Here is a 72,089-nt window from a genome sequence, read left to right as displayed (position 1 = left end):
ATTATTGGTTACAGGATGTTTTATTCCAATAGAATGAACAATGTGTCGTCTATAGCTGTGCATACAACTTATAGAATGATTACTGAGAACGCAAATTATGACCTATGCGAGGCTATAAGGAGTCAATTGATGTTGAATCTGCAATCAATAAAGAAAGACAACAACCAAAAGTTCAAATTTGGTCAATTATTGATTGGTCTATTCTTTTACTTTCAAATTTTCCTACTAAGAATTGGTGACATTCAATGGTCAAAGGACTACCAGTAACTGCTCAAATTAAGAACAACATTAAGGCTGTAAGGAACACATTCTCTGCTGCAATGAATAGATATTTCAATGAATTCAAAAATAAAATGAGTATAAGGGTGAGGCTACCTAAAGATGTGGTGAAAAACTTTGCAAAAGACACCATTTTCACAGTCACCACTGACTTTTGTCTCATGGAAGCCATCGAACCCAGGGAGAATGAAATGGAAGATATGAGTTATGAAGTCAATTATGACTTGTTAATCGGTTATGCTAATAATATGTTGGCATCTCCAGTGGATAAGAAGAAGAAAATACTGGGAACGTTCGAGGAGCAAACTGCACCGGCTCAAACCATTAATGCTCAACCTAGTAGTGCTAAAGGAAAGAAGAAGGTTGAGCAAACACCTTCAGTGCCAACTAATACAAGAGTGACACGAAGTGTCCAATTCAAGAAGGAATCGACACCAAAAGTGTACGTAAAGAAGCAGACTTCAATGAAGAAAAGAGGTAGGCAACTTATCCTTCAAGCAGAATTTGATGATACTGATACTGAAGAGGAGCCTAAGAAAATGAAAGCAACTGGTAAGAAATCCAAACTAGTAGGAGACACCTCACAACAAGGTATTCCTATTAATGCTTTATCTTACAAACCTATGACTGATTTTGAGAGAACTGTAAAAACATTAGGAAGGAATAGGTTTGATAATGTGAAAGAATGTTTTGATTCATTTAATGAAGATTAGAAGGAACAAATTGTTCAACAGGTAATCAACTACTTATGTCAATACAATCGATTACCTCAGGATCTTAAAAATGATATTTTTGATTCTTTGTATTCTATTCTTGTAAATAAGTGGAAAGTTGCAGTTGAACAGGATCAAGAAATAATTGATAGTACTTTTATTCAGTATTTTCCTTAATTGTCTAAAGATGAGTTAGTAGCATTGCTTGATAAATTCAAAGGACAGCTTCATTTTAAGACAAGAATATTGATGCTAATGGATGGAAAGGTGCATTCTATTGAAGTGGGAACTCATCAAATAGCTAGAAATGTTCAACGGATGCATAAGCATACAAAGTCTCATAAAATTGATCAAGCAGAGACTGGAGGACAACCCGAGTTAGATGAAGAAGAAATTGTTTCACCTGATATTGTTAAGCATAAGGATGACTCTCTACCAGTTATTTTTGTTGATGAAATTCTAGACACCATTGATCTATCTGGCAATATTATTGAACCAGATAAGCAACCACGATAGCCATCGATTATTTCTGTTACACAAATTAAAGCAGTTGAAGTACCGGTAATTCAACCAAGTGTGGATATTCCACCCCTACCGAAAAAAGATCATCAAGTGGAAACTCAATTGCCACCAGTTACAATGGCTACTCAGGAGGAACCTGAGAAAAAGGTTGAAGTGAAGGAATCTGAACAAGAAAATGAACAAGAGAAAGAGAAAATTGAGGAGAAAAGACCTGCTGAAAAAGAAAAGGCAATAGTCAAGTAGCAAATTGATGATGAAGATGACTCATTAGGCATCAAAGGGCCTATAGATATAGAACATATGAGTGTATTTGAACTTATGGAGATTGCAACAGTGATGCAATCTAGAGCTCAGAAGAAAATATTGAAAGAGAAAAGGAAGGAAGCAGAAACAATTGAAACTGCTGTTGAAATTTTGTCCAGTCTTCTACTGGAAACTGATATTGGAAACTTGTCAACTCCTATTGGCAAGCTTGGCCAATTGGTTGCTGATGCTTCTGACCAACTGAAGTCCCTTGAAAAAGCTGCTCAAACTTTGGCTAAGAAAAACTACAGAAAGGAAAGAGGAGAACACACAATGAAAGATATTGATACAGGGAAGATTGCTTTATCCCTGAATAAAGATCTTTTGAGAAAAACTATTGAAATAGGAGGTATGATACTAGCCTATACATCTAATGTTTCATTTTTCTATACTGATTTAATTAAGAGATGAGAAGAGACAAAATAGGAACTGGAAAAGATATGTACTGCATATATACCTTTACAGGATTCAGCCTTAGCTTTTGGCAAATCAGTTGATGATTTGCAAAATCGGTTAGATATGTATGATTTTGAACAAGATAAGAGACTTTGATCCCTGAAGGAACTAAAGAACCAATTGAGACCCAAAGTGGACATCTTGCAACGGGCATATAGGGATGCAGAAGCGGTGTTGGCTACTCTAGAGATGAGCACAGTAGATGCAATGGAAGAATTCGCTGCACAGATTATGACAACAATTGAGATCACTGAAACCTTATCGGAAACATGGGAAAATGATTTTTCTCAGATGAAGATAACTTTCAGTGCTATTTTCTTGAAAATTGCAGCGAACACTCCTTGATAAAGACTCTTACATTTTTGTATATGTAAACTTTTGATGCAAATTTTGCTATATATATATGTATTTTACTTTTCAATTTGGCATTGTTGTCAAAGGGGGAGTAGTAATATATGTATTTGTTGTGAAAATTTTATTTGTATTGTTAAGGGGGAGTAGAAATATGTATTGTACAATTTTTGTAAGCACACTTAGTTGTAAAGTTGTAAAATTTTCTAAGTGTTGCCATCAATGCCAAAGGGGGAGATTGTTGGTTTGATGATGATTGTAATGGATGACTTCATGTGTTGTCATTGATGGAGCACACATACACACACATATGATCACATTGTCTTAGTCATCTTAGTTAACACAAACTGATATTACCCCTAAAAGTCTTTGTATTGCAACCGGTATTGGATGTTTAGTTTATGATAGTTTAGAGAGTGTCAAACCGGTATATGTAGACACCGATATATGCAGGAATGGCTTGACACCAGCTTGGAGATTCAGCAAAGACCATCAAAGAAGCAAATGAAGGACAATCGGTTTATGTGTTGAATGAGGTTAACTCTTAACCGGTATCAGTCTTCCAGCTGGTATTCATAGATTATGTGATGAGTTATCACCGGTCATGATGAGTTACCCCTAACCGACAGATTTGATGGCAAACTGTGATGAGTTATGTTAGATTGTCCAGATACACTGCACCTAGGAAATTCTGATATGATTCCTGAGCCGACATGAAATCTAATGTCTATATAATGACATTATGATGAACTATTTTAATGTATGTGAAAATAGAATTGTTAAGTTGTTGAAGGCGTTGTGGAATATGTTGGTGATGCAGTTTTGAGTGAGCGAAAGAGGATCTATTCAAGAAATTTGTGCTACTTCTAGATCACACCACCTATTATTTGCTAATCACTACAATAGTCAAATCCCCTAACCGGGTAAGCTCTAACAAGCTCCAATGTACAAATCCTCTAACAAGGTGATCCATTAGTTTGGATTCTGAAATCCTCTACCAAGGTTACTCCTAACAAGGTACTACCTTTAACAGGGTATAGCTCCTAATAGAGCTTTGGGATATTTAACAGGATTCGCTCCTAGAAAAGCACTTTTGTAGACCTTAACCAGTCAATTATCTATTACTGCAAATAGTTAACTTGTGAGTCCCATCTCACCGTGGTTTTTCCCATTTGGGTTTTCCACGTATAAACACTTGTATTATGGTGGATGTTTTACTTGTTGTAGATGCTTTAATATCATTTTGGATTGCATGCATAGTGTTTAGTAAACTTGTCAAGTATCTCTACCGGTCAATGTTTAAAGAAGTATTGTTTTTGTTGTCACTGATTCACCCCCCCTCTCAGTGCTTTATAAGTCTATCAGGATCGACATCTCATTTGGTCAAATAACTGCACAGGTCAATTAAAAAATGCTCGTATGTTTTATTGGTTGATTAGAATGCATGTAGAGAGGGGTGTACCTCATATTTGGAGCTTTCTTGAAGTTAAGCATGGGAAAGGGGAACATGATGAAACAAGTGAATGTTTGAAAAGAGCTCTAGTTAAGGAGAAATTGAGGATTTCAGGTGCAAAACTATGTGATGCATGTTCTATTATTGATTGGTGTAGTTCAACAATGTCACTGGGAGGGATACTTAATTCAACAGTGCACAGATTCTTTTGGTTGGTTGAGAAGGGAACAATAGGACATAGATTGGATTGTTAAGCAATCAAAGATTTTTCAAATATGCATTCATTTCAAAACTCAAATGTGAGTAGATGGACCATTTGGACATGAGAGTTGGCTGGTTTTTGTCAAAGTTGTATTTAATGCAATTGCGATCAATGCGATTCAAGTGAGTGGGTGGATACATAGGTTCCACAATATCTAAATCCTTTATCTTAAACAATCTCCATGCCAAATGATGATATGGAAAGTGTAGTTGAGTATGGTCGTCTTTCAAATCTTCTAAATCCAAGACATGTTTTTGCAGGTGTTGCACCACAAGGGAATGAAGAGAGATAAGACTACTTGTTGGCACAATGTGTACATGGAAAGAAAAAGCTAAGACAACTAATGACAGATGATGATGGATTTATGTATCCTACAGGTTCAGTTTTGTTGTAGGTGCTTGGTTGCAAACATACATAATTAGAAAGAATGGAATACCTGTATTTGAAGACTACGAGAAACACAAAACCATTCTCATATATTTGCACCTTGTTATAGCAACAAATGTTAAGTTGTTGAAGCATCATGCAAAACCAAAGACAAAAGAGCTATGGATAGTTAGTAGTGTTGATCATGATGCAATACTGGACACTCTTAAACAAAGAGATGACCCTTCAGGCACACTTGACTAGCATATCTAGCGCATACCAATTGACTTTAAGGAATGGAAGACCTACAATGCATTGTTAATACTAACATGCCTATGGCTCATTATGTTTAGGTTCATTAATTTTTTTGGTTAATAAAATATTCTTCTCATGGCTTGGGAATGCAGGGATTACGAAAATGATGGACAATTCAGAAGTGCACAGATTCAGTAGTGTTGATCATGAAGAAATACCGAATACTCTTATGCAAAAATATGACCCTTAAGGAAAACTTGACTAGCATATCTAGCTCATACCAATTGACTATAAGGAATGGAAGGTACAATGCATTGTTAATACTAACATCCCTATGGTTCATTAGGCTCATTAATTTGTTTCGTTGAAAAACATATTCTTCTCATGGCTTGGGAATGCAAAGATTATGAAAATGATGGACATACATGATTCAACTACCAAATTGAAGAAGTGGATTTGTTGCAATGACAATGCATCGAACATTGGAGTTTATGTTGCTTTCATTGTTAAATTACTTTTACTCAATATTATTTCTTTAATACGAATATTTTGTATAATATTGCAAAGTAGGTGTCTTTGAGAGTAATAGTGGTTGGAGCTGTGTGTTAGGAAGAACAAATATCAAACTCAATTGTATTAGTTCTGTATCTAGAATTGCTTGATAACATTGATGCATTTGTACATGATGACATTGATGTGGTTGGATTGTCGATAGCAGTGTTGTATTTGTACATGATGACATTGATGTAATTGTATTGATGATATATGATGTATTTGAACATGAGGACATAGGTAAGCATATAAACATGAGTTGGTTTGTGCCTATTTAGAGGCCAAATTTTGTACATGTAAATGAAATTTTGTGATGATATTTTTGTGAAAAGATGTATGATTATGCTTGTTTATGATGGTCACCTCTATGTGTAATGATGATTATGATTATGTTAGACATAATATAGTTGTAGTTATAGATAATATAGACATGTTAGAATGCAAACCTTCCTAACCAAACGTGTTGGAACTGATGGTTTGCGCCCATGACAAACAAAATGAGAACTAAGCTTCAGTGTAACTTTTTATTAAATGCCTTTGACGATTTTTGTGTCAATAGAAAAATTGTTGCCCTAGGAAAATCACTCCAAATCTTAAAAATATGAGATAGGTTATTGTGGAGGAGTCTCACATGAACCTATAGGTTTAGACAGACCATTTGCAAGTGCCATGAATTCCGAGAAACATCCTATCAAAGTTTGATAATTTTTTGCACTTAGGGCACTTAAGGGACAACACTGCTAGGGTATGACACTGAGTGTCCAGGCGAGTTGGAATGCAAAATAGGATCATGCATAGGGTAAACCTACCTAACCATATGTGTTGGCATTGACAGTTCACACCCACGACAAATGGAAAAAGAATTATGCTATTTTGCAACTTTTCATTGAATGTCTTTAATGGTTTTTTGCATCAATAGAAAAATCACTACCCTAGGAAAACCGCTCCAAATATTGAAAATACAAGATAGGTTATTGTAGAGGGGCCTCACATGAACCTGTAGGTTCAAACAGATCATTTTCAAGTGCCAAATTTTTTGAGAAATAACCTATCAAAATTCAACATTTTTTTTGCACGTAGAGGACTTAGGGGACAATTTTGCTAGGGTATGGCATGAAGCCTTCATGCAAGTTGGCATGCGAAAAAAGGATCATGCCTAAGGTAAAATTGCCTAACCAAACATGTTGGCACCAATGGTTCATTGTCATGATGAACAAAATGAGAATTAGGCTTTGTTACAACTTTTCATTGAATGCCTTTGACAATTTGTGTCATCAAAAAAATCACTACCCTAGGGAAACCACTCCAAATATTGAAAATTAGAGACATTCTATTTTAGAGGGGCCTTGCACGACCCTATTGGTTTAGATGGATTATTTGGAAGTGCCATGGATTTCAAGAGACAACCTATCAAAGTTAAAAAAAAAAATAGCACTTACGACACTTAAGGGACAATGCTACTAGGGTATGGCACTGAGCGCTCAATCAAGTTGGGATGCAAACCAAGATCATGCCTAGGGTAAAACTACCTAATCAAAAGTGTTGGTAATGGTGGATCGTACCCACGATGAATAGAGTGAGAATTAGGCTCTGTTTCAACTTTTCTTTGAATGTCTTTGACAATTTTTGTGCCAACAGAAAAATCGCTACCCTAGGAAAACTGCTCCAAATATTGAAAATGTGAGACAAGTCATTGTAGAGGGGCCTCACATGAACTTGTACATTTAAATAGATCCTTTGAAAGTGCCATGGATTTTGAGAAATAACCTATCAAAGTTTGACAAGTTTTTGTGCTTAGGACACTTAAGGGACAACCTTGCTAGGGTATGGCATTGAGCGTTCAACCAAGTTGGGAGGCAAAACATGAGTATCCCTAGGGTAAAACCGTCTAACTGGATGTGTTGTCACTGACAGTTTGTGCCCACGATGACTTTTGAAATTTTGCAATGACTTGTCCTCCATCATTACTAAGTGTAATTAACCATACTTATTACATCCACATTTATAGTTCTGATACTTAATATAAGTATAGATACAATAGCCAACAAGATGAGAGGGGGGGGGGGGTGAATCATACAAACTTAATCTTTCATAAAAACATCAGATTCAACCTCGATAACATATATATCAGTAATATAACCAAAACTGTCAAACATGCAAACTCAAAAGCATATAAACATCATAAACCTCATAACACTAGATTTAACGTGGAAACCCAAATAGGGAAAAACCACTATGGGATTTCGGACCCACTAAGAAATATACTCTTCTAGAGTATGCTCGGTTAAAAGCAAATCCTGTTAAAGATTACAAACACATTGCTAGATGTGACCCGGTTAAGGGATTTCCCTCAGATCTGTTAGGATCTTCACCTTGTTAGAAGTGACCTTGTTAAAGGATTTCAAACACTCAATCAGAATGTCACCTTGCTAGAGGGTTTTACAAATAAGACTGTTAAGTCCACTCGGTTAAGAGATTTTCTGTCACTTTCACAAAATAACAGTTGTAGACACCCAAAATTGTCCAGTCTAATTAAATAAATATTTATTTAATTATCTAAACTTAATTCTTCTATTAATTAAATAAATCTTTATTTATTTAATTAATTCATTTATCCTCTTCTAGCCTTTTTTCTCATTTAAATAAATACATTTATTTATTTAAATTATCCTTTTCCTAAATTAAATAAATATCTTATTTATTTAATTGATCTCACTTCTTCTATTAATTAAATAAATCTTTATTTATTTAATTAATTCATTAACCTTTTCTACCCATGACACATGTCATTCATCTCTTAATTCATACACTACCTACCCCTTTCATTATTTTATTATTTCTTTTACCTACCCTCTAATCATAGCCGACCTCCTTTTACACCTCTCAATCTTATCCCTCCATTTCATATAGTGGCTTCTATATAAGGAGATGCTTCCTTCATTATCAACCCTAATCAATCATCCTAATGACCTAACTACTTGATCAATGGACTACTTGGCATATGCGATCCTACTTGCAACCACATTTCGTTCTTTGTTGAGCTCTTGTGCACATAAAATCTGAGAGCAAATACATCAAACAAGATCAATGGAGATAGGAAGAATGGAGATCCAAACCCTATTGGATATGTGATGGTATAATCTTTGTGATTTATTTTGATTTGCATTGTCTTAGGTAATCTTCATATGTTATGGTGGATCTTTGTTGTTGTTAGGCTAGGGTTTTGTGGTTGAATTCATTTAGCCTTTCAATATCGTTATTATTGTTATCCATTTTCACCATAAACATTTTGGCACGCCCGATGAGATATGTAATTTTGTTAGATCTATGTTTTTTGCAGATTTTTCTAACCCTATATTGTTGTTTTGTAAAACAATTTGGAGAATAATCTTGTGCAGCTAGGGTTTTGGACACAAAATCAAGATCTTGGAGAGATTCAATCATATCTCACAAACGGCTGGGAAATTCTGTACCAAATGTTTTTTGCAGGTTGAAGAAAGTATCAAGAGCTTTCAATCCAAAATTCAGAATTTTTGGAGCACATTTTCATTTTCTATGAATTTTTTATGATTTTTCATAAAAAATTATTTTTGAGAGCAAATAAGAGAATTTTTTGGATTTTCTTACATTTTTGGAAATCACTTAGAATTATACATAGGATCCGTTCTTTGTGATTTTAATTTTGATGCAAAATATTTCCCTAAAAATCGGATCTTTAAAAATTAGGTTTTTTCCTTATTTTGATCATATGTCACAAACGGCTTCGAATTTTAGCATCAAATTTTTTGTACAGGTTAGGAAAAGTATCAAAAGGATTTAATAGAAATTTTAGATTTTTTGGATTACTTGGTCAATTTATATGAATTTTTCTTGATTTTTAATAAAAAATTAATTTTGAGAGAAAATTGGCGATTTTTTTGGATTTTCTTACATTTTTGGAAATATCTCATAATTATACATAGGATTTGTTCTTTGTGATTTTAAATTTGGTGCAAAATAATTCCTCAAAAATAAGATCTTTGAAAATTAGGGTTTTGCATTATTTTACTCATATCTCACAAACTGCTTGGATTTGTTGCAAAAAAATTTTTTATGTAGGTTTGGAAGACCATTAGGACTCTCCAGTAAAAATTTTAGATTTTTTGGATCGATTTTTCATTTTATATGAATTTTTTATGATTTTTCATAAAAAATTAATTTTTGGAGCAAATTAGCAAATTTTTTGGATTTTCTTACATTTCTGGAAATCTCTTGAAATTTTACAGGTGGTCTTTTTTTTATGATGAATCAAATATTTGAATTGGTCAACAAAACACATTGTTGAAGGCCCCTATTTCACAATGTCTTTTGGATCTAAAATTGACCTAACTTGTGTGCTTGCAGGAAGGGGTGATTATTTCAAACAATCCAAACTACTAATAAATCTTTGTTGCAGGTCCTTGGCAAGGGTTTTTGAATTTTTATTGTGTGCCTTGTTTTCATAGACTAACAAACACTTCAATTGGTGCACTAAAATTGAATCATTGTCTTATGTGTCTTGAGCAATAGGCTCTTTTTGTTTAATCTTTAGAGGGTCTGTCTTCCCATGTGGTCATTAGGACTACTAGTGAGAAGAGAACAACCCAAGTGGTAGTGAGGAAAACCCACCTCTTCCGAATCACTATAAACAACTGTATTCATGGTGAAAACTATGGATAACGTGTGCTGATTAGTTCATACCGACATTATGTCTCCCCATAAACTCGTTTGATCAAATTTATTTGATCAGTTGTAGGGCGTAACCCCTACCGGTTGGGAGCCTTCTGTATTTACAAAGCTAAAAGTGTCGCATGTATGGCCACACGAGTGGATGCCCTTACTAGCACCTTTTTGTTTTAGAAGCCAAAATCCTTCTAGTTGTTGAGGCAGGAGGTCGGACCTCTGGTAGCGACCCACACACATACAGTTCTTAGTAGAGATACAAAGTTCACCACGGGGAGTTTTCGTGGGGACTGATGCTTGGCTGACCCGAGAAGTGAGTGCCGAGGGTAGAGGCAGTGAGGTCAAGCATCTAAGTATCCGCTCTGAATAGCATAGCCTTGGGGTTAAAACCTCATGTGGGATCAACAACTATTGTCTTGGCCAACCATAAGAATTGTGCTTGACTTATTTTAAACATTCAAAACATTCAAGACCAAACATCAAAACATTGTGTCTTTTGTGTCTTCAAGTGTATGCAAAACATTTTTTACATCAAACAACACACTTTTCTTGGAGTCATTGTCAGTCTAAACACTTGCAAACATTGAGTCCTCATCAACATTGTGTCCTCTTGTCACGAAAAATAGTCAAACATTCAGATTTGGTCACAACCAACAACTTCATAAATTGGAAAAATTTTACAGTCCAGCAAACAAGAGCAATCAGTTTTGGAATTCTTGAGCTTCTTAGGTTGTTTCTCCAGGTTTTCATCTAGCATTCAACTTGTCTTTGGGTCTCACAAAGTCCATCATTGCTTTACATCTTGCATTAAATTTACATTTGTCTAAACTTGAGTCAAAAGGTCACTTGCTTGTCCTTATCATACTTTGTCAACACACTACATACAACAACATTTTGCTAAGTGGTCCCTCATCAAGGTCTATCACCTTTGGGTCTCATTTGGTCTTACTTAGAGTCAAGGTCAACTTACCTCATCAAGAGAAACTATCCTCTCTTTGGAAGTCACACCTACTCTACTACATACATACTTGGTCTTACACTTTGGACATTGCAAGTACACTTCAGATTCATTTACATTCCATCCAACCTTTGGTCTTCAATACTTTTTCCATTTTCATCTAGTCTCACACATCTCGGTCAATACCTAGTTCATGGTTGAAACCCGTCTTCAAAAATCTAGGAGAGAAACTAAAGAGGCTCAAGAGTCCGCAAACATGAGTTCTTATGAGTATGACAATGATATCTTTTTCAATTCTGATCATACTACATTACCTGACATGGATGCCTATAGAAACATTCCAAATGTTGAGAACATGGACACTACAAACAACAATGATACACACAATGATGATATGGACAACTTTTCAGTACATTCAGCAGATGTGGAAGAATCCATTATGGATCCCCGTTTCAATCGGTTGGTTGAGGAAATAATGAGGAGAGATAGACAATACTTCTTACAAATGATGGCACAAAGTGGAGCCAAGATACCTCATGATTTTGACATGTCTCAAATAATGGAAAATCGACCTTTGCAACAAACTCACTCCAATATGGATCAAAGGAGGCCTAATAGTGGAGGCAATAGAGGACCACATCTTGTACCTGAATCACCATCATCTTTGTTTCAAAAACCAGAGGTCCCACATACACATGGTCAAGCATATGATACTCACCTTCACAGACCATTATGGAAGTCTTATGCAGAAAGATATGCTCAATCACATACCAATGCTAAGGATCAACCACCAAAGCAATTGGATATTCAAAGGCATGCTCAAAATTTGGACACAAGGAAACCCTGTGTCAAATTTGGGGGCAACACATTAGAACATGACATGCCTGTAGAGTATGGTATACATGGACAAAATAGATATTTCATTCCTCAACATTAATCTATACCAAGTGGTCCATATACGCAACATCACTATAGACCTCCTCCATATGAACATGTGTATGATCAATATCATCCATATATGCAACATGCTCCTCCTCCAATTGGTGCCTCAAGCATGGGGTATGGTCCAAGAAGTTGATCTCCACCTAAGAGCAATTTGGAGCAACAAATCAAGGACTTACAAAAGAAAATGGAGGACATAAATACACCAAAGCCAACATACACAATGAGAGACATATGTCCCTATCCATTTGACAAAAGCATTCCAATGCCTCCATTTCCTACACACTTTGTGACGCCTAAGTTTGATAAGTATAGAGGAAAAGGGGATCCTAAGGCACACATAAGACAGTTTTTCAAAACTTGCATTGAGGTAGCAGTAGAAGAGACATATTTGATGATATTATTCCCACAAAGCCTAGGTGATCAAGCTATGGAATGGTTCTCCCAACTCCCACCTGATATTAAGTCATGGGGTGACTTAGCAAAGGCATTTATCCAACATTTCTCCTACAACATAGAGACAGACATATTAGTCACTACTTTGTGCAACACCAAGCAAAAAGATGGAGAGTCTTTTTCATCATTTTTACAAAGATGGAGGAATCTAGCTTGCAGATGCTCTTGTGAAATTCCACAAAAACAAATGGTAGAAATGTTCACCCAGAATGTTAACAAAGACATTGGCTATGATCTAAGGAAAGCTTGTTTGTCCACCTTCAAGGACGTCATTGAAAAAGGCTTAGCAACAGAGAAGGTCCTAATTGAACAAGGAGTTATTAAGATATTCAAGGAAAACAAAGATGACTTTAAAGGAAAAGACAAGCCAAGATTTTGGAATAAAAACAAAAACACAGTCAATGATGGTGTTGTTGATGCCAACACAGTGCGACCCAAATTCATCTTTTCAGGATCAAGTTCTACAAACAATCAAGTGAATACTCAAACAACTTCCAGATCATGAAGGAAGTACACTCCATTGGGAGAACCACTTGAGTCAGTTTTCAAAAAGCTAGTGGCAAACAAGGTAATCACTATTCCAGATTTTCCTCCATACGAGCCAAAGGTCAAACCAAATTGGTGGAATGATGACAAATATTGTGAATTTCATAAGAGCAAGGGTCATAAGATAGGAAATTGTCATCGACTGAAGAACATCATACAAGATCTCATTGATAGGGGTGACATTGAGATTGAAGGGCACTCATCCAATCAAGAACATGAGATGTTTAAGGAACCATTCCCAAAGCATGACAAGGGAAAAGCTAAAGCCACAGATGACCAAACCAACTATACCAGAGCAACCTATAACTATGATTCAACTATCAATCACATTTCAATGGACAATTACGTCTCTACCATTATCATCAAGGACAAAAACCCTTGAGAATTCTACCCGGAGACCCAAGATTGTCCTAAAAGGTGTTGGATCTTCTTCCGAACCTACCTCTGATTGTCATGTTACAACCCGTCAAGGTAAAATCACTTTGCAAGGTGCTCCAGCCAAGAACACCGCTTCTTCATCAACTAAGCCTAAGTACGACCTTGTAGAACAGTTAGGGAAGACACTCGCACTCATCTCCATCCTTGAGCTCTTACGCATATCCCCCGCACATAAAGTCATTCTTGACAAAATATTGAGAGACACCGTCGTTCCTACTAATCTGAATGTGGACCAGTTTCAAGCCATGGTGGGATACCTTTCCATTCCACACTCCCTTACATTCATAGAAGCCGATGATGCCTCCGTAAGTCAGCCACATAATGCACCATTACACATTGAAGCCTTTATACACAAACATAGAATCAAACGAGTCCTGATAGATGGAGGAGCAAGTCTAAACATTTGTACATTGAGCACAATTAAACAATTGGGATATTCTGATAAAGCTGTGAATTCTACAAACAAAATCACCATCAAGGCATATGACGATGAAAAGCGTTCATCCAAGGGCACAATCACCTTACCTCTCAAAGTTGGTCCAGTTACAAAGGATGTGGTTTGTCAAGTCCTTGATCTAGATCTCACATACAACATATTACTACGACATCCATGGATTCATGAGATAAGCGCAGTACCATCTACATATCATCGATGTATCAAGTTCCCACACAATGGAGTTGAAGTGACCATCAAAGCTTATCCAAATCCATTCATATATTGCAACAATCTGCAACCTCGATCAGAAATAACCATCCCAGTCAATCGAGAAGCTATTCCTTCATTAGCATATGTGGATCCAGAATCCTTGAAACCTTCTACATCAAAGCAAGCAGAGCTCAAAGAAAAATTCAAGATTAAAGATCTGGGATGTGGTGAGTATATCTTTCATGTTGATCAACTCCCACTATCTCCTAAGGTATTCAGTCAACAAGAACAGTCTAAAAGGAACTTCCAATACCAAGGAATTGGGTGTGAACCACCTAGTGTTGTGGCTACTAAGTCTGAATGCAAATCTCCTCTAGTGGTTCAAGCATCTCGTGATATCAATAGTCCTAAGAGTGGTTCCAGCGAAGAATCTATTGAGCGTATCGCTAGCCCTCTTGAGAATTCACATAGCTTTACCATTTCATCCACTCATTCCATTTCCACTCCACTTCCAGACTTGGATCAACAAGAATTACAAAAGCCGTTACTCATTGGGGATCAAAAATCAAACTTTGAAAAGAAAAATCTAAAAGTCAAAAATAAAGAGAAGTCCTTTAGTCCAAATCAAAATCAAAAGCTATTGGACTCTGCAAAAATCAAAGTCAAGGATAAAATTCCTATGAAGCAAACAGAACAAGAGTTGATCTCCCCTAATATCAAAATAACTGGGGGCAAAAGTTTTAAAATTTCAAATCAAAACGCATACTTGTTGATCCTAAGTCTCCATCATGTCATCTTACTTTCACTTCTTTTCACAATCATAAGCCTTCATAACTCATCCACTTGTTCCGCACATCCTTCCCCTTCTAGCGATACATCATGGACCTTTAATAGAGCTTCCTCAAGGGACTTTGTTATCAGGGATGCCCAAACTTCTTTAGGTGACATGCATATGGGACTATGTAGCCCACACACTAGCAATTCTATCTCAGTTTCTTCATCAAGGAAGACAGTCACTCGAGATACACATCATTCAGTCAAGGAACGACGCAGCTACAATCACAAAGTCAAGCCTCACACATTTGAGGTAGGTGATTTGATTCTCAAAGAAAACCCCAAAAATCAGCAAGACAAAGAGAAGAAGGGCAAGTTCAAACCAAATTGGCTTGGTCCTTACATCATTACAGGAGCATATGGATCTGGGGCATATCAACTCTCAACTACAGAAGGTGAACCTTTGGATGATCCTATCAACAACATGCACCTTCGCAAGTTCTACACATAGCTCTTTGGAATATCCTAATTCAAAAATACAAAAAAATCAAAAATTTCAAAAATACAAAAAAATCAAAAAATTCAAAAAAAAAAAAAAAAAATTATAAAACAAAAAAATCGTTACTTGGTGAAAACCTGACAAACAGGCGCCTTGTGACACACACAAAAAAAAAAAAACATTGAAAAATTGAAAAAAGTAAAGAAAAACATTTCGTCCAACAGTGAAAACCACTTCGGTGGTGCCCTGGGCAAGTACCATGGTGAAAACTGGGTCACCAGCGCCATGCGTAGAGACATTGCTCCTCCCTCCTTCAGGATTCACTTTCATCCTTTCACTTTGCACACACTCACAACCTATTCATTCATAATAAACTTACCCATTCCCATCATGACTTGTTATTGATCTACCCAAGATTGGTTAGCCATTCATAATAAGCCTCCCTTTTCACCTCCCTTTCCATCCATAATAAATCAGATTCTATCTGTGGCTAAGGCTAATCCTACATCTAGTGATGGGTGTGGAACTGAGAACATCACATGTTTCGAGGAGTTCAATTTCTTCCAGCTTTTTTCAGTCTATCCGCGCACAATCCGCAATAAAGCAACATTTGCATCACAGATCCGCAATAAAGTTTCATCTTCTCCGTAATAAAGTATCAGTTTCATGGATTCAATTAGTTTCAGATGAGACACAACAACAACAATGGGCTTCAACAAATCAAATCTTTCAACAGACTTAGACAACATTATGGTTCAGTGCTATCTATCCATTTTGTGAAAGTAAACATTGTGACCACAATCAAATAAGATTTATACAAGTGACAAGAAACACTAAAACTTGAGGACTATAGTGGATGTTGGTGTCGAGTCTTGGTTTTCTTTTGATTTCATCTTTTTTGGTGACATGTCTTTTAGCTTTTCCGGGATGTCTCTGACTAGAGATTCTATCTCCAGGATGTCTTTGACTAGAAAGGCGAGGATGGGGTATCGTCACCTATTTTTCTTTTGTTGTCTGTGGATTGTCTTTTAGTAATGCTATGACTTGTCCAAGGATATGAGGACATTGTGAGTCTAGTATGAACTGGGGCATTCCTTGTTTGTGACTGTCTTATCTCCATGCAAACAGGTACAATGGCTTTCTGGGTCGAACATATGCCTCGATTGTCATAACCTACTTGCCATAATAAAGCTCAATGATGATAACACACAAGAAGCTATTTCACTTTCATACCTTCTATCTTTCATCCCCCTTTCTTGATTGACTTCCATTGTCCTTCTCGAGTCCGCGTAGCCTGCTATCACATGACTAAGTATAATGACACACCAAAAACATTTGCATTTCATGTAGTTGCACCTACATTACCACATATAAGCATTTCATACATACATATAGATATCACAACTGCATCACATCCTACACACAACACCTGTTAGCACAATTTACATTTGCATTATCATATTCATCTGCATTACATACATTCACATTTGCATCATGCATACACATATAAAACATAAAAGAACAAAAAAAAATATTGCATTGCATCATATACATATTTGCATCCATATCATAAGCATCACATAGAAACATACATCACATAGGTACGCATGCATATAGTTGCCGCAAAGACGAATCATCTCATATATATATATATATATATATATATATATATAAAGTGTCATGATACAATGATGTCAAAATCATATGGCTACAATCACCCGCAGGTGTCTACATCATCATACAAAATGGTACAAAACTGATACAGGGGAACCCACTCATCACTCTTACCAGCACCGCCGCTAGCGCCAATCCTGTCTCTGTCATCGTGTCCCACGCCACATGTCCAGCCCTCATTTCTAGTCCTGGATCCTGAAACATTCATCTCAGTGCATCTGTCTCCGTCTCGATTGTAAGGAACTAACTCCCCATCGATCGATATCCTCAAAATCCTGTATACATCCTCTAAGGTGACTGTCATCTCTCCCATTGGCAAATGGAATGTGCATGTCTCAGAATGCCATCTCTCAGCAAGTGCAGTCAGCAATCCCATGTTCGCCCGAAACTCAGGCACATACAAAATATGTCTCAATCCCATAGCCTCAATCACAGATCGGTCCTCGGCTGTCAACTTAGGTCGCAACCTCTGAGTTGATAGGAATCTCTCCCGTGACTCCAGCATAGGCAAATACTCCTGCAGTCACACAAATCAATCATCTCAGTCCTAGTGACACTCACTGTTCATCACAAAGTGTTGCTTCTATCCTAGTGGTACTCCCTGTTCATCACAAAGTACTATATCTTGGTACTCATTGTTCATCACAAAGTGCCTTGATCTATCCTATCCTAGGGCCTCTACTTAAGTGAATCCTCTTGAGTAGTTTCCTAATTGGCAACGTATGTTTTATCACAGAATTGTCAATCCTAGCCCTATTTGTTATCCTAGTCTTCCCTAGAGGACCTGCTTGAGTGTATCCTCTCAGCAACTTATCCAATCGATGGCGTATGTTCATCACAGAACTGCCGATTTGACCTAGAAGACATAAATTCACATTTTTGGACACAAACGTGCTTTCATGACATAAACGCTCTTTTAGACTGCATAAATGCGCCTGCACGTTTTTGACATTTTTTTGGGACCCTATTTTAAGCACATTTATTACTCTACCTAGCATGCATTAATGACAACAATAAATGCATCAAAGTACAAGGAGGTTTTGTGGTACTTACCGACTCTCCTGCCTTTGTTGGGCTCTGGAATCGGCGAACGCGATCGAATCTATGAATCAAAGCCATCGCTGCTGACTGCTGCTGCTCTATTTTCACTCTGCACTCTGCTCTCATGGATGTGTAGATGACAATGAGAATGTATTTCCCTCGTGGTCTATCTTATAGACTGCCCTAGCCCTCGTTTCCCGAGTCAGTCTTCATTATCTCGTGACTTTGTCACTCTATCCGGTCAGTCCATTCTATCTCGTCTTTCTTATCAAGAGATTGTCTGCGATCTTTTCAGACATTTTTTCATCCAATCTCTCGAGGGGGCATATCATTCCCATCTTGGGGCAACTTTGTATCAGTTCATATTACCTTCTTTGAAACAACGCGACAAGCCACATTGTCTCAAAGAGGGGCAAAATGTAGACACCCAAAATTGTCTAGTCTAATTAAATAAATATTTATTTAATTATCTAAGCTTAATTCTTCTATTAATTAAATAAATCTTTATTTATTTAATTAATTCATTTATCCTCTTCTAGCCTTTTTTCTCATTTAAATAAATACATTTATTTATTTAAATTGTCCTTTTCCTAAATTAAATAAATATCTTATTTATTAAATCGATCTCACTTCTTCTATTTATTAAATAAATCTTTATTTGTTTAATTAATTCATTAACCTTTTCTACCCATGACACATGTTATTCATCTCTTAATTCATACACTACCTACCCCTTTCATTATTTTATTATTTCTTTTACCTACCCTCTAATCATAGCCGACCTCCTTTTACACCTCTCAATCTTATCCCTCCATTTCATATAGTGGCTTCTATATAAGGAGATGCTTCCTTCATTATCAACCCTAATCAATCATCCTAATGACTTAACTACTTGATCAATTGACTACTTGGCATATGCGATCCTACTTGCAACCACATTTCGTTCTTTGTTGAGCTCTTGTGCACATAAAATCTGAGAGCAAATACATCAAACAAGATCAATGGAGATAGGAAGAATGGAGATCCAAACCCTATTGGACATGTCATGGTATAATCTTTGTGATTTCATTTGATTTGCATTGTCTTAGATAATCTTCATATGTTATGGTGGATCTTTGTTGTTGTTAGGCTAGGGTTTTGTGGTTGAATTCATTTAGCCTTTCAATATTGTTATTATTGTTATCCATTTTCACCATATACAACAGTAATAAAAATCTATCTGCAACTTCACATCTAAAATGCTAAAGCAAATTCCTATTTGTTCAATACAATCTAGACATAGAACTAATCTTGTCTATCTGTTGGGCTTCTATACTCTATTATTCAAACAGGTCTTCAAGCTTCTGTGCTCGGTAATCACTATGTAGCAATCCTGTGCATACACTTGCTCGCATACATTGTTTATCAACAGTTTCCTATTTATAAACAATTAGGTAACCACTTAATCTCCTTGATCACATTTCCCATGATCAATCATAACCATCAAATCTTCAATCTTGTCCAGGTTCAATGCATCTTTCGATCTGAAAACATTTTACCCCCTTGAAAATTGCATACATTTCTTGGAACTTGTGCCAGGGTATTGCGGTTCAATCTGCACTGTAGATCTTCATGCCGACTTTCCATTGCCTTAGATTCATTAACAAACTTCATCCACGACTCACTAATCATTTAATCAGTTCTAGCTCATCAGCTTCCTTCATTAAATAACGTATGCAAACATTTAATGCATTCTGTTATAGCTCAATTACAACTCGGTAGTAACTCGGTTATAACTCGGTGAATACTAAACTTCACTCGGTAGACATTCCGCCTTCATTAACCGATAGCGATAACCTTAGGGTTTACCGACTAGGTTCTTTGCTTGGTAACATAGTATAGTATTAACCTTTACAATTTACAACATATGTATGATGTTAAAACAATCTAAACATCATGATCTCATCATTGTCTGACTCGGTAGTAGTCGCCCATTGAATACCTTATTCATCCCCTTATTCATCATATTCTTTCCTGTGTCTTTTACCAACATCTTTATACTCTTTAAATCATACTTCTCAAGATATGGCAACATCATACTGAATTAGAAAATCAATTTCTTGACATCAATGACAAAATAATAATATCAAGACAGTAAACATCTTTAATCAGTTATATCCATCATCATCAACAACCTTTTCAATATCCTTATGAAATGCCAACAATATTTCATTGTCTGTTATAATGCAATATTGCCAACAATCTCCCCCTTTGGCATTGATGGCTGTAGCGTCCTAAAATTGCGACACTTGCAATTTCGACTGCATTTGGGTCTTCACGATGGCGACGCAACACTAAACCTGAATGGAGACCCCGGAACTTGTTCATGACATCAAAAACTGCATTTTTCCAGCACCCTGCCTGATCCTCCTTGCACCCTGCTGTCCCTGGAGGTGGGACCATGGCGCCCAGCGCCCTGGTCCCCCAAGACCATGGCGCCTAGCGCCCTGGTCCCCCAAGACCATGGCGCCTAGCGCCCTGGTCCCTGGCCCTATTTTTGGGCTCGGTCTCCTATGGGACTTCGGGTCTTTTTGTTTGCAATTTGGAAAATAACATTTCCTGGTCGACCTAAGGTCGGGAAAATCAGTCTTTCAACCCTAATTGGCAAGTATATAAACTACATTTTCCTCTCTCATTTGGAGGGAGGCAAAAAAGGTGGAAATGATACTCAAACATTCAAGCATTCAAGCATTCAAACATTCCTTCAAACAATTGATCATTCTAAGTCTCCATTCAAGGCTAGGTGTTGCATTCAAGACAAGGATTCAACCATTGAAGAGGAGATCACATGCTACAACATACAACATACAACAAACAACAACATCTATACCTTCGCATATAAGGATACAAACATCCTTACAACAAGGTTGCAGGTACGCGGCTGAAATTGAAGATCTGGAATCCTTGTGCAGAGACGAACAGATCCCCCTTCGTTTCGCGGATTTTTCGGAGGACCGTGTGCACGCCGGGCGCCATTGTCCCGTCAACTTTTGCTCAAATTTGCAGGACAGCACCGTCTCGACATTTTACTGCTAATTCCAGGTCCGCAGCTTCATATCATATCCCTATCTCTGTTTATAAGCGAATATTTCCCACTTTACATGCATTCCTAGTTCAATCTTTCTATCTACATTTCTTTACAAAAGAGGGTATCCTTGCTATCACAACCCTTGAAACTCATATAGAATCCAATCTTGCATTACGTGGGATTGGATCTTGTGGGTTTCAACCCCTCTTTTGAATGTAAAGTCCCTCCTAAGTGAAAACCATCAACCCTAGTGACTCTCCCTTCTCTCTCCTTGGAGTTGGGGAGGGGAGAATGACTAGGGTTCGATTTTTCCGCTTTACAATGGCAAAACCAATTGATTTGACCTTTAAAAGATTCGGATAGCTGTGATTCTGAAATGCTGAAATGCTCTCCCCCATACATTAGACTTCTCCTCTTTCTTTAGTCTTCTTTCCAATCTTCAGTCCGTCTTCTCTCAGTCTTCTCCTTTGATATTAGTCTTCTCCCCCTTTGACAACAATGCCAAAAAGTAAAGAACTAAAACATAATTTCTTTTTGTATGAAGTGATTTCCTGCTGTTGTGTATCAATTGAGTCTCAGTCAAAGCATTTTGTCTTTAATTCTTGTTCTCTGTATTGTTTCCTGTAATAATTCCTGTACACCTTTAGAAAACATCCTAAAGTGTGTAATGCAACATCAACTCCTAAAAGATATTCAATAGAGTCATCCGATTGATGCTTTCACCGAACTCGGTCAGTGAGTAGAAGATAGGGGTAGGACCCCTAACTTACTTTTGAGATATTCAAAAGTGTCCCTTGGTAGTGGCTTGGTGAAGATATCTGCTATTTGTTCCTTTGTGCTAACATACTCCAACACCACTTTCTTCTCTTGAGCTTCTTCTCTAAGATAATGATATTTGATAGAGATGTGCTTTGTCTTAGAGTGCATAACAGGGTTTTTTGAAATATTAATAGCACTAGTATTGTCACAGAATATAGTTACTAGCTCGGTAACTTTCTCATTTATACCTTCCAACAGTTGTTTGATCCATGCAATGTTGGTACAATTCAGTGCTGCAACAACGTATTCAGCTTCTGTTGTTGACTGTGAAACACATCCTTGTTTCTTGCTAAGCCAACTCACTAGTCTTTCTCCTAAAAAGAAAGCTCCTCCACTTGTGCTTTTTCTGTCATTAATGTTGCCTGCCCAATCAGCATCAGTATAAACTTTTAAATCAAAATCATTTCCTTTCTGATATACTAAGCCATAATCCTCAGTGCCTTTCAAGTATCTAAAAATTCTTTTGATTGTTGTCATGTGTGTTTCCTTAGGATTTGCAGAAAATCTTGCAACTATACCTACTGCATGTGCTATGTCTGGTCTGCTGTGAACAACATATTATAGCTTTCCAATCATGGATAGGTAAAGTGTCTCATCAACAGATGCAAATTCATCATTCTTTGATAATTTACAGTTGGTAGTCATAGGAGTACTTACTGGTTTTGAATCCTCCATTCCAAATTTCTTCAAGATTTCCTTTATGTACTTGGATTGAGTAATGAAAATCTCATTTTTCATTTGCAGTACCTGCAAACCTATAAAATACTTTATCTCACTGATTAATGACATCTCAAATTCTTTGCTCATTTCATTTCCAAAGTTCTTGCATAAAGAGTCATTTCCAAAAAATATAATATCATCAGCAAATATGGCTGAGATCAGTATTCCATTTTCATCATTCTTCATGTACATGTTGTTGTTCTCACTTGTCCTTATAAAACCAATCTTAATCAAATAAGAGTGCAATCTTTCATACCATGCTCTAGGTGTTTGTTTTAAACCATATAAAGCTTTGTTCAATTTACATATATGATCTTTATTATTGTCTTCAATAAATCCTTCAAGTTGTTCAATAAAAACTTCTTCTTTTAATATTCCATTCAGAAATGCAGATTTGACATCCATTTGATATACCTTAAAATTTTTGAAAGCAGCATAAGCCAACAATGTTCTTACTCCTTCAAGTCTAGCAACAGGTGCAAAATTTTCACCATAATCAATTCCTTCTTCTTCATATCTTGCTTTGTTTCGAATGACCTCTCCTTTTTCATTTAGCTTGTTTCTGAAAATCCATTTTGTACCGATTACATTTTTGTCCTTTGGTCTTGGGATTAGTGTCCATGTGTCATTCTTCTTGATTTGATCAATCTCTTATGTCATAGCATTTATCCAATCTTCACTGTTAAATGTCTCTTTCACTATTCTTGGTTCAAATTCAGATATCAAACATGTGTTCTGTCTCAGTTTGTTCCTTGTCATCACTGGATCATTCTTATCTCCTATAATCTGACTTGGTGCATGATGTCTTCTGACATACTTGGCTAATACAGGCTCGGTAGACTCTGTATGATCTTCTTCATCACTCGGTAATTGGATATTCACTTCATTTTTTTCAACAGTTTTCTTGGTAAGACTTCTCGGTTGAACATAAACAAATTCATCATAGTCTTCTGGTTCCTTGGAATTTCCTTCATCATTTCTTTCTGCAAATTCATCAATTTTCACATTTGCACTTTCTACTATTTTGTTAGATGATTTGATCAGACATTTAAATGTTTTGCTTCTAGAAGAATAACCTAGAAATATTCCTTCTTCACTTTTCTAATCAAACTTGCCATTTCTATCATCTTTGTGAACATAGCATCTACTTCCAAAGATTTTAAAATAACTTACATTAGATTTCTTATCATATCAGATTTCATATGGTGTCTTCAAAGTACCTTTCTTCAATTGAACTCGGTTCAAGGTGTAGACTGTTGTGCTTATTGCTTCTCTCCAAAATGTTTGTGGCACCTTCTTTTCAATCATCAGTGTTCTAGCACAATCCACAATAGATCTGTTTCTTCTCTCAGCTATTCCATTCTACTGTGGAGTTTTCGGTGCATAGACTTGTCTTTTAATACCATGATCATTGCAAAATAAGTTGAACTCATTAGATGTGAACTCTCCTCCTCTATCTGATCTAAGACATTTTAGTTGTCTTTCTGTTTCATTTTCAACTCTTGCCTTGTACCATTTAAACATTTGAAAAGCTTCTGATTTTTCTTTTAAAAACATTACTGACATCATCCTTGAATAGTCATCCACAAATAATATGAAATATCTATCACCATAATAACTTTGAACTTTCATAGGACCACAAAGATAAGTGTGCACTAGATCTAAAATTCCCTTAGAAGTGTAAAACTTACTTGTAAAGCTTGATCTTGTCATCTTACCCATCTGGCATCCTCGACACATAGCATTCTCAGGTTTTTCAACACTCGGTAGACCTCTTACTCGGTGCTTCTTGCTTATTTTGATTAGATTATCAAAATTGACATGACAAAACTTTTTATGCTATAACCAGGTATCATCTATCTTTGCATACAAACACTTGTTACGAGTTGAGTCAAGGTGAAATGTGTTACCTTTTGTTTGTATCCTGGTAGCAACTAACTTTCCATTCTTGTCATGAACTTTGACAATTCCTTTCTGAAATTCTATTCGGTAACCTGTGTTGTTTAGCTGTGCTACACTCAACAAATTGTATTTCAAACCTTCAACCCAATAAACATCATTGCATCTTGCATTGTCAAGAAGTGTTATAGATCCTTTACCTTTTACCGGACATGGTGCATCATTGCCAAATCTAACATAGCCTCCATCATAATCTTCTAATATAACAAACTTGTGCTTATCTCTTGTCATATGATGTGAGAATCCACTATCTATAATCTAAGAATCATTAGTGTTTATGTGAGATATTAGGGGTTTTTCTTCATACCTTTCTTCATCTGATCCATCTTTGATAGCCATATAAACTACTTCCTCTGTATCAGTTTCATCTAATTTATCATCATTGGATTTCTCATCAGCTATTAAGCATGTCTTTCTATCTCTTCTTTTGAAGTCTCGGTGTCCTCTGTAATAATTATCTTTTTGTCTGTTATCTCGGTAATCTCTCTTTTCAGTAAAATCTTTGTCAGGACAGTTAGAAGCCATATGTCCTATTTTATCACAATTGAAACATTTCAAAGGTAGTTTCCCTTTATACTTACCTTTGCCTCTCGGTAACCTTTTGGCTAGTAGTGCTTCAAACTCCTCTTGCAACTTCACATCTAAAATGCTAAAGCAGATTCCTATTTGTTCAATACAATCTAGACATAGAACTAATCTTGTCTCTCTGTTAGGCTTCTATACTCTGTTATTCAAACAGGTCTTCAAGCTTTTGTGCTCGGTAATCACTATGTAGCAACCCTGTGCATACACTTGCCCGCATACATTGTTTATCAACAGTTTCCTATTTATAAACAATTTGGTAACCGCTTAATCTCCTTGATCACATTTCCCATGATCAATCATAGCCATCAGATCTTCAATCTTGTCCAGGTTCAATGCATCTTTCAATCTGAAAACGTTTTACCCCGCCTTGGAACTTGCATACATTTTTTGGAACTTGTGCCAAGGTATTACGGTTCAATCTGCGCTATAGATCTTCATGCCGACTTTCCATTGCCTTAGATTCATTAACAAACTTCATCCACGGCTCACTAATCATTTAATCAGTTCTAGCTCATTAGCTTCCTTCATTGAATGACGCATGCAAACATTTAATGCATTATGTTATAGCTCGGTTACAACTCGGTAGCAACTCAGTTATAACTCGATGAATACTAAACTTCACTCGGTAGACATTCTGCCTTCATTAACCGATAGCGATAACCTTAGGGTTTACCGACTAGGTTCTTTGCTTGGTAACATAGTATAGTATTAACCTTTACAATTTACAACATATGTATGATGTTAAAACAATCTAAACATCATGATCTCATCATTGTCTGACTCGGTAGTAGTCGCCCATTGAATACCTTATTCATCCCCTTATTCATCATATTCTTTCCTGTGCCCTTTACTGACATCTTTATACTCTTTAAATCGTACTTCTCAAGATATGGCAACATCATACTGAATTAGAAAATCAATTTCTTGACATCAATGACAAAATAATAATATCAAGACAGTAAACATCTTTAATCAGTTATATCCATAATCATCAACAACCTTCTCAATATCCTTATGAAATGCCAACAATCTTTCATTGTCTGTTATAATGCAATATTGCCAACACACATAAACAATGAATTTTTTTGGCTCAAATATGTCAAAGTGCATAAGAGGTAGAACATGAAATCCATTCCAATTTTGTTTAATTGTCATTTCTCATCACTAAGAATCCATGTCATGATTAATAACAATACCAATATGGTCATTAAATTTGATGAAGTTTCTCAAGGCAACCAAATTTAACACTTAAGATTTAGATGGAACAAATTATATCGAATCTCAAGATCATATAATGTAACATGCTATTGTTCATTATTTGACCATTCTTCATTATCACATTCAAGATTAAAGTTTCAAAGAATGAAGAGATGCACGTGAGAAACACATTATATTGAATCTCAACTTCTATATATCAAATTGTCGAATAATAGTGTATGTCCATATACAAAAATGACATAAATGCCAACTCAAACAAAGTTTTACAAAATATGGCATATGCCATCTCGAAATATATACAAAATATACATTCTAGATAGCCATGTTTGAATCCAAAAATGTCTCTATCACATCCTAAACTATTGATGGATCATTAAAATCGATCCTCTTCGAAGTACTCTTTGGCTCTGAAGAATCCTACATAAGAAAAATTCAAACCACAATTGGGATTAGTTATATTGTATAATTTACAATTGAAAAATTAAGATCAAAATCAATATACATTGAACTATAACTGAACTCTAAAATTGAATTCTTGATTACCCTACGTATTCTTCTAGGACGATTGGGAGTCCTAGTATATGTCTGTGGTAGAGAGGGATGTCACTGACATTTTCCAAGACAACCTATATATGTTCACAAACATAAAATTGATACAAGTTAGCATATAATTGTTGGTGATAGTAACATATTTACTAAACACAAAATAAAATAAACAAATACTTGAGGCATCTCTTCAGTTGCTTCTTCAGGTATTGTGGAAGCAGTCAACAAGGATGTGAAGCCAACAATTCTCTATACATAAAAATGACAAGTATGTGAAACTATCAATCTATGCAGACATGTATAATCATTATAAGTTCTTTAAACTCTTAATTCAATCAAATTTGTTTTCAATTACCTTTCCCTTCTCTATCATGCGAGGACTCCCCGAGGTATTATCAAGTCCCTATCTTCTCATCTGGTGCACTAACCATATCATGGACCTCATAATCAGATGTGTCAATGGGATGATCAACAGGTTGTCCAAGAGGACCTAAGCATATGTGCTTGCACATAGTGCAAGTATACAACACACAAATATGTGCACCTAAGGAGGATGTGTCAACACCACTAGATCCACTACCATCATCAAGGTCATGTGGTTGAGCTAGTGGGACGATTTGAGAAACCAAAAGGCCACTCAAAGAGTGAATAGCTGATATAGTCTCTGATGTTGCCTCTACAATAATATTTGGAGGCTATACAGGAGGTGGGAAAGCAATGTGAGGAGGGGGAACATATGGGCCATGTACTACTCGAATTGCCCCAGGTCTATCTTGGGGCATACCTCCACTCATGCCCTAAATTTTTTTTTATGTCAAAGTAGTTGACATGCATACCTAACACAAAATTGACATATAATTTCTTAATGAAATAAATGGCACGTCGAGATTTTTGTTCAGTGGTTTATTAAAAACCATCCACCAATGATCCCAAAAGTTACCTCACATATCATCATTCACACACCATTTGATGGAAAGTTTTGGTTTCTTCACATCAATAGGTTGTCCAACGCAAGGATTAACAAATAGGGCGGCTATTTTGGCTTTTGATATTTTAATGTTCTTCACCTCTTCATAGGACAACCCATCCACATATCATTCCCTTGTGGCATCTCGCCACAAAAGAATGACATTGTGCTTGGTGGTGAGGGTTTCTACATTAGAGATTATTGATCATAATTTGGCAAACATCACTTGGATAAATAAGAGATCCTACTATAAACCTTAAAAATACTCCTCAATTGATCCAAATTTTGACCAATTCAATCATGAATTGAGGGGGGGTTTGGTGGCAGAGAGTTTGGCGGTTGTGGGTTTTCATTGTTGTCAACCATATTACCTAATTGAAGTTGAAAATTTATATAATTAATAGATTAAAAAAATAAAATTATTTCAAATAAAAAACCTAATTTATAACTAAAAAATGGAAAAAAAAATGCAAATGAAGGAATGCGAAAAAAATTGATACATGATGCTGGTGAAAGATGAAAATTCGTTGAAGAAATCAGATATTTGATTTTTCCGAATATCTATTGGGAAAATGGTGTTGTACACCTTTCATAATAATGTTTCATTATCGTATTATTTTATTATTGTATGAGGTGGACATGAAATTATATTGTAATATCATATTGTATTGTTGCACCTAGGATCACCTAGATGGACGTGCAACATGTAGAGATTCCCTTGGAATATTCTTGTAACCATTTGATGAGTTGTATTGACACATTGGTATTGCTATATTATATTTATTCAATATTGGGGAATGTAATTATGATGAAGTACCCAATATTAAATGTGGGTCAAGGGTAGGTAGGAAAAATATTATATTTTATTGTCACATGGTTTTGAGCACATGGTTTTGATGTAATACCACTTGGTGGTTTTGTGGGAGTTTGTGTTTATAAAAGCAACCACAAGGGTAGTTGTTTGCGTTGGTCAGTTAGCCAGGTTAGCATTTGTGAAGGAGGAATCATGGCATGGGATGTGTGGATTCATGCTTGGTCACATGAGGTGCTTGGTTATGGTTGGGTTTTCGAAGGCTTTCCATATTTGTATTGTAATGGACGCATTGCTGATAATACATGGTGGATGATGCTTTTGGAGGCTGGGTTTTTCCCTCGTGAGGGTTTTCTCAGGATATATCTTGTGTCACATTTTCATGGGTATGTTGTCTATTCTTTGCATGTGGATTCTATGTGTTGATTTGATTAAGATCTAAATTGGGTTATGTGGAAATTGTCAAAAATTTGGCTGCAAGTTTCCTTTCAATATCGAACAGCTAGAAAACTACAAACTCATGCTCGCCGTGGGTGAAAATGACCCACGAAGGGCACAATTCGAGTTTAAAATACCCACAATCAGATATACAATACTTTTTTTAGGTTTTCATCTTATTATATCTGATACCAATCAAGGATGGACCGAATAACGAAAAAGAGGTCAGAGTGGCCATCAAATCCCTAATTTTCATAACCATGTTGAAGTTGATGGTGGTGGTAGAGACTATGGTTGGCGCCATGGATAAAGCTAGTTGTATTCAAAGTCAAAATGGTATAATTTTATAAACACATATGGATCTCTATCCAAAATAATGGTTCCACCATTTTTGACATATCAGATACTTTGATGTAGCATAGATGGCACTACTTAACATTGGTATATTCATTGATTCTTAAAAAAATCTATCCAAAGAAGGAATGATGTGGCATAAAATACGAATTTACTTAAAAACTGTTATTGAAGGCAAAATAATACACCATATAGTCCCAATCAACATTCTATTGGTCATTTAAGCAAAACACTTGAATGGGTAATATGATGCTTGTTAAAAATGATGAATAAACAAGAATTCTTGGTAGAGCTCTTTCCATTTTGGCATAGAAACTCGATTATTGGTGAAGTAAAGCACCCCATCTTGTATGAAAAAGCAATGAGTGTGCCCCAACCACACCTAGAGGACAATATGATGGGCTTGCAAGTGATTTTCTAAACCCACCTTAATCTGGTATAGGACGTGCTTTGCAATCCCGACTTGCGAGGTTCCAACACTACATGAATCTTGGAGTGCATGAAGCCGAATCTCGCAGCTTAATGCATCAGCCACCAAGTCATGCCTCCTCGAATTATAGACCAAGTCGAATTAGAACTTGACAAGATTTTCTTGCCACTGATCTTGTTTCAGAGTCAACTTCACCTACATCTTGAAGTAGGTCAAGCTCACATTATCGATTTTGACCATAAAGTGAGCACCCAACAAGTAATGTTGCCAAGTACCCAAGTAGTGAACTATGGTGGTCATCTCCTTCTCATGAGCTGAATAATTTTGCTCTCAAACATTCAATTTCTAGGATCTGAAAGCCACCATGTGCCCATAGTACATTAGCACACACCCCCAATGGTGAAATTTGAGGCGTTAGTCTGGACTTCAAATGGTTCACTAAACTTTGGTAAGACCAACACAAACTCAACAACCAACTTTTGTTTTAGAAGCTCAAAGGCTTCCTATTGCTTCTTACCCCATTTCCAACCTCTATCCTTCTTTAGAAGATTCATCAAGGGACTGACTATCTTGGAGTAGGTTGAGATGAACTTGTGGTAGTAATTGGCTAGACCAAGGAACTAGTGCGCCTCATGAAAATTATGCAACAACTCCCATTCTTGAATAGCTCAAAGCTTCTTAGGGCTAGGTTTCAAGAACCCATGGCCAATTATGTGGCCCAAGAATTGCATTTAATCTGTATGAAGGAGCACTTTTCTTTCTTTACGAACAAGGAGTTTTGCCTCAAGAACTCAAAGATCTTGGCTAAATTCTTTTTGTGTTCTTCCAACGTATACCAAAATGTCATCGAAGTAAACCAAGACACATTAGTCTAGCATTCTCTGGAACACATAAATTATCAATGTGTTGAATGTAGAAGGGGCATTGGTGAGCCCAAAGCGAATCACCAAGAACTCATAATATTTGTATCGTGTTGTGATTGTCATCTTTTCTTTGTTGCCGACAACAATCTAGATCTGGTAGTAGCCTTGGCATAGGTCCAACTTCATAATGTAATGGGCCTTGGCTAATTAGTCAAATTTGTCTTCAATTAAGGCCAACATATTTTTTTTTCACTAGGAGCTTATTCAAGGATCGATAATCCATGCACAAGCGAAATGATCCATCCTTCTTTCTTTGAAATAGCATGAGGAAAGCATAAGGATATCGCAAGGGATGAAGGTAACCTGCTTCAATCAACTCCACTGACTATTTCTTCAATTCTAGCATCTTTGAACTAGATAGGTGGTAGGGTGCACATGTAGGTGGATGCGCTCCAGGTTCAATCTAATGTCTCTGGGGTGGGAGATGCTTCGACAACCACTCTAAAAGAACATATTTATATGTGTCGATCACATCTTGCACAATGCCAAGGTCAATTTTTATTCACCTTCATCATCATATTCGCCCAAGAGTGTTGCGACATAAAGGTCATCAACATCTTCATGATTAATGTGACCAAGGCTTAATGTGCTCAAGATCTGATTCACTTGCCCAACCTTGATGGTTGAGACCATGTTGGGTATGTGTGGATTCATGAAGATCACGTAGCCTAGGTGCAGAGAAAGACCAAAAAAGGACTGTCTGATAAACTTTTGCCCAAGGATCAGGTCAAAATCGGACATCTCAATGGCAACTAAGTCGATCGAGCCTTTCCATGCACCTACCCACATCGTGGCTCCATGCACATATCCAACACACTTTTGAGAAAGATCATTCACTGACTTGAATGATTTGGTACCTTCAAACATAGCCAGGTTAAGCGACTTTGCCTTCCTGAATGATGTGAAGTTATGAGTCGCACCGTTGTCCACCATGGCCAAGATTTTTGACAAACCAAAGAAGACTCAACAAAGCGTAGCTCGTGACAAGCTAATGGATCTTGGATTGAGGTGTCCTGTGAAGTCTCATGCACCGCGTTCAACATTGCAAAGTTGACTTAGAAACAAGTCTGATGGTAGGAGTACCTTGTCGAGTTCAACTTCAACTTGGTGTTGTACCCCTCCATGCTTTTCTTTTGATACTTTTTACTTTGACTTGTTATACTACATGTTTGACTCTTTATGTGTTGTTCATTTTGTTGGAATGTATGTATGGATAAATTGATGTGATCCATGTTATTAGACTATTTTATGATACTTATATGTTTCAAGAGAGGTTTATTGTTATGCTTTATTTGAGATGGACATATTGATGTTAGTGATGGTATAACTTGGATGATATATTGGCGATTTATTATGATGCTTTTTGAGATGTTAATCTATGATCAGATGTTATTATTTGGATTTGATGATTGATGATTGATTATTGACTATTGATTATTGATGCTTATGGATTTTATGTTTACAATGGATTTTTATTGTATTTTTTGCTTGGTTGCAGGTACCAAACATTGAATCCACTTGGTTCCTAGGGTCTGAGTGTGTCTTTAAATCCTAATGGTGGTACAAGAGATAGTACAAATCCCAAAAAGTATCTAGCCCTAGTCATTGTCCTAACCTAGGGACAATTAACTAGTCTTTATTTTTATCTCATCAAAACATCTAGGCAATGTTTGATCACATAATTGTCAATGATAAGTCTTGTTTTGGTATTGGCGTTATTTTATGATTTAATTGAGTGTGTGGGATTTTATGTTATTTTGATTAATGATATTAATTATAATTGTGTTATAAATCAATTAATAATTAATTATTGTTTATTGTTGTTTTACTTGTATTTTCAATTTAATAAATATATTTCTATTATTGGATAATATTTATTAATTGATCAATTATTGTGCATGTGACATTTTTAGTGTGGAAATTATATTTTATTTTATTTTTGGTGAACTAATTGTTCTATTTTGGTGGAACTAGTTGTCCTATTTTTATGGATAATTAGATTTTTATTGGAATTACTTATCTATTCTTTGCTTGGTTGTCAACTAGGAGTTAACTATTTTTAGGGGATTTTTAATTGGCGATTTAATAACTAGTTATTATTGTATAAGTTTTATGGGGATTTTTATTGAGAAATTAATTTAATATTATTGTTATAATGTAATTTTTATGATTTTTGAATTAGGGTTTTTGTGCATGATTTTGTGAGTTTTATTTAGGTGATAATTGATTTTTATTTATTATTCTTTATGAGAGTTTATTTTTGGGATGTGGTTTTTTATGAAGTTTTGGAGAAGAATTATTGTGGTAATTTGCGAGAATTATGAAGGAGATTTTTGTATCATGGAATTGGAAAAAGGTTTGCAGTTTTCAGTGTTGATTGAAGATTTTTTTTCTAAGTTTGCTTGAATCATGGTTTGGATTCTTGATCTTGATTGCTCACATTTTGTTGCTGATTGGAATAGGGTTCGTAGTTCACCAATTCATTTGCACATGCTCTCTCCTATATCCTTCTTCACAGTTTTCCAAGTAGGTCCCTATTTCCCAATTTTGGTTTCAAGTTTAATTTATAGTTTTGATTGCAATGGATCATTAGGGGGGATTGGGAATGGTGATTTTATTGTATTTGTTGTTCAAAATCAGTTATTTAATTTGTGTTTTCAAAAGATTGTATTTTTCTCAAATCGGGTATAAGATTGAATGTTTCAATTGACCAGTTTTGATTTGCGCTTGATTCAAATCCCTGTTTGAGTTCTTGTGTTTAGTTTTTGTATGTTTTTTGGGTGTTTTTAGGCCCTTTTCAAATGGGTCTTTGTCATAATTTTGTTTGGAGACGTTGTTTCGATTGTACACACTTAGAGATTCAACTGCATAGCTCTGAGCTCCAATTGTCTACACTTAGAGGCTCTATTGTGCAACAAAACTTTCTCAACTGCATAAAAAAAGTGGTCAACTATGCAACAACAATGATCAAATGTATTGTTTGTTATGGGTTTTCATAGCTTTCAATTTTGACCTAATTCTTGGTCAATCCTAGAGGCCATAGGTAATTGTATATCCTGTCAATTTTGGATTTTTGCTCTAATTGGACTTAATTTGACTGGATTGGTGTTCATATTCCCTTTCTTTATTTGTCTTGTGAAAAATAATAGTGGTTTTGAGGTTATGATTCAGTTTCAGGGCTTAACCTTGTGATTGACCTTGGTTTGGAAGTCCTATTTGCAAATTTTGTAATCTATTCATGTGTATGGATTCATGATGCTCCTATTTGCATATCACATGTTTAATGATGCTTATTTGAGCCACACAGGATAGGTTATATAGGTTCATTAAGGGGGAGTGGATCTCAATGGGGGTTGGGGCTCAAAGAGGCAACCAGGATAACCCATAGGAGAGTTGTTTAATTAGATAATATTAATAAAAACTTGGGTTGGGTTTACACACTAAAAAAGAATGTTTTGTGCCTCTCACGACCTCATGTGCTCGTATAGATAGTGGATAAGATTGCGAAGGCTAGTTTGTTTGGAGAGGCGTTTGGAATTGGCATGATTGTGCAATACCTTGTCTTCATCAAAGATTGTACGGTTCCTTATGAGTAATCAAATGGGGGTCGGGTTCTAGAGACGCTACCAAGATAACCCATGTTGAGGCTATGCGATGACACTCTCTCCTTATGTATCCTAGTATCCTATTGTCCCAGATTTTATGCGGAATCCTCAAAGAGTCCTTTGGTTGTTTTGGGGAATCTTTTAGAAGTCTTTGGATGTTCTTTTGATGTCTTTTCGTTGTTATCCTTACTTTCTTATCTTGTGTAGTGGTGTCTTGTGTGTCTTGGTTGAGAAGTATATTTCTTTATTTTATCCCTAGCCTTCTTGCTTGCTGATTGGGGCCTTGTGTCTATCTACAACATGGGGGTGGACCTTCGAGTTCCACATGGTCTGGTGGTAGTGTTTACTATCCATTGGTTTTTTTTGAGTTCTTGTTCATGAGAAGTCGGATGGATCGTACCTTACGTTCTAATGATTTTACATTCATATTCTGATTATTCTACCATTGCAATGCATTTGTTATGTATCTTCTAGAAGTGATGTAAACAGGATATGTGATTGTTTACTTGTACTTGTAAATTGAAGGATATTTATAATTGGATATTCCAAAAGGAAGAATTTTGGTAGGACTATTATGATAGATGCATTTGTAATGATGGATACCTTGTAAGCGATTGAACTTATGTGGATTATATGTATGTTCTTATTCTTCATGAAGGTTATCATAGGAATATTTCATTTAGTGCTTAAAAATGAACTTAGCATAGATTGTCATATGATGAGTTAAATGATTTATGTTTAGGAGTTTATTTGATCAAGTTAAGTCAATGTATCCTCTTAAAGATGTTAATGTGATTTCAAATAATGTAATGGAATATAGTTATCTTCATGTGAGTAGTTAGATGATCTTAATGAATGTTAGTGAGTGTTGCTTAGTAGCGATGTTAGGGAACCCTGAGACGATTGTAAGGAGATGTGATTAAGTTTTCCGCTTAACATTTTTGTGATTCACATATATTATGTAATGTATTTACTTAGTGTTGCAATGAGTTTAATGATGTATGATGTTTCCTTTAAAAAAATACTTGTTGTGTTTTGGTTCTTTAGTTGTTATTACTTTGGGGTTCCCTGGTGGGGTTTTATACTTGGTCTATAATTTGGGTAGGCGGATTGTTATATTTGATTGCCTCTAGGCCAAATATTATGCAATCTATCTATTTAATTGTAAGATTTTAGGCTAATTTGAAGTAATCACATGAGCAAGCAGTGAAGAGAATTTTCAAGTATTTAAAAGGTACCCCAGATTTTGATCTTTGGTATAAAAAGAATGGATATTTCATGCTAAAGGCATACATAAATGTAGATTTAGTTGGTTGCGTTTATGATAGGAAAAGTAGTAGCGATGGTGCATTCTTCTTGGGAGACAAGTTGGTCTTGTGGTTAAATAAGAAGCAAGAGTTGATGTTTCTATCTACTACAAAAGTATAACACATTGCAACAACATCTTGTTGTACTCAGGTTATATGGATGAAATAAACACTTAAGGATATCAAAGTAATGTATTTTTTATGCAATGTCAATTCTTTTTGTTGCTGAGTTCTTTTTCTATGTGTATTCTTCATATCTAGAATAAAATTATAAAGCAAGTGTAACAATTTTGGGAAAGCATAAAATTATAGGAACTGCAACAATCTACAATAGTTGCTGTGGATTCCATTTTGTCTCTAGATTGATAATGCTTTCTAAAAAATATTACACATGCACTAAAATATTCAAGTTGATAGGATTTTAAGTCTAAATTTGATTTTTGAAAATCAAGAGATTACGTGGTTTCAATATTGTCGAGCAGGTGTAATTGTGTTTAGAAAGCATGCACAATCTAAAAACAAAAATGGAATCTAAAGCAACCATTGCATATTTTTGTAGTTCCTATAATTTTATGCTTTCCAATCGAGTTGATCCTCTCAGTTCGCCTATATGTTTGATGATGATAACTTGATGACATCAACAACTTTGTTCCTGGCAATTGAAAAAATTATGCCCAAAAGTTGGATATAAATCTTGTGTCAAGATCGAAAACCACTCTAAGTTGTATCCCCCAATTCTTCACCACATTCATGAAAAATGGTCCTCTTGTAACTTCAACAGTGCATGACGATGAATAGGGCACAAAGATCACGTACTTGGAAAATCAATCCACTATAATCATGATACTTGAGAATCCGCTCACCTTAAGTAACTGGGTAATGAAATCCATGCTGATTCTTGCCACAGGGCACACTGAAACTGGAAGTGGCTACAAGAGACCACCTAGGAGTTGTGTAATCATCTTATCTTGTTGATAAGTAATTCAAGTGCATGTGCACACTTCAACATCCTCCGTCATATTAGGCCAATGATAACCTCACTCCAGCAAGGCAAGAGTTTTCTTTTGACGCGGAAGGCTTGCCTAAAGTGAGTCATGACATTTTGACAACAATTCTTTGTGGAGCTCTTTCCATTTTGGCACATAAACCCGATTATTAGTGAAGTAGAGCACCCCATTTTGCATGAAAAGATAGCAAGTGTGACACGCCTTCCCCTGGAAGACAATCTAATGGTCTTGCAAGTCATTTTCGAAACCCTCCTTAATCCAGTCTAGGACGTGCTCTACAATCCCAACTTGCAAGGTTCTGACACTATATGAATCTTGGAGCACATGAAGCCAAGTCTTGCAACTCAATGCATCAACCATCGAATTATGCCTCCTCGGATTATATACCAAGTAAAAGTCGAACTTAGCAAGGCACCCTTGCCACCAAACTTGTTTCAAAGTCAACTTCACTTGCATCTGGAAGTAGGTCTTATCTCACATTATCAGTTTTGAGCACAAAGTGACCACCCAACAAGTAATGTCACCAAGTCCTCAAGCACAAAATTATGGTGGTCATTTCCTTCTTATGAGTTGAATAATTGTACTCTCGATCATTCAACTTCCAGGATTTAAAAGCCACAGGATGCCCATTCTGCATTAGCAAACACCCAAAGGCAAAATATGAGGTGCTAGTTGAACTTCAAATGGTTCACCAAACTTTGGTAAGATCGAGATGTGCTCAACAACCAACTTTTGTTTTAGCATCTCAAAGACTTTTTCCTGCTTCTTACCCCACTTCCAACCTCTATCCTTCTTCCGAAGATCTGTCAAGGGAGTAGCTATCTTGGAGTAACCTAAGATGAACTTGCGGTAATAATTGACTAGACCAAGGAACTAGTACAAATCCTAAACATTCCAAAATGGATCCCATTCTTGAATATCTTAAAGCTTCTAAGGGTCAAGCTTAAAGAACCCATTTGCTTTAGCTCATCAAATAGAGCTCAAACTACCCAATCTAAATTTTTAGGTCTAAATTTCTTTTAGAGTGCATCCTTCAAATCTTTCCAAGACTTAATCTTGATTATGGTCTTTCCAACAATTTTATTGACAATTTACACTCTCCACTAAAGCTTTGCACCTCGAGTTGAGAGTGCAACCACCTTTTTGAGTTGCGCTTCATCCAACAAGCCTGACATATTTGAGAAAATCTTTTTGATGTCCCAAAAGAAGTTGTCTACGGATTTGTTATCGCGCTTTCCATCATAGGGCTCGACAAGCAGCGTAAGCTTCAAGGTTCCTTACAATCTGCTCTAAGTCAGCAACATATGATGTAAAGCTTGGGCATCCTCGTGGAACTAAAATTCCGCGTGCAACTTAAACATCGCCTCCAAGACATCATTAGTTCCCTCTATAATGTCGATATATGCAGCATCTAGGTTCATAGTGCAGCCATCAAGATTCACACCTTTCAAGGCTTGCATCTGATTTTTAAGATCTTGGAGCCAGGCGTTCATCTTGGGACGATGAGAGCACTGCCTCTTCTAGTGTGCACTCCTACAAAAACTTCACGCGGTGGCTCTTCTTCCTCTTCATGATCGGACTTAGCCCCAATGCGACAAAGGTTTTGCTTGGTGTGAAGGCTGAGCACCAGCGCTAAGGCTACCGCCCGATTTAGGTGGGGGAGAGTATACAGGACTACCTTGTCCCTATGCTGCCTCTATTGAGCTTGACACTCCCCACATCTCTCGTGACCTTATCCCTATGATAAAACATGGGTGCACAAATATTCTTGGAGCTTGTCCATTCTGATGTGAGTTTGTTATGAGGTGAGTTGGATCGAATGGCCATGATCTTACTGTGCAATTATCCTCTCCATGATTTATGGGATCATGCTCCCTTTAATGCAACGCGACTCTTAAGTGTGACCTGATGCACTAGCTTTGTGGTGGATCTCAACACCTCATTGATTGTCAATATTTTCACCCTGAACTGTAGGATTGTTCCAACAAGGTGTCGTGAATGCGTTGAGGTGCACCCTTCTGAAAAGATCAAAAGAGTCTTTACAAGAATGACATTTTGTGCAAGTTAAGATTTTTTGTGTGCGAAGCTAGCATTGAGTTGGTAATAAATACTAGGAGGGTTTGAGTGCATACAAGAGTTCTTTGAGTGTAGTGGCTCGCTTCATAGGATTTGTGTAGGTGAGTGCATAGATTTTTCATGGGGTAGACTAAATAATGTATATATTTTTGCAAGTAGGCATTATTGACCAAGTCTCACCTACTCTACCATTTTGAGTTGTTGCATTGTAATTCTTATATGTCAAGAATGGACAATGAATAATCTCTTTGCCCTAGTTTCATGGTGTTCGTGCGATTTTTGATGCAATGTTAATTCTTTGTGTTGTTGAGTTCTTTTTCTCTGTGTATTTTTTAATTTCTAATACTTTTGTGGTGCAAATTCTTTTTGTTGTAGTGTTGCATAATTATTTGCAGGCGTATTTGATCCTAGCATGCTCCACGCAACCTCCTTGGGTGAGTTGAGTCATAAAGATTGTGCCAAAGGTAGGTTACAAAGCGCAACCCCCTTACAGTTGGTATTAGAGCCACGAAAGTGGTGTTGTATCCTAGCCAATCTCGAAAATATCGCAAGACAACGATAAAGAGTCTGATCACAAAAAGAAATAAGAGTCATCGCATGAAGTTGCCACTGGATTGTGCACTGAAAGAGGTAGTGCTACTCATCATCCCAAGACGCGCACTTGGCTCCAAGATCTTGAAAATTAGATGCAAGCTTGGAAGGTGTGGATCTTGATGGCCGCACTACGAACCTAGAAGTTGTGTATATCAACAATACAAAGGGAACTAATGATGTTTTGGAGACGATCTCAAAGGGAAATTCAATTCCTCAAGGATGGCCAAGCTTTACATCATATGCTACTGACTCGGAGCGAATCACAAGGAACCTTGAAGGTTGCATTGCTCGTCAAGACCTATTATGGAAAGCACGATGACAAAGCCCTGGAAAAATTCTTTTGGGACATTGAAGAGATGTTCTCAAATATGCCAGGCTTGTTGGATGAAGCGCAACTCAAAAAGGTGGTCGCACTCTTAACTGTAGAGGAAAATATTTGGTAGAGAGTGTGTGCTATTGACATAATCACTATAAAGACCATAACTGAGATCAAGTCTTGCAAATATTTGAAGGTCATGCTACAAAAGCAATTTGGACCTGGAAATTCGAATTGGGTGGTACAAGATCAGTTTGATGAGCTAAATAACATGGGAAATAATAGAGATTATTTTTGCACTTTCTAGATGTTGGATTTTGACGCTCCTAAGCTTTCAAAATTTGAAAATTTCTACCTCTTCATGCAAAATTTGCAGCAGTGGACACAAATGAAGTTACGTCCATAAACTGTCCAAACCTTGGCGCAAGCCGTTGCCATTGTAGATCGCTTGTTGGACAATCTCTCTAAACTCGTTATTAAATATTGTTTCCAATAGTCCCTTTAATCTCTTACATGTAGAGGTCATTAGTTGTTCTTCAAGTAAGGACAAAAATGGATGGCCCTCTATAGGTTGAAGATGAGAAGGTTGTGGAGGGGCCTTCATCCCTTTCAATCCTTTCTTAGTATTTATGCAACTTTTTTCCCTGCTGCTTGGTTTGCTTTTGTAATTCTTGTGTGTTAAGAATGGACAATGAATAATCTCTTTGCTCTTATTTCATGGTGTTCGTGTGATTTTTGATGCAATGTGAATTCTTTGTGTTGTTGAGTTCTTTTTTTGTGCATATTCTTTATTTGATGGACCAATTCTTTCACTTTGTAACATAATTCTATTATAGAGTGTATGAAACTAGATGCTAAATATTAATCCCCTCAAGTGAATATAATTTCTTAGATCTATCATTCAAATATTCTTTGTCATTGCCTGTGGAGAATCTTAGAGTGTATGAAACTAGATGCTAAATTCTAACAAATGCCTCAAAGTCTTAAATTTTTTCAAATAGTTCCCCGTTGTCAAAGGAAGTATACCTAAGAGTGTTAATAATAGCCATCAATTAAGAAAAATACATATTGAGCCTTGTTGAAAGGCAATGATTGGAATGGATTCACCAGGTCATTGTCAACCAACTCAAAGACTTGTGAAGCTTGAAAATACTTCCCATTTGTTGAAATTATCCTTAGGGTGTGGACTTTTCTCCATTTTAACATTTTTTTCTACCTTCCAAAGTGGTGGAATTTACCTCATTTCTACACATTTTCAATGACGGGCTTTCAAGGCATTTCAATACTTTTATTGATTTGTAGTGGCAAATTTAGAATCTAGTTCAATATTTTTTCATACACCTTGGTGAAGTTTATGAAGGTTTAACAGTTCCTAGATTGGAGTTTGAAACACTTTTTACACTCACTTGATCAAATTTTATGAGAGTTTCACACTCTTCTCACCAAGGTGGTGGAGTTTTGACACAAAAAGTTCAACAATCTTGTCAACACTGAATGTCAGACTTTGGACAAGTTTGAATTTTTCCACCCGCAAGGGCGGAGATTGTAGCATTTTCACACTTTCCTCCCCAATACAATATTCCCTTACGAATATTTCTTTGAAGCAAAATGTAGATTGAGTCTTAAGTATTTTTGGGAGAAGTGCATCATTGGATAGATTTTCTAACTTTGAAGCAAATGATTGCATATTAGTTTGTGGTTCTTGATTTAATTTCTTTTTTGTAAATGAAGTATGAAAGCTATATTTTTTTTTTCACCTTGGATTTTTTCCTTTATTTTGTTGGCAATCCTGGCTATAATAGCAAGAAAGTAAATAAATTAATCATAATCTATCTGGTTTGTGATACAGTGCATGTCTAGGAAGGAACTTAAAGGTTCTAATTATGTTGTTTCGAAGAATAAATACATAAAAAATAGAAAAGGATTATAAATTTCAATCTATAGATGTATTGAGACGCATGGTTTACATATAAAATATGTTTAACCCTCAGTTGGCTCACATGGAAAACCAAAGGAACTTTCAAATGCACTAGAAGATTCAACTTATAAGCCACCTTCCCGATTTTTCACACCACTTTGAATGGTCCATCCCACCTTCGAATCATTGATGCACTAAGTCCTTTTGAAGTCTTGAATTGATTCAGATCCGTTCACAGCAGGACTTGGTCACCCACATTGAATTCAACCAATCTCCAACTCTCATCAACATATTTCTTCATTCAGTCAACCGCCTTAGCCAGAAGGTATCGAGCAAAGTGCACCCTTTCATTGAACTGATTGATGTAATCAATAGCTTCTAAGTTTGGACCCTAATAACCACTTAAAATAATGTGTGGGCCAAGGGGTGTTGACCCGTGCCCAACTCAAAGGGCAAGAACTGGCTCACACTCAACTTTTGCATGTTATAGCTATATTGGGCCACATCCAACAAACTCAGCTAGTTGGTTTGATCTGCATGGACAAAATGGCAGAAGTAATCCTCCAAAATCAAGTTGATCATCTTGGTCTGCCCATCCATTTTGAGGATGATAACTCATCAACATCAACAACTTCGTTCTAGCCAACCAAAACAATTATGCCCAGAAGTTGGATGTAAATCTTGGGTCGCAATTGAAAACAATGCTTACTGGTATCCCCCAATTCTTCACCACATTCTTGAAAAAGAGTCTCGATACAACTTCAACAGTGCACGACAATTTGCAAGGCACAAAGACTGTGTACTTGGAAAACCAGTCCACTATCACCAAGATACTTGAGAATTCACTCACCTCAGGTAATTGGGTAATGAAATCTATGTTGATACTTTCCCAAGGGTGTACTAGAACTAGAAGTGGCTGAAAAAGACCACATGGGAGTTGTGTCACTATCTTATCTTGTTGACAAGCAATGCAAGTGTGCACATACGCTTCAATGTCCTCCCTCATAATAGGCCAATAATAACCTCAATCCAACAAGAAAGAGTCTGACTCTGGCCTAGATGGCTTGCCCAAAGCGATTCATGAAATTCTAACAACAATTATATGCAGAGCTCTTTCCCTTTTGACACATAAACCCGATTATTGATTAAGTAAAGCACCCCATCTTGCATGAAAAAGGGACGAGTGTGCCCCAAATGCACTTGGAGGACAATCTAATGGGCTTGCAAATCATTTTCCAAACCCTCCTTAATCTGGTCAAACTGAAAGTTCATCTTATTTTCCATGTGAGCCAACTGAGGCTACATCATATCGACCCAAATGATCATGTCCACAACATATTGCTGCATGGCCCAGATAATGTGATGGACCGACCTGATTAGTTGGTAAAAGAAGTGTTGGCAATGCAAAGATACAGCTATGGAGCTAAGGCATCCAAAGAGTTTCTAGTATGGCGGAAGGGGAATTTTGGTTTGGTTCAATTGCCAAGGTTTTTTGTTTTGGCCTAATTAGGTCCCTGGAGCATTCCAAAGGCTTAGTTTGGTCTTGTATCGCATTGATCATGTGATTTTGGGTTTGTATGATCTAATATTGGGTTGATTTGTGTTCATATACCCATCCCTTTGCTTGGTTATGAAAGAATCCAATTGATTTTGCATTTGGGAGTGGTTTCATAACTGAATCCTTGATGATTAAGGTCTAGAGAGGCCTATGTGTTTCATTATATGTTTCAATTCTTGATTATGGATTCATGTATGATATATATGATATATCTATGTTCTTGGCATTTATCATTCCTTGGATTGAACCCAAGGGTAAGAGTGGTCCAAGCTCAATTTGATAAGCTAAAGCCTTTGCTACGTGGTAGGAAACTGATCTGATCATGAAGAGGAAGAAGAGTTGTTGCGCAAAGCTACCGTTGAAGTGCGCACTGGAAGAGGCAATGCTACTCATTGTCTCAAGATGCACGTCTGACTCCAAAATCTTGAAAACCGGATGCAAGACTTGGAAGGTGTGGATCTTGATGGTTGCACTACGAAAATTAGAAGTTGTGTATGCAGACATTACAAAAGGAATTAATAATGGTTTGGAGGTGATCTTGAAGCTGCGTGAGGAAATTCAATTCCTCAAGGATGGCTAGGCTTTACATCATACGTTGATAACTGAGAGAAGATCACACAGAACCTTGAAGCCTATGCTTCTTATCGATCCCTATGATGGAAAACGCAACAACAAAGCGCTGGACAATTTCTTTTGGGACATCAAAGAGATGTTCTAAAATATGTCAGGCTTGTCGGATGAAGCACAACTCAAAAAGGTGGTCGAGCTCTTAACTAGAGGTGCAAATATTTGGTGGAGAGTGTGTGCTATCAACAAAGTCATCAAAAATATTGTAATCGAGATCAAGTCTTGGAAAGATTTGAAGGTCATTCTCCAAAAGCAATTTAGACCCAGAAATTTAGATTGGGTGGTCCGATCTCAATTTGATGAGCTAAAGCACACAAGAAAGATCAGAGATTATGTCAATGCTTTTTAGATGCTATATCTTGACGCTACTAAGATTTTAGACTTCAAAAAGATCTACCTGTACATGGGAAATTTGTAGCAGTGGGCGCAAACAAAGTTGCATAGAAAAAATGTCTAAACCTTGGCGCGAGCCATTGTTGTTGCATATCATTTTCTCAACTACAAGGGTGACGTCGCGAAGGGGTTTGGTGGCTTAAAGTCGGATATTAGAGAAAAGCACAGTAACTTTCACCCTCAAAATCAAGGGTGACAGGGTGTACCTTATGCCAAGAAAGGGCAAGGTAATGGCAACAAGAAGCAAAGTGGACCTTCTCAGAAGTTGGATCACCCTACACCAAAAGAAAAGGAGAAAGAGAGGAATTGCTTCATTTGTGGTCACACAGATCACTAGGCTAGGGAATGCCCTAAGCAACAAAGGGTCAATGCTACCCTTGCAAATTCAATCATTCCCGATGTCGAGATTTTGCAAATATTAAACGCGATGCACGAGATTTTGCAAAAATCTCTATATAAGACCCTTCAACTCAACACAACCTATGCTTTGTCGAGTCTTTCTTCGGTCTATTGAAAGTCTTGGCCATGGTGAACATTTGTGCCACTCATAACTACATATCATCCAAGAAGGCAAAGTCGCTTAACCTACCTATGATCGAAGGTACCGGATCATTCAATTCGGTGAATGACCCTACTGAAAAGTGTGTTGGAGATGTGCATGGAACCATGATGCAGGTAGGTGCATGGCAAGGCCCAATCAACTTAGTTGCCATCGAGATGTCTAATTTTGACTTGATCCTCAGGCAAGTGTTTATCAAATAGTCCTTTATTTTTCTTGCTCTGCACCTAGTCTGAGAGATCTTCATGGACTTGCATAGACCCAACATGGTCTCAACCATTAAGGTTGGACAAGCGAATCGGATCTTGAATGTATTAAGCCTTGGTCGCGTTGTTCATAAATATGTTGATGACCTTTATGTCACAACACTCTTGGGCGAATGGGATAAGGAAGGTGAATCAAAATCCTCTGACCCTGGTGGTGTACAAAGATGTTCTTCTAGAGTGGTTGTCGAAGCAACTCCCACCCCAGAGACATGTGGATCAATGCATCGATCTTGATCTTGGAGTACATCCACATGCGCATGCACCCTACCACTTCTCTAGTCTTGAGATGCTAAAATTGAAGAAACGGTTGGTGGAGCTGATTGAAGAGGGTTACCTTCATCCCTCGTGATCTCGTTACGCCAATCTCTTTTAAAGAAAGAAGGATGGATCATTGTGCTTGTGCGTGGATTATCAAGATTTGAATAAGCTCATACTGAAGAACAAGTATCTACTGCCCTTTATTGCAATCAATGTTGACAAATTAGTCGAGGCCCATTACTTTATGAAGCTGGACCTACGCCAAGCGTAGTACCAAATCAACATTTGTACCAACAACGAAGAAAAAATGACCATCACAACAAGACATGGATCTTATCATCTCTTGGTGATGTCCTTTGGGCTCACCAATGCCCCTATTACATTCAACACATTGATGAATGATGTGTTCCAGAGCATGCTAGACCAATGCATCATGGTTTGCATTCATGACATCTTGGTCTACAACAACTTGCTGGAAGAACACAAAAAGCATTTGGCTAAGGTCTTCAAGTTGTTGAGGCAGAGCTCCTTGTATGTTAAGAAAGAAAAGTGCTCCTTCACACAAAATGAGGTGCAATTCTTGGGCCACGAGTTATTGAAGCCCAACCCTAAGAAGTTCTTAGCTATTCAAGAATGGGAATTGTTGTGGAATGTTCACAAGGTGCTCCAGTTCCTTGGTTTGGTCAATTGCTATCGCAAGTTCGTCGTAGGATACTCCAAGATAGCTAGTCCCTTGATGAATCTTTTGAACAAGGGTAGAGGTTAGAAGTGGGGTAAGAAGCAGTAGGAAGCCTTTGAGTTGCTAAAATAAAAGTTGGTTGTTGAGCTTGTGTAGGTCTTACCAAAGTTTGGAAAACCATTTGAAGTCTAGACCAACAACTCAGAGCCATTGGGGGTGTACTAATGCAAAATGGCCACTTGGTGGCTTTCAAATCCAAAAAGTTGAATGATCGAGAACACAATTATTAATCTCATGAGAAGATGATGACCGCCATAGTTCACTGCTTGAGGACTTGGTGACATTACTTATTAGGTGCTCACTTTGTGGTCAAAACCAACAATGTGAGCTCAACCCACTTCAAGATGCAGGCGAAGTTGACTTTGAAACAAGCTCGATGGCAGGAGTACCTTGTTGAGTTTGACTTCAACTTGGTCTATAATCTAGGGAGACATAATTTGGTGGCTGATATGCTGAGCCACAAGACTCGGCTTCATGGGCTCCAAGATTCATTTAGAGTCGGAACTTTGCAAGTCAAAATTGCAGAGCACATCTTAGACCAGATTAAGGAGGGTTTGGAAAATGACTTGCAAGCCCAACAGATTGTTCTCCAGGTGAAGTCGGGGTGCACTCATCACATTTTCACGCAAAATGGGGTGCTCTACTTCACTGATAATAGATTTTATGTGTCAAAATAGACTAAGCTTTGCAAAGAATTGTCAGGATGTCATGGCTTTCTTGGGGTGGGCATTATGGGTCAAAAGTGGACTCTTGCCTTGCTGGAGAGAGGTTATTATTGTCCTAATATGAGGTAGGACGTTGAAGCATACGTGTACGCTTGCATTACTTGTCAACAGGATAAGATGGTGACATAACTCCTAGGTGGTCTCTTGCAACCACTTTGAGTTCCAATGCGTCGTTGGGCTAGTATCAACATGAATTTCATTACCCAGTTACATGAGGTGAGGGGACTCAATTATTATGGTGATAATGGACTGGTTTTCCAAGTACAAGATCTTTGTGCCCTATTGATCGTCGTGCACTGCTTAAGTTGCAGGACTCTTTTTAAGAACGTGGTGAAGAATTAGGGGATACTACTAAGCATTATTTTCAATGGTGACTCATAATTTACATCTAGCTTTTGGGAGGAATTGTATCGATTGGATGGAACAAATTTGTTGATGTTGATAAATTATCATCCTCAAATGGATGGGCAAACCAAGAGGATCAACTCGATTTTGGAGGAATACTTGCATTGTTTTGTCCATGCAGATCAAACCAATTGGTTGAGTTTGTTGGATGTGACCCAGTATAGCTATAACATGTAGAAGTTGAGTGTGAGTCAGTTCTCACCCTTTGAGTTGGCCACGATTCAACAACCTATTTGAGTTTCCCACGACTCATCTAATGTGGTGGACCAACTTGATCAATTAGTAGAAGAAGTGTTGGAAATGTGAAGTCGTGGTTATGGAGCTAAGGCGCTCAAAGAGTTTTTGGTATGCTAGAAGGGTAAGCCAAAAGACAAATTGACATGGAAACACGTTGAGTCAATGTGGCGTCATGAGGAAAAGGTGCTTGAGTTCCTCCAAGGGAGCTTGAATCGGTTTGACTAAGTTTGTGAGACTTATCCCCAGTATGATGATGCTTTTGCTAGGTGCATGAGCTAAGCACCAGCATCAAGGGCATTGCTTGATTTAGGTGGGGTTGAGTATAAGGGACTATCTTGTGCCTATTATGTTGTTGTTGAGCTTGACATGCCCTGCATTTACTATGACCTTGTCCCTGTGATAAAACATGAGTGCACAAATATTCTTGGAGTTTGTCCCTTTTGACACAAGTATGTTATGAGGCAAGTTGGATCAAATGGCCATGATCTTGATGTGTGTTATCTTTGTCCAAGTTATTTTTGATAACGCTCTATGATTTACAGGATCATACTCCCTTTAATGCGACGTGACCCTTAAGTGTGACTAGGTGCGCTAGCTTTGCAGTGCAGCTCGACACCTCATTGGCTGTCGAGATTTTTGCCCTGAGTTGGGAACCTGGGCTATAAGATTGTCCCAACAAGGTGTTGCAAGATGCGTTGAAGTGCACCCTTCTGGAACACATCGAAGGAGTCTTTTTAAAGGGGTGCACTCTTGCAAGAATGACACCAAGAACATCTGCCCTAAGAATCAACAGTGTTGCGGTCTACCTTATGTGAAGAAATGTTAGGGTAATGGCACCAAGAGAAGTGAACCCTCTTAGAAGTCTGATTGCCCTGCGTCAAAAGAAAACAAGGAGAAAGAGAGAAATCGCTTCATTTATGGTCGCCAAGACTACTGGGCTAGGGAATGCCTTAATCGACAAAGGGTCAATGTTGCCCTTGCACAAGATTAGACCATTCTTGAGGTCGAAATTTGTAAATGTTGAATGTAGTGTGCGAGACTCCTTTGCAAATCTCTATCCAAGACCCTTTAACTCAACAAGAGCTATGCTTTGTCAAGTCTTTCTTCGATCCGTCAAAATTCTTGGCCATGGTGGACACTGATGCGACTCATAACTATATTTCATCCAAGAAGGCAAATTCGCTTAACCTACCTATGATCAAAGGTGTCAAACCATTCAAGCCAATGAATGGCCCTACTCAAAAGTGCAATGGAAATGTGCATGGAGCCATAATGCAGGTAGGTGCATGGCAAGGCCTAATCAACATAGTTGCCATTGAGATGTCTAATTTTGACTTGATCCTAAGGCAAGAGTTTATCACACAGTCCTTTGTTGTTCTTGTTTCACACTTGAGCTACATAATCTTCATGGAATTGCGTAAACCCAGCAAGGTCTCAACCATCAAGGTTGCGGAAGCGAATCAAATCTTGAGCGCATTAAGCCTTGGTTGTGTTGTTTGCAAAGAGACCGACGACCTTTATTTTGAAACACTCTTGGGCGAATGGGATGAGGAAGGTGAATCAAAATCCTCCAACCCAAGTGCTATGCAAGATATGTTCGATGTGTATAAATATGTTCTTCCGGAGCAACTATGGGAGAAGCTCCCACCCTGGAGACTTGTGGATCATTGCATTGAGATTGAACCTAGAGCGCATCCACCTGTGTGTGCACCGTATTGCCTATCTAGTCCCGAGATGCTAGAATTGAAGAAATAGTTGGTGGAGCTAACTAAGGCGGGTTACCTTCCTCCCTCATGAGCTCCTTACACTGCCCCTGTGCTATTTCAAAGAAATAAGGATGGATTGTTGCACTGGTGCACGGATTATCGAGCTTTGAATAATCTCACAATGAAGAACAAATATTCGTTGCCCCTGATTATAGATAGCTTTGATTGATTAGTCGAGGCCTATTACTTTACAAAGTTGCACCGGTGTCAACGATACTAACAAATCAGGATTGTTGTCGGTGACAAAGAAAATATGACCATCACAACAAGATACGAATCTTATGAGTTCTTGGTGATGCCCTTTGGGCTCACCAATGCCCCTGCCACATTCAACACATTGATGAATGATGTGCTCCGGAGCATGTTGGGCCAATGTGTCATGGTTTACCTCGATGACATCTTGGTCTACAATAACTCACTGGAAGAAAACAAAAAGTATTTGGTTGAGGTCTTCAAGTTGTTGAGGCGGAACCCCTTGTTCGTCAAGAAAGAAATGTGTTCCTTTGCACAAACTAAGGTGTAGTTCTTGGGCCACATAATTGGCAACAGGTTCTTGAAGCCTGACCTCGAGAAGCTCTAAGCTATTCAAGAATGGGAGTCATTGCAAAATGTTCACAAGGTGCGCCAATTCCTTGGTCTAGCCGATTACTACCGCAAGTTCATCTCAAACTACTCTAAGATAGCCAATTCCAAGACGAATCTTGTGAAGAAGGATAGAGGTTGGATGTGGGGTAAGAAGCAAAAGGAAGTCTTTGAACTGCTAAAACACAATTTGGTTGCTAAGGCCATGCTAGTCTTACCAAAGTTTGGCAAACCATTTGAAGTCCAGATCGACGCCTAAAATTTTGCCATTGGGGGTGTGCTAATGCAGAATGGGCACCCTATGGCTTTCGAATACTGAAAGTTGAATGATCAAGAGTGTAATTATTTGACTCATGAGAAGGAGATACCTGCCATAGTTCATTACTTGAGAATTTGGCAACATTACTTACTAGATGCTCACTTTGTGATCAAGACTGACAATGTGAGTTTGACCTACTTCAAGACGCAGCCGAAGTTAACTCTGAAACAAGTCCAGTGGAAGGAGTACCTTGTTGATTTCGACTTCAACTTGGTCTATAATTCGGGGAGGCATAATCCAGTGGTTGATGCACTGAGCCACAAGACTCAACTTTGTGTGCTCCCAGATTCATTTAGTGCTAGAACCTCGCAAGTCCAGATTGTGGAGCACTTCCTGGACATGATTAAGTAGGGTTTAGAAAATGACTTGCAAGCCCATCAGATTGTGTCGAAATGGAAAGAGCTCTACAAAGAATTGTCAAAATGTCATGACTTGTTTTGGGCAGGTCATCCGGGTCAGAAGTGAACTCTTGCCTTGCTAGAGTGAGGTTATTATTGGCCTAATATGAGGGAGGACGATGAAGCATATGTGTGCACCTACTTTACTTGTCAACAAGATAAGATGCTGACAAGTTTGAGGTCATCTCTTGCAACCACTTCCAGTTTCAGTGTGCTCTTGGGCAAGTATCAAAATGGATTTCATTGCCCAATTACTTGAGGTGAGCAAATTATAAAGTATTATGGTGATAGTGGACCAGTTTTCCAAGTACGTGATCTTTGTGCCTTGTCGATCACTGTGCACTACTTAAGTTACAATAGGACTCTTTTTCAAGAATGTGGTGAAGAATTGGGGGATACCACTAAGCATTGTTTTTTATGTGACCCAATATTTACATCCAACTTCTGGGTGGAATTCTTTCAGTTGGTTGGAACGAAGTTGTTGATATCGACAAGTTATCATCTTCAAACGGACAGGCGAACCGAGAGGATCAACTCAATTCTGGAGGATTACTTGAATCATTTTGCCCATGCGGATTAAACCACTTGGCTGAGTTTGTTGGATGTGGCCCAATATAGCTATAACATGCGTAGAAGTCGAGTGTGAGCTAGTTCTCACCCTTTGAGTTGGCCACGGGTCAACAACCCCTTGCCTCGCTTAGTATTTTGAGTGGTTATCAAGGTTCGAACTTGGAAGTTGTTGATTACATTAAGTAGTTCAATGAAAGGGTGAACTTGGCCCAATACAATCAGACTAACGCAAGAACCGAATGAATAAATATGCTAATGAGAGTCATAGATTTGTTGAATTCAATGTGGATGATTGAGTCCTACTCCGAATGGATCCGAAAAAATTCAAGACCTTCCACTCCCGTTCATTCCATCCAACTATACCTCGATTTTAGCATTGTCGTTATGGTTCTCGTGCCTCCCACTTGGCCTTCCACTCCCGTTCATTCCATCCAACTATACCTCGATTTTAACATTGTCATTATGGTTCTCGTGCACCCGTTCCTATCCACGTAGTTGTCGTTACCGTTACCGTGCACCCGTTCTTGTCCACGCGGTTACCGTTACCGTTCTTGTCGTTGTTTAGAGAGAAAACAGAAAACAGAGTTTTGATGCAACGAAAACCCCAAAGCTACATGGTCTCATTGGGAAGGGCTTTGGTGCAGCGAAAGCCACAAAGATATGTGGTCTCATTGAATCACAAGATATTGAAATAATGTTTCATGGAAGGAAGAAGAACTTCACAATACTTGATGCAAATGCAGTATATACATCAGTAACCCAAGAGCAAACCATAAAAGGAGATTTCAAGGGTAACGTGGCAGAATAAAAGAATAGTGTGTGCTCTTTACCCCAATATTGCAGAATAAAAGAATTGTGGTAGAAGTATAACTCTGATTTCAGTTTTTATAGAACTTCAATAATAGTTAAGAAGTTTGTACTTTCAGCAGGGTGATTAATTCTGTGAATGTAGAATCTACATACCAGGGTGTGTTTGTAAATTAACATATGCACATAATTGATTTGCTGAAAAGACTTTAGAAATTTCAAGCAAGTGCAATTCTGATGTAAAGCCAAATTCTTCAACCTTTTCCATCATCCTTCCCTTATGCCGAAATGGGAGCTTTGGAATAGGGCATGGACATCCCATCAAAGAATAATGAAGAGAAGATTTTTTTGTTATATATTACAGATGGAAATTCTCTGGTAGAAACTTATAAAAAATGGGGAATAATAGATAAGGCATGCCAAATGTTTACAGCATGCCTTAAAGAGATGTCATCTCATCGGATTCGATGACTGCAGGATATGCCAAAAAAAATTGATTTAATTTACTGTTTAAACTTTCAAGGAAATGCAATTGGCAAATGTAAAGCCACATTTTACAGCCTTTGTCAGTACCCTCTCTACCAGTGCCAAAATTCTAGCTTTGGAACAGGGTATGGACATTCATTAGGGCATGGTCGAAGGGGAATTTAGAAAACACATGCAAACAGTTTGACAGAGCGCCTCAAAGTGATGTCATCTTATTGAATTTCATGACTGCAGGATATACAAAAAATGGATTTTATTAAAAAGGCAGTTGAAAATTTCAAGAAAATCCAATTGACATATGTAAAGCCACATTGCACAACCTCTGTTAGTAACCTCCCCACTAATGTTGTGTAAGCCATCCCTTATCAAAGACGTGGAGTACAGAGGCGCATAGTTCTCATATAATGCCCAACAACTTATCAGTTATGTTCATTGTCCTTGGTATATGGGATTTCCTCCCAATCATCAATTTCATGGAATCATGATACTACCATTAAAAATTATCTTCACCCTGTTTAACTCCATTTAACGCTAAAATTTTTGTTGAATGACAAATATAGTATGATAATTCTGCACGAAAAAAGTTAATCACTTAGTCAACGATAGATCATTACATATATATTATTTTATTTGACATGGGCTCATGGAAACAACCAAGAGTCAAATCTATCTCTTCTCACAGCCCTGGTGAGTGTGCTTGACCCAGGAGTGCCCTCCCCTTTTACAAAACAAAGATGGGATCCAGTAGGGTTGTGCTACATCTCAATATGATTAAAAACTACTCAAGAGTGGCCTCCCCTTTTAGGAAACAAATATGGCATCCAGCTGGGTTATGCCACATCTCAATATGATTAAAAACTAGAGATATATGAAACGAACCAATTGAATTCTGAAAAGTGTGTAGTCACTTTACTATCTAAAAAAAACTTCACTTACAAGAAAAAAGTAGAGTCCTAGATTGAGCCAAGAATGCAAAGTTCTGATGGTGGGTTTTGTAAATAGAAGACATTCTAAAATGTCATAGAGATACTATTTGATCTCTTAATCTTCGTCTTGTTCACACAGTTTGTCAAACGCAATACATCTATACCCTACCACAAAGCAAATAAGCAATGAAATCAATTAAAGTGAGGCCTGCCACCAGAAAGTAGAAAAGATCCATATATCCATGGTTAAGGTTTGCAGGCATCCAACTAGGACTGTTTTCCCTCTTTGTAATGTCCATAACAATTGTCACTAGCAAATTGCGGACATAATTTCCAAGTGACATGAAGGTCATGCAAAGGGCATTTCCAAAGCTTCTGAGTGCATCAGGTGATTGGTTATTGAAAAATTCTGATTGACCCACATACATGAACACCTCTGAAGCCCATATTAGAGCGTACTGAGGAATTTTCCAGAAAATGTTGAGAGAGCTTGTGTTATGACCTTTATTGCTACCTGCTTTCAATCTATGCATCTCAACTAGACCGGCTATGTCAAGAAAATGATAGTTTCATGAACAATTATTACAACCGATTATTTGTAAAACATGAAGCACAATCTTTGTTCAAACTATGGTGTTAGAAGACGAGAAGACACTAGCTATGTCAAGAAAATGATAGTTTCATGAACAATCATTACAACTGATTATTTGTTATAGGGTGATTAATAATGGTAACCACGATCTTTTACAATCTAGTTATGAAAGGACTGTCATCTTGAATTTCTTAGAATTGTGCATTGATGAGAGATTAGTAAGGCCAACATTATTAGCGTATGATTGAAAGCAATAATAACTATTAAGAATCAAAAGCTCAAAGACAAAGATAACAATGAGATAAGCAATAAACAATAGTGTGACAGGTGAAGGTACCACTATGCTTTCAATAAATGATAGAGGATATATGGGTATGAACAATGGAATGCAGTATGAGGAGGCAACACATAAGATGAATTGTCATGAAGGTATCCAACCTGTGGCATCAACAACCTTGTGTTTGATGAATGAAGGATGCATACAATGCTTGTGAAACATAGAGATATACAACGCATGTGAAACATAAAGATGCTATTAAAATCAATTTTCATATAAAGATTATAATGTAAATTCTAATCGTGTATTATTTTCCACAATATATATTCAGATATCAAAATTAGATTTTCGTATCTACTTTTAAGACATGTATGTATACATGCAGACAACCTTACATTCAACACTACTATTTTGCAATTCATGTATGTTCACAAGGGGCTGCACATATTGAGCCAGACATCTTGGAAGCTTAGACAAACATTCCAATTATGTTTTTAACATCAAAAATCACATTATAGCATTCAATGTCTTAAAAATGCTTGTAGTTTTGGTGGAGTTGGGCGGGATAGTTTTGGTGATGTTCAATTTATTTTCTCTATTTATAAAGGTTTTAATTCTAATAATTTAATGGAGGCTCTTGCCATTTTGTATGTTGTTCAACAATGCTCTACTCTTGGGTGGTGCAATATTATATGCGAATCTGATTCTCAGGTGGTGGTGAATTTTCTATCCCAGCAAGAGCATGGGGATGTTAGTTGGCACTTGGCTTCAGTTATTAGGCAGATCCTTCAGTTATGTAGCTCTCCGGATTCAATTATTTTCACACACATTCCTAGAGAGTGGAATGGTGTCGCTGATTGTTTAGCCAAACGGACCTCGGATCAGATGCAGGATTGGAATATAGTGGATAGGGGGCAATTGCCTTCGGATATGGATTTTAGGCTAGATCAGCTAGTGGACAATGATAGGGCTTTCTAGTCCTTTCTTCTCGTCTCTCTATTTGTATCTCTTGTAATTGAATAAATTTTTACCCCTCTTTTAGTAAAAATGCTTGTAGTACACTATAACATCATAGCATTATAGTATCTTCAATAGTTTCAAATTGTGTGTATCAACCATGTCAAAATTATCTTCATTGTACTAAATCTGGTCCTCTTCTCATTCATCTTCCCTATCAAGATCGTCAAACCAATTTTGACGCTTGTTATTTCATGGCATCGGTGGAATCATAGGTGTTCTATTGGAGATACTCGGCCTTTTCCTCACATGCATGCACTCAATCAAGCCCCTTTGATGACGAACAGTGTGACCAAATCCATCTTGTACAGGGTGAAATGTATGTGCACTTGGATGGTCTAATCCAAGTTGGGATGAGATGCATCTACTCTTGACCTTGTTTGACAAATCCTCTAAATGCTTATCAATGAAAATAGGTGTTGCCAAATCAGTTGTATGAGTCGAAATTCCCTGCAAGTTGTGCAACTTGTGTGTTATCTGCAACTTCATTTCTCTCACTACATGTTCATCTCTATTGTCAATGGTCTACAAAAAAAGACATATTTCAAAAATTATATAATCAAATTAACAAGAATTGGAATGATAAAAATGTCGCTATAAATTCACTTGTGGATGCATAGAATTATCTTCCAAGAGTTGACAATTTTCATTATCTATAATCCCATCAAAATTATTAATTACCAACATTGACATTGCAACAAATTTAAAAAATTTAAACACAGTTTGCAAAGAATGATATAGCAATTTTTTTTTTTAAATCATGTTTGTCAAGTAACAAATGATTAGAGGCATTGGTAAGGCGTCCTCCTATAGAATCAAGTGTACTAGCAAGATTATCAAGGCCTACATGCAAGTTGTTAGATAGATGTTGTCTTTGTCTCTCCCTCATTAAGTTCACCTTCATCACATGCTTGCACAAGTATCCTTGCAATGAAAAGTTGCAAGAGCACATTGATAGATCAAGTGAGGAGGTATACACCTCATATCGAAAATTAAGATTGCTTTCACTTGCCACCCATGTTGTGCAATCATCAATGTCATTAAATGTAACATGGTCATCCAAGATTTTTAATGCTCGAACCCAAGATGTGTTTTCAATCTTCTCAACATCAAAGTTCCTATAAAAACCATGTTTTTTGATGACTTGCACCCACCAATAATAGATATAAACATGTGGTGTTAGCTGATGTATCAACCAATTAACCCAACGGCTTGTAGCACACTCGATTGTTTTCAAGAATCATCTCTTTAGGTGTAAATGGTATGACTCTATGGCACCATTTGTCTCCTGCCCTGCATGCTTTAGTGTATAGAAACATCTAGCCCACATACTCAATCTATTGGACCATTGTCCCTTAAAATATTCAATGAATGAGGATTGTGTATCTTTAAAGTCTTCAATAAATATGTGAATTGCATTCCTTGTTGAATCCTCATCCATTGAATGATGCATGATAAATCCAAGTCTATCAAACATCTCTTGTCTAATTGCTTTCTCTTTGACCTTTGCAATCAAGTTCTTTAACCACGCACGTCTAACATGCCAAGAGCATAGATATACATCACATTGAAACACTTCTCTGCATCATGAATATTTTTACTCAGTATTTAATTTTCTTTTAAAGGATGTTTTGAAATATACAAAAATTACAAGGGTTGAATGACAAATGAAATACCTGATAGCTTTGATCTTGGCACCTGCATCATCCAACATGAATGCATTTAGACTCCACTCAATATTCTTCATGTGAACCCATTGGAGAAGAATGCGCATCCAATATGCAATATCATGTGCACAAGACCTGGACATAATGACCCATGCTACAGGCTCCCCCATATGCTTGGAGTCGAATACAAGCATTATATACAATTGAAACTATCATAAGGCATAGGGTATGATGTATTAGTACTATATTTTATTTTGAAAGTAAACATTTTTAATTCAACCCTACCAAAGAATACACTACATACCTTAATCGCATTTGTACCAAATGTAGAAGCCATGGCCAATATGTTGTTGTGGCTATATTGAAGCATCCAATCAAGTTGTTCTGGCAATTGAATCCCTAGTACAAATGGGACTTCCCCATCTCCATCAATAGTGGCACTATACTCCTGATATGCAAACCACTTTTCGGTGTTTGGTAAAACCCATTATTGCATTGAAATAGCATTAGTACTATGAAACATGTATCTTAATGTCTTAATTTTGCGATCAATGTTTGCAATATCATCCATGGTGAGAAAATCATCCCTAGAAGTTTGGCCCTCAAATATGGTCATTTTCTCATGCACCATTTGCTTATGTTTTTTATGCACTGCATCTGCGGGCATGCCAAGTAAAAGTAATGACTCCACCCATTGATGCAATTGCTCACTAATATATGGTGCAAAGAAGGACCTCATTCCCAAAAACTCATTGTTCATTTGACCATGACAAGGTATGCCTTCCTTGTCCACATGTTGAACCTAGCGGTACCATACCAACACATGGTTTGATTTACGAACCATGATTCCTGTGCTAAGATGATGGGTGCAACCACGTTGTGTATGTTTTCGACCAAGTCTACTACCTTTCCCCGATTTGGGAATCGAAGAAGGATCAAAAGGCGTTGCATATTTTTTCCTATAGTCCTTCGGTCCATAGGTGCACCAATACCTATGGAAATCATAGAGAATATTCATATTATTAATACCTATAATTAACAAATTATTAAAGACATTCTTTCACTACACAATCACAAGTATAAACATTTTTAGTCAGCGTATTACTCTTACATGTAATATTCCAAACAACTATTAATCATACTTTTTGTTGTATCAGAACAAAAAGGGGTTTTCCTTGTATGACTCTTATGAAAACAAGTTGGGTATGAGTCCCTTGAACTTTCTCCCCCGATAAAATCTTTCAATCTATCAACCTCAATCAAAGCTGAAAATAATTTTGAACCTTTAAGGACATACTTCTTCCATGAAAGATCTTTGTACGAAAATTTCCCACTACATGGGTGTTGAACTACATCATCCATGATACGGGACCAACAACATCCATCTAGTAGACAATAAAAATGTTAAATTTTGATTATAACATATCCACACATGGTATGACATACTTGGTAGAAATTCTAGACATGTTTGATAACCATTCAAAGCATGATGTATTTAAATATTGCAATTATGCCTATCATCAATGTATGAATAATAAACTTCTGTAACATCATAAAATGACTTTATTTTAATTTGAACATAAAATTTGACTTATCAATAATAATAGACTTGTTCAAAATTATCTAAAGGCTTCTAAAAATAGCGTAAGCACAACAACTTGAAGGGGTTAGCACAAGAAAATAGGGGTTAGGATACAAGTTAATCAAAGTGAAAATAGTGATCAAGGGCATGACCATGGGATAATGTGGAAACCAATAGGAAGTGAGTGGTGGAGGCTACTAACCAAGGCAATGGTGATAAGAGTTTATCATTTCATTTATATACCATAAGTTAATTGTTGACTAGTTTAGGGCAGTTAACATTGAACTAGTAAACTTTTATTAGGGCTAGCTTTTTGGGGTTGAAATAATAAATATTGGTACACAATTTTGATATGAATTGTGCTAATGATGAATTTAGTGAACTAGGCCTAGGATAAATAACATCATGTAGCTTGCATGACTTCAACTTTAAGGGGTAAAATATCAACTTTTTGGGCATAAGAAAACTTGCAGCTCTTGCATATTGAGCTTGGCGTAGGGTTGAGTATTGTTTAAATTATGTATCTAGGGTTATTACAATAGGCTATATGAACATAATTATTAAGTCATAAAATAATTATGTTTGCAAAATTGACAAGATAGAGTTATGGCAAGACAACAAATATCACATTATAACTAATAGTAAGATGGCATGGTCATGATAAACATTTGTGAAAGAATGTTAGAAGAGTAGTAATAAGTAGAACTCAACATATATTGATAGAACGTTGCAATTAATAATATATCACTAGTGATTTAGAGGAAAGTGTTGACCAATTTTCTATGAAGTCAACAACTTTTACAATGAAACTAAGTAGCTACAATTATGTCAAGTTATGTAGAGTTTGAATCCAATCTCAACCACCTGCAACAAGACCATGTAAAGTCCAAGGATGCCACAAAACTAATGCCATGCACACGAGGACATCTAAGTGCACAAGATCACACCAATCACCCATGGACATGTGTCAATCAGTTTATACTATTTATGTTGGGTGTGTTTCATGATATTTGATTATAAGTTCAAAAAATATTTAGTGTGGCATTTTTCTTCATTTGAATAAAATAATGGGTGAGTAGGCATCTATGTTTCTTTCACAAAGAATTTAATAATCTAGACTATAATATCTTAGAGAGACTATAGAAAACTAGAATATTTTTTCAAAAATAAAAATTAATATCATAATTGGACTACTATCTTAAAACTTAAATTTACATTTTACTCTACCCATGCGACATCATTCAATAAGAAACACCATGATGGTTGGATGCCTAATATTTGTAAGATATTATAAATTCATATCTTTACTTATAGCTTTCATGATGCTATAAAGAGGATTTGACCATGCCATTGATGTAGGGATTGCATATAGGTTTGTTTTGTCTTAAATGAACAAAATGATAGAGATATTATACACTATATATAGGAGATAGATATTATTTCAAGAGAGGGATTTGCTCTATGTACATATTTTACAATGAAGAAGTTCCATACATCATTTAAAGCCTCACTTGACAATTATGGGTTGAGACTTATATTTATAGTTTCTTATTCATTTCATGCATATGTACATTAATTTATTTTCTCAATTCAAAATAAGTAAAGAAAGTTAAGAATGATCACATATTCACATTGTCAAATAGTTAACCTTAATTTTAGAGATGAGTGTGATAGTGGTGAAAATGATATGATTAGTTGAACTTGTAAGGGCTATAAAAGTATAATTAAGAAAATAGGAGACTTATATTTCTAGTTTCTTATTTATTTCATGCATATGTACATTAATTTATTTTCTCAATTCAAATATGTAAAGAAAGTTAAGAATGATCACATATTCACATTGTCAAATAGTTAACCTTAATTTTAGAGATGAGTGTGATAGTGGTGGAAATGATATGATTAGTTGAACTTGCAAGGGCTATAAAAGTATAATTAAGAAAATAGGTACCTAAATTATGCAATTAAGAGAAGTAATATTTTAATAGGAATTGTATATTAGAAAGAGGTACAAAAATAATAATATGCAAGAGTGGAAATGAAAATTATGTAAATTATATAAGATTTTATGATAATAGATAATATAACATAAGTTTAATAAATAAATCTCTCAAAACTCTACTATGTTAATCTTTACCTTTAAGAAATAACAAACAATTTATGTTAAAGATTGAACGTAACCAAACAATACATTAAACATAAACAACAACAAACAATTTCTTATTTTAATCATTAATCTGAAATAACAAAACAAGGCTTTGAAATATTCTATTAAAGATTTCACTTGCCTTGTCTGTGTTCAAAATGGTCTCCCTAAAGGAAGGTGAAACAGGGGAAATGGTTCAACGACAAACACTCATAGGACAACGGTGTTAACAGAGACCAATCATTATGGAGAAAGAAGCAAAGAGTTCTACCCATTTTGAATCTCTCCAGTTCTCATATGGCCTCAAGAAACCCGAAGCTGAAACAAGTAATGTTCATTCTGGTATGGCTTCAGATATACCCATAGGGCCGCATCATATTTTCATGAACATGTACATTAGAATGTTAGGAAGAAATATCTTAAGTGTATGTCCTATCTCAAAACACCCTAGTTCTCATTTTTGATAATGTAATGGCCAGAAACAAGGCTATACAAATAAGGTTTTTCTCTTTTAGGAATTCTCTCTTCACGATCACTACTTGGTCTTTGAAATTTATACTGAATCCAGTTACAGGCATAATTTTCCCAGCCTGAATTGATCTTGATAGTCTGTCATTTGACTATAAAGAAACCTCCATACTAGAGTTGCTGGGAAATGCTATGCGCAAATAATAGAAAATGGAATTACAGATGGTTGAAGGATAGGTCATCACAAGATTGTTGATCCTAAGCAGAAAATCCTTTGCTTCACGAACATCACTAACGATTAAATTTGGGGCCGAAACTTGGCATCAACCACATAGATATGTATGTATTTCCTCTGCTCATTTTTCCTCCATTACCAACTTCTTGTGCAGATTTTTTCAAGACTTGGAGGAAAGTCAGAAAGTCAGAATACCTTTATGATCCATTGATTAAACAAAGTCTTCAATAAGAGCTTTAGGTGGGAACCGAGAGGGGCTTGAATTGAAATATGGACCCAGGTAGACATAGGATATCTGTTACAGTAATTTGAGGTTTGAAATGGAGTTCTCAAATCATGGTAGAACTCTCTCCCTAAACTTCTCTGGCTTGCCCTTATCAAAACTTGGTTTGCATTTTTTCCAAAATGCATTTAGTTTTGAACTAGCATTGGCCTTAATTGTAAAAATAGGGGGTTTGTATTGTAAGCATTGCTAATCTTATGTAGCAGATTGTACTACGGATCTAATTAATTAAAATGTATATACTCGTTGAGGAGATTAATTTAATGAATAGATAGTTCTAACATATATTCAGTGAAATTATGGATGATTTGTTGGCTCAATTGAATTACCTGAAATTCACTTATTCACTTGAACCATTTTATTAATTATATAATATATATGGCTGATTTTAATTTTGCTTATTTGCAGTGTTCAACTTCGCTACAAATGCTCATAATGTTTTTCAAGTGACCCGGACAAATTACAGTAGCTGTACTGAGACTAGTAAAAAATATAATTAATATGTATACAAAATTTATATATAACATTTTCATGCATCAAGATAACTTATGTTACAGAGAAGGCAAAAAGGGTATCGCTTCTGGCAATCTTATGCAAAAATATTTTCATTCACCTTCAAAACAATCTCAGGGAAGGCATTACTGAGTTAGAAAATCTATTATACAGTCAGCAGAGTATTGGAGGCTATATTGAATCTCTTTAGCTACAGCATGGAAGCAGAGACTATGGGTGAAAAATGTGGAAGCAGAGATAAATTATCTATGAAAGTGAAAAATAGACAGTTTAAAAATTACCCAACATACCTTTTTCTGTTCACAGCGATAAGCTCCAGCCAATTTCACTGAGCAAATGAACTGGGCTGTAATTTTGTGCGCTTAGGAAAAAATTTTGATGAATGGGGAGAATGAATTAACCCCAATTTTTCTTGCTGTTTTGATAAAGCGCGGGATAATTGAAATCTTCCAACGGTAGATGCATAATTAAGATTTTTCAGGGGGTTACATGCAACGAAATTTGAAACGGGAAGTAAAACAGAACGTGGAACGGAAAAACGCAATGAAAGGGGACGGAGAACGGGAAACGGTGGCAGGATGCAACGGATGGTGGGGTGTGTGGGCCCCACAGCACAGCCACACTAAGATATCAAAGCTTACCCATGTCCCCATGCGGCTGCTTAAGTGCAATTTCTGCTTAAAATTAAGCAGCAAGAGTGTTCCCATGCAAATTTTAAATTAAGAGGAAAGGATAAATTGGAATCTTTTCCTATTTAAGTGGAGCAGCAGCTACTTAAAACTTAAAAATAAGCTTTGAAAAAAAGGGGGGCTGGAAATAAGCAGCAACTGCTTATTGAGAAGATTGACACGTGGCTCTCCAAAACAATTTCCCTCTTTTTATTTGTTTCCAATTTTTTCTCCACAATTTATGTGACCAATTAGAATTAAATATTTTTTTTAATAATGCAATTTAAGACGACTGCTTATTTTATAAGCAACAAAATTTTACATTCATGGGGCCACCAGCTCCACAAATTAATGCTAAAAAAATTGAGCAGTGGCTGCTAGCCAAAATAAGCTAAGCAGCCGCATGGGGACCTGCCCTTAGTGTGTGCTGTTTAAGCCATCTCCATCGAAGTGGTGCAGAAAATCGGGAAGGTGGCTTACAAGTTGAATCTGCCATTGTATTTTAAAGTTCATCCTATTTTCCATGTGAGCCAACTCAGGTCGGGCCATGTCGACCTAGATGATCGTGTTCCCAACATACCACTGCATGGTCTAGCTAATGTGGCGGTAGTTGGTAGAAGAGTACTAGCAATGGTAGAAAAGATTAAGCTTTTCAAACCTATAAGTAAAATAAGAGTTACTTTATATTATTATTATAAATAATAATAATAAAATATAAAATGTTAATTTAGAACAATTATTACTCTCATTTTTTAGTTTACTGTGTTTCCAAACTCTCATTTTTAAGCATTAAAAATGAAATTTTGGGGTATGCGCTTTGCAACCTGCTTTTGGTATGATCTCTGCAATTTAACTCATCCAAGGAGGCCATAAGGAGTGTGTAGGGATCAACTACGTCTGCAAAGAATTGTGCAATGCTAAAGAAACAAGAATTTACACCACATAATTCTACAAAAATAAAGAATACGTGCAGAAAAAGATCTCAACAACACAAAGAATTCACATCACATCAAAAATCACATGAACACCTTGAAATCGAGGCAAAGAGATTATTCACTGTCCATTCTTGACTCGCGAAAATTACAATGCAACAACTCAAAAATGGCAGAGCCAGTCGGACACAACCAATAATGCCTACTTGCAAAAATCTATACGTTATTCAGTCTATCCCATGAAAACCCAAGCACTCGCCTACACAAATCCTATGCAACGAGCCACTCAATTCAAAAAATTCTCGAGTGCACTCAAACCCACCCAGGAATTATTACCAACTCACAGTCTGATAGCTTCGCACACAAAAAATCTTAACTCACACTAAATGTCATTCTTGCAAGAGTGCACCCCTTTAAAAAGACTCCTTTAATCTTTCCAAAAGGGCGTTTTGCTTCTTATAACTACTCAAGAACTAAATTGTGTTATATAAGGGTTAAAATGAGGTACAATTTTTTTGTCCACCATACAACCATTATTGCGAAAGGTAAAGAGATGTCCTTGAGCTACTTAAGATATTACTATTTTTGTAATAATTGTTTATGTTAACATTATACTAATGGTTTTGGTAAAAGGATCAATTTCTAACATTCAAAAGATAAAGTAACCTAAATCTTATGACCAAGTCTCCTAATTTTTTGCCCATTATAATTGGGTATGTGGTAACATCATAGTTTTAAAAAGACTCCTTCGATCTTTTATGATGGTTCCTTACATGTTTTGAAGAATACATCCAAAGTAAAATGGAATAATTCTAATAAAGATACATGTGGATATCTATCAAATGTAACCATTTCTTTGATGTAACATAGATGACATACTTGGCATTGTTATGATGGATTCTCCGGCAAAATCTATCCAAAGAAGGAATGATATGACATAAAAGAAGAATGTACATAACATCCATTATTAAAGGCAAAATAATACATTGCATAGTCTTAATCAACAAACCATCAGTCATCCAAGTGAAACATTTGAATGAGCATATATTGCTTGCTAAAAATGATGATTAAACAAGAATTCTTTCTACCTACATTATATTGGCAAGCAAGATCAATAAAGATAGCCTTACATGGTTGTAATTCATATAACCTCTAGTATGCATAAGACTAATAATTTTTATGTAGAATCTCATCATGTGGAAAAGTGATCACTAACATAGAAGTAGCACCAGAACCACTCTCATTAAGCATACTCACAAATTGATCTTCAAATTTATGTGAAACAATATTGCATGTACATTATGGTCCTCAAACAAATGCACATTATTAGAATAATCATGTGTAATAAAGAATGTGTAAATCTATGAACTCTTATTAGGAGCAACCAAATGATTTCTTCCATCACCAATACTCTCGACATGAATCTAATTATTCCCAATCATATCTTGAATCATATGCTTTAGCATAATACAATGTTGAGTATCATGACTAATATTTCTATGATAATTACAAGATGTTTTCTCATCATAAATTTTTAAGCACAACATTAGATATATCCAATGGTCTATTAAGAGGAAATGTGATCATATTTACACCAAGTAAACTTTGAAGCAATTATTCAAAGGCTCATGAAGTCTTGTAATTATTTTTAAATTTTGAGGCTGAATGATAATAACATTAGAAATAGAAGCAACATGATTAGCATTTGACATTTTTCTCTTATTTTTCACTACCCTTCTAAAGCCTATTTTGCTTTTGAAAATAAGAAGGGTGGGATGATCTAGAGGGAGTATGAGAAGATCCACACTTAAGTGCATTGGTTTCAAGCAATTATTACCTCATCAAATTCACACATAAATCCATAAAAGAAGCACAACTCTTAAGATACACAATCTAGTAAATATTAGGCAACAATTTCTTAAAATCTTTGAAGCTCATTATAAAGAATTTGGTAATGTAACTTAGCACATAAGGGTCGAAATCTAATACCATAAACATATATACTATATTTGGATTTTGTTTACAAACAAAAAGTTTGAAATGGAAAACCTTTAGCCGAGCATTCACACTAAAGTGATTCACAAGAACTAGCCAAATCTAAAGAAAATTATCTAGATTGATAAGTAAATATAATCATTCAATTGCATACTTTCGTAGTAAATCAAAAGAGCTTAGCCAATAACTTATCAAACACAAAATTTAAACGTGTGGCATTCAAATATCTTAGTTTGTCATAGGCTCTCCTCCACCATTATACACTTTGAGTCTAGGACTCAAAGATCCAACTAGAAATGGATAATCAAAAATCTTACAAGCAAGTTGATTATGCTTATTTATACTAGTAACATCAATTTTATTCCTAATAGATAAGGAATCAATTCTACTTTATATATCACACCTTTTAAGGAGAGTATCAAGGGTACATAGAGGTACCCTAGGAATGGGGAAGAGTGGAAGTGCAACATGAAAAATGATAGGTAGCGAAATAGGTTGTGACATATTAGAGGAAGATGAGGTTACAACAACATAAGTAGGCATTACACTAGCAAGGTTGACATGGGAAATAGGCCAATAGTAGTGGAAAGAGAGGTAGGGACAAGAGCAATGGATAGAAGATAAGTAATAGTCATATGAGAAGCAAGCATATTGAAAGCCTGAATTTGGGGATGTTTGTGAATCAAAGAAGACGTGACTCACCAAACTTACGAGAGAAAGAGCTAGAAGGAACAATGAAATAAGAAGCTTGGGAGAAGGGGGTGGAAGCATATCAAAGGAATTGATGGGCTTATCCTTTCACATATATCATTACTACTTCCAATGCATATGGCTTGTTAATCAACAAAGGGTGGACAATGTCAACCAAAGTAGAAGGATTAATATCACTAACAAACTTTACAAATTTCAAAGAAATTGTTTGTGTAGTTATAGCTATATATTGTTTATCCATGTGCTCAATATGGGCACAATGATCAAATCCTTCTTACCCATTAAATTAATTAGAAGTATTCAGATTCTCAATGATAATCATTTTAGCTCAATTCGTGACAATGTTAGGGTTCAATCTATGATGACTTCATAGTGGGGGAAAGTAAGATGATGAGACTTCGGTATACAAACAAAATACACAAACCCTTGAAGGTAATAAGGTTCAAATTGTTGTAGACTTAGAGAAACCGAATCTAAAACATAAAATAAAAAAATTCAAACCTCAAAAACAGAAGTGTTCACCAAAGAGAATAAATAAAATGATGTGTTTCTCAATGAGCTAGGTTATATAAATGCAATAAGAAATAATAAATAAATAACCTTTGATTGAGCAACTGAACCTTGCAACACAAATATAAAATCTCTTATGAAATTGACAAAGAGCATTAGCATGCTTAGATTCAAAGGTACTTATGAATGATAAGTTGCATTAATTTTGATCGTTGCTACAAGACTTAAGATTATTGATTTTTAACAAACTGATAAATGAATGACTTGCACTCTATTTGAGTTCAATCCCACACTTGTGATTTTGATCTGCACATTAATAGTTTCAACCAATTTTTCTTGAGATTATGCACATGATCTACAACCTACAACCTTGATCTTTACATTTGTGATCTTTAGAACCTTGTACATTAAAGTTATCAAAAAATAGTTTTGCTTAGAAGCACTTTTAGAACTTGAGCTAAGAGAAAAGGGCAACTAGCTTCCTGCCTTCTACGCTTATCCAATCCTTAGATTGATTTAATAATTTTTACCAAGTCTAAAGAAACTTCGAGTTGAAATAAAAATGTTGATCTCAAATGTCGATGTCATGTTCTTTGGATAATGCTCTAGTGGTATGATAGTGTGCTCTATGCATAACAAATGATCCAAAACATGCACTGGGAATCCATCTTTTCATACAACACTCTAGTGCCACAATGTGAATATTTCATACTTCAATTGATAGGTGACAGCTTGTTGAAAGTAAATCAACCTGAGCCCATGTTTAAATTTGAATTTGAAAATTTGGACTCAAACTTGCAATTATAAACCCAGTTCAAATTCACATGTGGTTTTGAAGCAAGTTATGAAACCACAAATATGAATGCTAGATCCAAATAATTGAAAAAGAACAACTCTAAATCGTATAAATTGTAAAGTAATGCTAACTCTTATAGAAAAATGTCATTTGAACATAATTATAAAATTAAAAAAAAAATTAAAAAAATTGATCCAAAACAAATAATGGAAAGTGCTAGAGATGCACTTTACACCCTTCCAAGGTGAAACTACCAAATATATAATATAGAAAACTTCCAATTTAATTTAAATTTTTTTTTTGGTCAATGAACGCTTTCAACTGGAACTATGAACCAGTGAGGCTACAAACGAGGGATCTCATCACGGCATTAACACAACAACAACATGTCATTTCCCTCCCATGATCATTATATATATATATATAACCTAAATGAAATTATTATTATTAATTAATATAATATTTATTAATCAAAGATTAATTACAATTATTAAATACTTATTTATTTAATATTTATTATTATTATTTAATTAATATTCATTAATGATAATATTATGAAATTATTCAAATAAAAATAAATTAATATTATATTTATATATTATAAACAGAATATACATATTCTTAATCATAAACACAATTTATATATTTAAAATAATAAATATATAATTGTGAGGATCACAAGAAATTTGCCTTGGGTGTTGTATCTAATTTGATCTGCTTATTAAAGCACTACGAATTTGGGTAACAGACAAGACAATCCTACATTCAACAATACATCGTGAAGAGGGTCTATGATATAATGAAATCATCAACGAAAAGCACCAAGAATCGATTAGTATAGATTACTATAATAATTCTAATAAACACGGGCTATGCCAAGCAACGCTATGATCCTTACTTGGTCTACGTCGATAGTATGAAGGGAATTGTTACTAACATCAAGCACGATAGGCAGCGATTATACAAGTTATATAATAAACTAATCACTCAAGAGCAATTAAGCCATTAATATAAGACGTGTCTCCTCAAGGGAAGGCTACTTCCAAAGGACATGACCCTTGGGTGTTGAGAATATAAAAGGAGGCTGAACACGTATGCTTAGGAAGGGACAGCTAAGAAGGTTTGAATGCAAAGTATTAGCAGTAATATTAATATAGACTCCAACACGTATGACAGTCATTTTTAATTTCTTATATAGTGGGAGACCAGATCTGACACATGGCCAGATCTGTCTGCCCTTACCCCCACTAAATATAATTATTGCTTCTTAGGTAGTGATGGTATTATTGATTTATATATTTGGTAATTAGAAGATACATAATATTTGATAATATAATTCGATTCCTTTATTTATTTCTATTCAAGTCTGAAAAGGATAATAGGTTTATCTATATAATATTTGAGTCACATGGTCATCTTTATATTGTTGTGGATGTTTAGTTTTATGAATTTGTGATTTCGCATCCAAACTGTTGCTAGTAGCCTTTGAAAGAGTGTGCAAAGGTGTAGGAGATGGACATAATATGGATGGAGCGATAGATGTAGGATGTTAGATGGAATGTGGGGATATGTTCCTTTGTTGATCATTATTGGGAATTAAGGAAGCAAGATGTTTATGATGGGTGATGGAGATATGGGATTTGTGTATGGGGGGATGAGTAGGGGAAGATGGAGGATGGGGTTTTGGAATATAAGGGCCCAAAATGGATTTAGCATGTGGGGGATATGTGATGGTAGAATTTGAGATATAGGGACCCAAAATGGATTTAAAGGATGAAGGAGGGAGATGGATGGTTGTTCTAGCTTTATATGATGGAGGAGGGGGGATGTCAATAAATTATTTGGAGTAACAACAGAAAGATGGGATGGTAGGTTTGAAAACATACTTGGATTTTTCATTAGTTGTACCAACATTTTTGGATGAATTGTCTTAGGATATATAACCAAGATCGCGAGACCTTGGATGTGCTTTGACATGGATGGGCTCCAAAATACCTTGCTCATGTAGGCCTAAGCCTTTTCCTTGATAGTTCATTTTTTAACATCTTATCTAAAACAAGATACCTATTCTCTAGGTAACAAGATGTGAGTCCTTTGTCTAATGGAGAAGGATGGGTGGTGAAGATGAGGTGTTGTTCTGTTGCAAGTGAACCGCCATGGATGAATGTAAGCAAACCAAGGGGATAGAGTGATGGTGATGGGATTTTTTGTATGGGAGGAAATAAGGGATCAATAAGTAGAGTATATGGGACAAGAGGCTCTTGACTTGGATGTGATGTAGAGTGAATTGACTCTCACCTATTTGTGCTACCTTGTCTAGGTATCTCCTCCAAGCTACACAAGAACCATCCAATGATTCTACACCTCACACCCTCTGAGGGTCTGCAAGACTTACCCTCTCTGACCAAAGATATACCTGGTGATGGGTAAATATCTCATAAGATATAGTTATGGGCAGGGAAGATATATGAAAGATTATTATTATAGAATGAAAAAAAATAAAAAAAATTGATATGGTCGGATATAGATTTGCAAAATACAAAATCATTGACACTATGGAAAGTAACTTACATCAAGATTATGCACAAATTGTTCTCAACAATGCCGATGAGACGAAGAAAAATAAGAGACATGAATATTTTAAAATTACAGACGAATTGAGAATCAAAAACCCCAAAAGTAGCAAAGAATTAAACTCCAGTTTAAAATTGAAAACAAAGTTAGAGAACATACCTCAAAATGAAAGGTTTTAAGGAAGAATAATTTAAATAAAAAAAGGGATTATACAAAATAAAATCTCAAACATACCACGATCAATACAACAAAAACCCAAAACAAAATCCACCCAAATCATACTAAACCTTCGATACTAAAATCTTACAACAATTTTGTTTTCCCCGAAATAATTCACGGGACGTTATTCATTAGGTTTACAAAAAGAATTAAAAACCATTTTTACTCTCTACACCACATTTGGTACTGTATATGATAGGATAAGAATAACAAAAAATCCTAAATCCATTTCTTTACTATTTTCATATAAACCAGATAAAGGGCAGCAACATAAAGATGCACTGCCTAATAATGAAAACAAACAGTTTTTTTAAAGAAGGGAAGTCAGATTATTACATACCAAATGTACAAACAATGTTTCCCATCCTTTCTTTTCTGGTATGTTCATAATTAGACATTTCTTGAACATCTGGTGCCTCCATTTCTACTATGAAATCTTATCTCCCAACTGAAGAATAATCAGTGATTCAAAAAACCCACAACATCTGTTATATACAATCATATCTTATGTAACTGTCTTTTAGAGTAGTATGCTTCTACAGAATCAGATGAAGAGTGGACAATTCAATTCTCCATTCACTTCACCACTTCTATTTAAAAAAAATTCAATGTGTCAAACTAAAATAATAATCAATCAAATGAAACAATACAAGTAAAGAAAACATAAAATCAGTTTGTACTTACCACTACAAAAATTTATTTATTTGTCCTTTGTCCAGCTCTGTGAGATCTCTCTATCTCTAGCAAACCAATTGAGCTCTATATGTAAAAAAAAGCTTTTGTAGAGATTTTACATGATAGAACAGAAAGTAGGAAAACTAAGTTGTTAAGGGACCAAATGTCTCAGCCGACAGAATATTCTCTTCCAAGTGTACACTATAATCCCTGCAATAATAGGAGGGCTAAAATACAATTGCGTGAGCCAATATCAATGGAACTAAACAGCAATTTATCGGCGTGAGACTGCCCTTGCCGTGGAGATATAAATATTTGGAATTCACTACTTCTATCGCTATTCCTATCCTCATCAGACTTTTTCCTTGACTGAGAAATCTATATACATAGTATTTTAAAAAGCTACAAATAATTTAACGAGCTTCAGAAGGTGTTGTCCACAATGGGTTTGATTCCCTAGGGACAAGAAACGCAAAACTGTGAGAAAATGGTGTGCAAATTTCATTCAGACGATGTCCTCTAAAAAACATTCTCCATGAGTAAAGGTTATTCATTCTTGTCAGTTTTTATCGTTACTGAACATTTTCACCGTAATTTTGATGGTAAAACGGTGCACAAACCCTAGAAAACCATTGCCCCAACATGCATATGAAGAGTGGAATACGAGAAGTACGGCCATAGAAATAGCCCTAGCACAGGCATATATGAACAACAAAAGAGCAGTGAGGCAGCAAACATTAGGGTCTAATTTTACCATATACCAA

General features: G+C 36.2%; 1 protein-coding gene and 1 long non-coding RNA gene across 2 annotated transcripts; both read right to left on the bottom strand.

The window, feature by feature from the left end:
• Positions 1-26,790: 26,790 nt before the first annotated feature.
• LOC131874777 (uncharacterized) lies at positions 26,791-62,879 on the bottom strand. Its single transcript, XR_009372149.1, has 3 exons — positions 62,536-62,879; positions 27,099-27,181; positions 26,791-26,972 (listed from the first exon to the last, which is right to left on the bottom strand). It is a non-coding gene; the product is annotated as an uncharacterized LOC131874777 (long non-coding RNA).
• Positions 56,193-58,006, bottom strand: LOC131061078 (uncharacterized). Its single transcript, XM_057994582.2, has 3 exons — positions 57,326-58,006; positions 57,031-57,230; positions 56,193-56,934 (listed from the first exon to the last, which is right to left on the bottom strand). Exons 1-3 carry the CDS (start codon positions 57,389-57,391, stop codon positions 56,595-56,597), a joined length of 606 nt encoding a protein of 201 aa, XP_057850565.1. The 5' UTR covers positions 57,392-58,006; the 3' UTR covers positions 56,193-56,594.
• Positions 62,880-72,089: the final 9,210 nt, after the last annotated feature.

This window comes from Cryptomeria japonica, chromosome 4 (genome assembly GCF_030272615.1).
Source record: "Cryptomeria japonica chromosome 4, Sugi_1.0, whole genome shotgun sequence".
Lineage (NCBI taxonomy): Eukaryota > Viridiplantae > Streptophyta > Pinopsida > Cupressales > Cupressaceae > Cryptomeria > Cryptomeria japonica.
This window is presented reverse-complemented; position numbering and strand designations above follow the sequence as displayed.

What these genes read in the sequence shown, in the direction of transcription:
- LOC131061078 (XM_057994582.2), bottom strand. Translation starts at nt 57,391, where the DNA reads ATGCTTCAATATAGCCACAACAACATATTGGCCATGGCTTCTACATTT. An exon ending in TTGGTACAAATGCGATTAAG is followed by an intron (nt 57,231 to 57,325) that starts GTATGTAGTGTA and finishes GCCTTATGATAG; the next exon opens with TTTCAATTGTATATAATGCT. An exon ending in GCCAAGATCAAAGCTATCAG is followed by an intron (nt 56,935 to 57,030) that starts GTATTTCATTTG and finishes TTCATGATGCAG; the next exon opens with AGAAGTGTTTCAATGTGATG.